The sequence below is a fragment of the Poromitra crassiceps genome, assembly GCF_964638095.1.
Source record: "Poromitra crassiceps genome assembly, chromosome: 1".
NCBI lineage: Eukaryota > Metazoa > Chordata > Actinopteri > Beryciformes > Melamphaidae > Poromitra > Poromitra crassiceps.
The window spans coordinates 60671130-60743218 of NC_139623.1; the positions used below are offsets into that span (position 1 = coordinate 60671130).

At 44.5% G+C, this 72089-nt stretch overlaps 1 protein-coding gene and 1 long non-coding RNA gene across 2 annotated transcripts; one reads left to right on the forward strand and one right to left on the reverse strand.

Annotated features, from left to right (window-relative positions):
• The first annotated feature begins 17943 nt into the window (after positions 1–17943).
• Positions 17944–39700, forward strand: LOC310788851 (protein S100-A14-like). Its single transcript, XM_083650428.1, has 3 exons — positions 17944–17966; positions 31691–31819; positions 38357–39700. The coding sequence occupies exons 1-3, from the start codon at positions 17955–17957 to the stop codon at positions 38519–38521; spliced, it is 306 nt and encodes a 101-aa protein (XP_083506554.1). The 5' UTR covers positions 17944–17954; the 3' UTR covers positions 38522–39700.
• Positions 39701–50204: 10504 nt separating this feature from the next.
• Positions 50205–50794, reverse strand: LOC310778056. The gene is made up of 3 exons (XR_014552759.1): positions 50641–50794; positions 50455–50547; positions 50205–50361 (listed from the first exon to the last, which is right to left on the reverse strand). It is a non-coding gene; the product is annotated as an uncharacterized lncRNA (long non-coding RNA).
• Between the last annotated feature and the right edge of the window lie 21295 nt (positions 50795–72089).

Sequence of the window (72089 nt, forward strand, 5' to 3'; positions counted from 1 at the left end):
AAGTGGCGGGTCTTTTCGCGTTGGTGCGTAAGGGCGTGGATCCAGTGAACTGCAGTGTGCGACCAGTTCTCTATTTCCTTCAGAGCCTGCTTGACGCGGGTCAGTCCCCGCAGTCGCTTAAGGTGTACGTAGCCGCGATTTCTGCTTGCCACATGGGAATTGAAGGGAGCCCCGTGGGGGCGTACCCTTTGGTCTCGCGCTTCATGAAGGGGGCGCGTAAACTGCGCCCGCCATCGCGGTGCGTTTTTTCCCAAATCGGACCTGGTTACGGTGCTGGACGGGCTAACGGGTCATCCGTTTGAGCCCTTGGACTCCGCCGATTTAAAGGTTCTGTCTTTAAAGACCGCGCTGCTGCTGGCCTTGTCGTCAGGAAAGAGAGTTGGTGACCTGATTGCCCTCTCGGTGCAGCAGGCCTGTTTGGTTTTGGGAATAATGGGCGCAGGGTTACGTTGCGACCTAACCCGGCTTACCAACCTAAGAATATTAATGTCAGCTTTAGGTCTATGGTCATAGACTTATCAGCATTCTGTCCCCCGCCGTTCAGTTCGGGTGAGGAGAGACGCTTGCACATGCTGTGCCCAGTAAGGGCGCTCTCGGCCTATGTGGCCAGGACGCGTTCATTACGCACTCCAAACCAGTTGTTGGTCTGCTTTGGGCAGTGATAAGCGATCCAAGGATCGCTTATCACACTGGATAGTGGAGGCGATCGCTTTGGCATACTCTGCCGTGGGTAAGATACCCCCGGAGGGTATCAAGGCGCATTCTACGCGGGGTGTTGCGACATCCTCTGCGTTGTTGCGCGGTGTGTCGGTGGAGGACATGTGTGCCGCGGCCTCATGGTCCTCTCATCACACGTTTGTTAGGTACTACAGTCTCGACGTGTCCGGTGCGCGGTTCGCGCACGCGGTACTGTCGGTGGCAAGGAAGTAGTATTGTTGCCACTCTAATATGTCAGATGGTCAGGCATGAACGTTGCCATACGGCCGTGGTTCACCGGTGCCTTTCGGGTCGCCCTGTGGGGTGCTCCCGGCAGCAAGGTCGGTTGAATTAAGGCACTAGTGAGAGCTTGAGTTCGAAACGAAGTAAAACATTAGGGTTGTGCTACAACCCAGGTTTTACGAGTGAGAACGAGAGCTCTCACTACCCAGCCTTGCTGCGTCGATGCGTCACGGGGTGCGTCGGATCTCAGCTGGCTGGAAGAAATATTATCCCTGGGCTGACAGGACGTGACGTAGTCACGTGGATCCGTGTCAGCCCCAGGGGGGCACCACGCCACCTATGGGTGGGTGGTCGGTTTTAATGAAAAGTAATTTTGGAGCAAAATGACAGTCTTCCATAGGGCTGCGTACGCAGCGTTGTAGGCACTAGTGAGAGCTCTCGTTCTCACTCGTAAAACCTGGGTTGTAGCACAACCCTAATGTTCTCAACCTTTTTACACCAAGTACCCCCTGATAAATTAGTTGGCTCTCCAAGTACCCCCATGACTGACGTTAAAATACAGTCTATTCTGAACAGTTTACGCAGGAGGCACACTTATTCCTAATAACATGATTTATTGTTTAACTTTTGTCAGCCACAGCCACAATGTACAAAGGGGCAGCACTAGAACTAGCAAACTCTTCCACACAATTCTCATACAATGCACCTCAGTAAATGAGAAGATAACCGTATCATTCTCACACAGCAAGTGAGAAAATTGAGAACTTTATTTCAGCAAATGTACTTCAAACACTCTCTCTCTCTCTCTCTCTCTCTCTCTCTCTCTCTCTCTCTCTCTCTCTCTCTCTCTCTCTCTCTCTCTCTCTCTCTCTCTCACACACACACACACACACACACAGCAAACAATTGTAGCCTACTTCAAACATTCAAACACACACATAGAGGCAGAGCATGTTGATGTCCATTGACAACTCACATAAGCCTAACGTGAAGGTTGTGCCTGTCTCTGTGAATTTTGATTGATTGATTCCAGCTGCTTCTGTATTTGGTTTTAATGGCAGCAAGTGAACAGAAGCCTTTCTTGCACAGATATAAGGTCGCAAAAGGAAGGAGAAAGTGCACAGCTTTGTCAGACAGGGCAGGGTATTCTCTGTGTTGTTTTATCCAAAAGTCCAACAACTTTCTGAAAGCAGACTTCAGTGTTTCATCACAAGACAACTCTAACTCTCCTGCTCAGCCCACACTGTTGGCTGGGCTCTTCCTCCATCCCACCACAGCTGAATCCAAACCTACGCATGATTATCGTGCGTTCCTTTATCACAAAATAACTGGGATGTGGAGGCTAAATGACATCACATCTGTTTTGTTAGCGTTCCATTTGCAGAAAACTTGAGCTGGGAAGTTCACTGTTCATTGGTCAGATCCAGTCGCTAGCCGGGCTAGCCATTGTTAGCAATAACAATTGACAACATGGCATTTTGCACATACAAACACTGCAGCCTCATGTCCACACAGATAGAAGTTAGGCAGTGCTGTGTGTACAGCTGATTTAATGAGACACAAACAAAACAAAAGTGCTAAACAATATTACTACGATTACTACTACTGTTGTTGCGCGGTGCAGCCATCTTGGATTTTTGAGGTTGGGGCTGCTGAGACTCCTACGAGTTTGGAATGGGAAATACCAGCTCTGATGACGTCACCGCCCAGCTCATGACCTTTGAAGTCGTAAGATTACCAGTCCCCAGTTATAAAGTAATGCACGATAATTGTGTCGTTTGTTTGTGGATTCCCCACTTGCGCTGCTGATGGAGCCCGAGCCACTAGCAGCACATGTGACACTCGGTTCAGCGCTGCTAACGCTATTAGCGTGTTAACACTGGAAGGCGTCGTGGCTGCAAGCTGCTCTTGCGCTTCTGGCTTGTGCTCGTTTCACTGACCTGTCCTCCTCATTCATTTGTTGAACTTCATTGCTGCGGGACTCCTCCACACGTCTCTTTCCAGTTTGTCTTCAGCCAATTTTGCAACATGCCTGCTTTCTTGTAATCAATAGCTCTAACGTTAGTGTACGCGCAACAGGTAGTAGTGTCCGTCAGAAACGTCAGGAACAATTTTTTATTTTGTTCCTAAATCTAAAAACAACAATGTGGAAGTTATTTTAAACCCCATTTACATTCTCAAGCTTATTTTCATTAATAGTAGCCTAGTATTTTGATAGTATTACTGTACAACATGTTTTAACGTTGGTTTTATTTCACATAAAATAACATTGAGATTCCAGGGATCCCTCCGAGTACCCCCAGCAGGGGGCGCAAGTACCCCCGGGGGTACGCGTACCCCAGGTTGAGAATGACTGATCTAGCATCTTTTTCTGACTGTTGAACGCTGGAAGTACGCTGGGGAGCGCTGATCTCAGCGCACAATATGCAAGGAAGCAGTCTGAAAGTAACGTTAGCTCAGTGCAGTAGCTAGCTTGATAGCTGAGAGCTAACATTACTAGCTAACACACCTACAGTGATTTAGCTCAACACTCACCAGAAATATTAAAGGAGAGTTTCGGTTTTTTACACCACGGTCCTCATTTCCAGCTTAAAATATGATGTTTTACTCACCCAAATACGTTTGGCTTCATTCGGATGCCCACAGAAGATTTTGAGCTCTGAGTAGTCTCCTCAAACAGGCTATAACGAGAGCAGATGGGGCAAGGTGCTTGCGCTCTGTAAATGTCACTTTTTCTGTCACATCGCGGTTCATTATGGTTGTAAATATAATTATGAGAACATGAAATCGATATCTAACTAACCATCCTCTGCTGGGAGTCCCGACAGCCCACTCCGTTTGCTGTCCGGGTGTCCATCACATATAACATCTCCCGCTGCTGTTTGTTGTTGTCGATATGTGGCATGATTCCACACGAGCGGTAATGGAATTGAAACGTCCATAATCTTGACATCAGATATCTATAGTAATGCCAAGCTAAAAGCTAAGCTAACAACATCACCGAGCGACTCAACTCTGATCTGCCCCGGATGGGGTTACAGTGCTTATCTTCCCCTTCTGTGAAACCACACTTCTTCAGAGAAACCACAGAAGGGGAAGATAAGCACTGTAACCCCATCGCTCGGTGATGTTGTTAGCTTAGCTTTTAGCTTGGCATTATTATCTCATAATTATATTTACAACCATAATGAACCGCGATGTGACAGAAAAAGTGACATTTACAGAGCGCAAGCACCTTGCCCCGTCTGCTCTCGTTATAGCCTGTTTGAGGAGACTACTCAGAGCTCAAAATCTTCCGTGGGCATCCGAATGAAGCCAAACGTATTTTGGTGAGTAAAACATCATATTTTAAGCTGGAAATGAGGACCGTGGTGTAAAAAAACGAAATTCTCCTTTAAGTGTCTAGCCAATCTGCTCCCACAATTGAGCCTTTCTGTCTCTGTTGCGATAGTTTCTCCATATGATTTGCCTGAAAAGGAGCACCCGAGAATTTAAATGAGAATTTACATGATAAAAGTGCAGGTAAACGCGTACGGTAAATCAGATTATTGCCAAATGCCTGATTATTCTCAGTTATCTGATTATTGTATGCATGTAAACACACTCTATGGGCCCTATCTTTGTACGGCGCTATCGTTTGCACTGCCGTTTGCGCGTCACTTATTGCTATCTTCCCTGCGTCTTAAGCTATCGTCTGCCTCCACCGTCCAGTTTTGCGCTGGGGTCTAAGCGCAGACACAGGTGTAGCCGTGGCCCAGGCATGTCCGTGGGCCTCTAGCCTATCATCTGTCTCGCGCAAGTGTCATTTAGCGCGCTGGGGAAGATACCGCTGTTGGTATGTTCCGAGCGCAAAGAGAGGTTTGGGCGTTGCCTGTTCCAAAATAGGCGTTCCAGCGCAATGTGTTAGAAAAAGGGGCCTTGGGTGCTTTCAATTTTAACGCCAGCAAATAGCTGGTCTTAACGCAAACAACCCCACTACTACGCCAGGCGTACGCCTGAGCGCACACAGTATTCTCCGTGCGTGCAGTGCAGGAAATCCTTGCTTGGATACAAACGCACGGCATGGATGTCTCTCTCTCTCTCCAACACTTCGCGCATGCAGACACTCTTCCCTCCTCAGAATGCCACATTGATTTTCAACTATAGCCTACATTGCAGAAAAAACACATCTTGATTTAACTCATTGAGTGCCAGCCACTTTTGGAAAACGGATGCTCCCAGTGCCAGCCCTTTCAGAGCGTTTTCAGTGATAACTCAAGACCCACAGAATATTGTGTGATATTACTATGTAAACACCGAACACGCCCAAAGAACGATGAGACTCTCTTGTATCATCAGCAAAAAAAAGTTTATTGATATCATTTTCCGTTCTTTAGTTATCAGCCGGAGAAGATAGGTTGATTTCACCAAAAACAGACGTTTCAAACTAGAAGCTGAGATAATGAGCCTTTTGTGAAATGAAGCATTTCAAGCAAATCACTGACTCTGAAGCTAATATTTCTGACCTGAAACATCTGAACAGTAATTTCCTTCAATAAAACAGCACCCCCACCCCCCTCAACTGCAAACTCCTCCTCCGTGGGAGTGTCTCTGGTGGCTCTGCTCGCTCTGCTGCGTGTCAGGCGAGTCTCTGCTGCCTGCGTCGGGTGGCGAGTCTCTGCTGCCTGCGGATCCACGTTCGGATGGCGGCCGCTCGTCGGGGGAGTCTGGATCGGGCTCGCTGAGTTCGTCTGATGTTTCTGGGGTTTCGGTTGTGAGCTGGGATGAAGCTGCGTCCGATTCTGGGCTTTCTGCTGCGCGTTTCAAAGTGCGCTGCACCCAGAGTCTATTTTCGGAGCGCTCCGCCGTTGTGCGCCGGCTCCCAGCGCGACACCGAAAAGCCAAACCATTCTCATGAGAATGGTTTGGCTTTGGTTTTCTTTTCTGGCGGCTAATCGTGTGGAGGGGCTATCGCAGCGGAGACGGAGGGGCTCAATTGTGGGAACAGATTGGCTGCTGTTCACAGGCACAGCTAACGTTACAGCATTTCCGTTTCCCCACACGGCTTCTTCTACTCTTTTTTCTCATCTTTCTCTAATCCGGAGAGCACTGTTGCCACCTAATGGGTCCGTAAAATAGCTTCTACACCTTCAAAATCCCCCATATTTTTACAGGAGATGCATCAGGCTTTGATCCACGTCCCACCGTCAAAAAACGCAATTGACGTCTTTAGACGTCATTGGCACTCTACGTTACTATTTGAATTGACGTCTTTAGACGTCATTGGCACTCAATGAGTTAAAAATGAGAATTTGTTTGTCTGGTTTTATTAGGCTACATAATTCCCAACCATACAGGTCTGTGGTGTAACATTAGATTAATTTAGGTAGGAGAGGGTAGGAGAAAATAAAAAGCAAATGTTGATCTTTTCCAACCATTATACGTTTAATAGCACCGCAATAGCCCTCTCCACTTCCCTCGTCGCGGGGAGAGAGAGAGAGACACGGGGCATACTGCCTCACCTCGTAATAGCCAGTAACCTATAGGCCTAGCTACTGCAAAAGTTAACTGTTGAAAATTCCATGTCTGGTTTTGTCACGAGTAGCCTACAACTGAAGTCCCTCTCGCCATCAAGCAGACAGTGATGGAAGCATGTGTCTTTATGTGCGCCAAGGGGAAAATGACGGACTAAATTGGTGGGATTCGATGTATATATATTAATAGAAACGAATAGAAAATAGCTGATTAATAAAATGTGTGTTGGTGGAACGAAATTCAACTTCAAATAGAGCAGCATCACTCATCGCGGATCTCAGTACGCTGCGTAATTATGCATGCAGTATAGCCTCGCAGCGGAGATTCAGGAGAAGAGAGCCCGAAAAGGGATAAGCATACGTCCATACAGACGTTTGAGCAGCAGCCCTTTTTCAGCGTGTGAAATGGCAATAATACACAGGTGATTCACAGGTGGGCATGAGCACGTTTGAAAAGGGGCCGGAAGAAGCCTAGGCTTATCGAGTCCTCCCCCCAAATCATCCATAAACAAATTTATACATCCATATATAGGCATATACCTACTACCACGCTCCTCCACACACGCTCATGTATACATATACATACATACATATACATGTATATACTGTATATACACATACATATACAAACTTACCCATACACACACAATATCATAAATCAACCCACATATCCCTATCAATACTTATTCCTAATATGCATCATATAGTTTTCTCTTGTTTTCAGTTTTCTGAGCAAAATGTTGAAGTAAAGTCAAGTAAAGTCAAGTCAAGTTTATTTGTATAGCCCTAATTCACAAGCATGTCCCAGAGGGCTTCACAGAAAATATGTCTAGCTAATTCTAGCTGACACAACAGTAGCAAATTACAGTAGTAATGATAACACATTGAACAATTGATAAAGAAATATAGAAAATATAGAAATATAGGAGAGAGCAGGAGAAGGGAGGGAGAGCAGGGGGAGAGGAGAGAGCAGGAAAGTGATGAGGTGGGGAGGGAATGGGAAATGCTGGGGAGTATAGGAGGTGGGGAAGCAGCAGGGGAAGGGGGAAAGAGGAGAGAGCAGGAGAGCGGAGGGGGGAGGGAGAGCGGGCGGGTGTGGGGGAGGAGGGAGCAGAGAAGTAGAGGTGGGGAAGGAGCAGGGGAAGGGGGAAAGAAAGAGAATGGGTGCCATGCTTTAAAATAGGAGGGATGCCATGCTTTAGAATAGTGGGGGGGGTTCGGGAAGGGGAGGAGGTGGGGAGGGAGAGCAGGGAGAGTATGAGAGAGTATATGGAGAGAACAGGGAAAGGAGGGCTAGCTGACACAACAGTAACAAATTACAGTAGTAATAATAACACATCAAACAATCATATGATAGAGAAATATAGAAAATAAATATATAGGATCGAATGATTGCCACGCAAAAGGGGGTACTTGGATTCAGAAATCAGGGAAAATGGTGAACTGAAGCCAAAAAAGTTTGAGAACCACTGGAGTAGCTGATGTGAACTCAGGTGGAAGTGACCTGGGACAGAGGAAGTGGCTGGTTCCTCTCTGGCTCAGGTTCATGGAAACAGAGATGACTTCCTCTTCTCAGATGAAGCTGCAGGCTGCATGGTCAAGCTAAACAGAAACCCGCTGCACACAGCTTTCTGCACATCCTCTCAGCTCTCACAAACTGCTGCTGAACAAGCAAACATACATACATAAATACATACATACATACATACATACTGTGGAGTCTCGTCAGCCTACCCCCTGACAGGTGAGAGCAGGAGGACAGCCAGCCACCACAGTGACGTCAGAGCAGGGGGATCCCAACAGAAACGCTGTCTGGGACGCGTCATCACTGATAGGTACTTCCCCAATTATGTCCTGAATCAGTGGGACCGCTAGCAGCCGGGCGCTGTTAGGAACAGAGCGCCCGGCTGGAACAGATCCCCAATCAGTGGCCCTAGAAAAACAGACGCCGCTCTGAAGCTCACTGTGTGGCCGGTTTTCCTCCAGGTGGAAGCGCTCCTTGCTGTCGGGCGGTAAGTCAGATTTCCACTCCTCTCCCTAAACATTCTCGTGTCATAAAATGATGTTGCCTGACAGACCCTCTCTCCTCTCGTCCACAGGCACGTTACGGGAGCACTTAAACGAGGAACGGAGCCCTGGCTACGTGGTGGGGAGCAAACCCCCTCACTGGCCCCAGGCTAACCCAGCCTACTTTAGTTATATATATTTCATGGACATACCCCGATAAGGGAAGAGTTTTCATTTGGGGGAATAAAACAACGCTTCGGCGTTTAAAACTGTTTTATGTGTCTTGGATTGAATCAGAGTTGCCACAAGTGGTGGAGAATGCAGGCACTCTGATTCAACGCCAACCGCACGCACCATGGAGCAAGCACAGGCTCTGGTGGCCCTAATCCAAAGCCAAACTGACCTACAGCAGGCAGTACACGAACTGATAAAAAAAATAGAGAAAGACGGCTCGACTTCCCGGGCTCCAGGAGATGTCCTCACTAAGCAGACCCCCGACGATGATATCGAGGCATACATGGAGCTCTTCGAAAGAACGGCGGTGCGAGAGGGATGGCCCGCAGCCCACTGGGGAGGCATCATCGCGCCCTTCCTCACGGGCCAGGCACAGAGGGTTTGCCGGGACATGTCCATGGGAGAGGCCCGCGACTTTGTGAAGCTGCGCACCGCCATCCTCGCCAGTTACGGCTACAGCCTTCCTGCTCGCGCACAAAGGTACCATGGCTGGAGGTACACCCCGGACCAACCGCCCCGCTCCCAAGTCGCCGATTTGCTGAGGCTCACCCAGAGTTGGCTCACCTCCACCGGGGAGCCCCCGTGGATAGAACGCCTCGTAATAGACAGATGTATCCGCTCCTTGCCGCCCGACGCCCGAAAATATGCTGCCCAGGTGAGCCCCTCATCGCTGAACGCATTGGTGGCCTTGCTAGAGAACCACCAAGTCAGCGCCGACATGATGCGCCACACGCAGAACGAGCCCCTCCGAAAGCCCGCCATAGCCGACAGACCCAGCCGAGACAGCCGACGCCGGCCACCGCCGCTACAGCCCCCGACCCAGAGGGACCCTCGTGCCCAGGCCGACCGAGTGAGTCGGCAGCTGAGGAGGTGCTATGTCTGCGGACAAGAGGACCACCTCTCCTGGTCCTGCCCCGACCGGGATGTGTCGATGCCTTCCGCCGCCGGAGACGAACCACGGCCCTCCCTCCACACCGGAGGAGCCCCTAGCCAGCAGGCGACACTGCCGGTCCGGGTGGGCCGCATCGACACCCACGCCCTCCTAGACTCCGGTAGTGTGGTGACGCTCGTGCGGGCTGACCTCGTGGAGGTCCTCACTACAGAGACAATGCCGGTGACGTGCGTCCACGGGGACGTGAAGAGCTATCCGGTCAGTTATATACGGGTCCAGACCCCGAAAGGCGACGTAAAAGTAGCCGCCGGCGTGGTGCCCAACCTCCCGGTCCCGCTCCTGATAGGCACCGACTGCCCCCTATTCAGCCGGTACTGGAGTCACGGTCGTCGGCCGGAGAAGCCCCGACGAGAGAAACCGAGGGGAAAAAGGATGGCCCGGCCGCGCCTGGCCTGCCCAGCCTTCCGGCCGGGATCAGACGGACCGCAGTCCGAAACATCAGCCGCGGAAGACGGTCCAACCCGGCCAGCCGAGTCGGACACGCCTCCTCTCGACGAGGACCCTTTCGCGGAGTTTCCGCTCCCGGACGACCCTGGACCTCCGGGCCGCGGAGAGTTTGCCTCGGCCCAGTGGGCCGATCCGAATTTGGAAGCCGGCCGCCGCGCCGTCGCTGGCATCGATGGCCAGCACTGTTCCGGGGTGAGACAAAACTTTCCACAGTTTATTGTTAAACATGGGTTGTTGTATCGAGTCGCCAAAACTCCGGGGGGGGATTTAATAGAACAATTGTTAGTACCAAAAACATACGTATCCAGAGTGTTGTATTTGGCCCACACTCACCAACTGGGGGCCCACTTAGGGGTCCAAAAAACGTATGATAGAGTGCTACGCAGATTCTATTGGCCCGGCATAAAGAAAGCCATTGAACTGTTCTGTCGTTGTTGTGGCGAGTGCCAGAAAACGGCACCCCGGCCAATGTACCGGAACCCACTGATTCCACTGCCAATCATCGAGGTCCCGTTCTCCAGGCTGGCCATGGATATCGTGGGGCCTCTCCCGAAGTCCAGCCGAGGACACCGATACATACTGGTAATAGTGGATTATGCTACTCGTTACCCGGAGGCAATACCTTTACGCACCGCTAATGCCAAAAATGTCGCTCGAGAACTGTTCCTGCTATTTAGCAGAGTGGGAATAGCGGAGCAGGTACTCACAGACCAAGGGTCCTGTTTTATGTCCAGAGTAATGACGGCGTTATACAAATGGCTGAAAATCACCCGTATCAGAACTTCTGTTTATCACCCCCAGACCGATGGACTTGTCGAGAGATTCAACCAAACCCTGAAAAAGATGCTAAAAAAACTGATTGACGTGGACGGAAAAGATTGGGACCAACTCCTCCCATACGTGCTGTTCGCCATACGGGAGGTGCCACAGGCCTCCACCGGATACTCACCGTTCGAACTCCTCTACGGCCGAAACCCCCGTGGCCTACTCGACCTGGCCAAGGAGGCCTGGGAAAGCCAGCCCTCCCCCCTCCGGAATGTTATCGAACATGTGGAGCGGCTCCAGGAGAGAGCCAAAAAGGTCTGGCCACTGGTACGGAGTCACATGGAGGAAGCCCAGGCAGCCCAGGCGCGCACCTATAACAGGGGAGCCAAACCCCGGCAGTTCCAGGTAGGAGAGAAGGTCCTGGTGCTGGTGCCCAGCCATGACTGCAAATTCCTGGCAAAATGGCAGGGACCATTTGAAGTAACCGAGAAGGTCGGGCCAGTGAATTACCGGGTCTGTCAGCCGGGGAGGAGGAAAGGCCACCAGATATACCACATAAACATTCTGAAGCCATGGCACGACGCCGAGAGACCCGGCCCCCTAGCCCTCCTCACCCTCGCACAACCCAGGCCACCGCAGACGATCCCCGTGGACATCGGACAGGACCTGGGGCCAGAGCAACTACAAGATCTCAAGGAACTCCTAGGAAGGAGTCATGATGTTTTCTCCGAGCTGCCAGGACGGACACACGCTATCCAACACGACATTGAGACGACGCCGGGAAAAGTGGTGCGACAGCGGCCCTACCGCATCCCCGAGGCCCGGAGAGAAGCCATCCGGGGCGAAGTGAAGAAAATGCTCGAGTTGGGCGTAATAGAAGAGTCCCACAGCCCCTGGTCCAGCCCCATTGTCATTGTGCCGAAGCCAGACGGGACGCTTCGGTTTTGCAATGATTTTAGAAAACTGAATGAAATATCCACTTTTGACGCATACCCGATGCCAAGGGTAGATGAATTAATCGAGCGGCTGGGGCCCGCTCGATTCGTGAGCACCCTGGACCTCACCAAAGGCTATTGGCAGGTACCCCTAACCAGACGGGCGAGAGCCAAAACCGCATTCGCGACCCCCGACGGCCTATTTCAATACCGCGTCCTCCCCTTTGGAGTACACGGCGCCCCGGCCACATTTCAGCGACTGATGGACAGAGTCCTCCGGCCCCATCGCGCTTATGCGGCGGCATATCTAGACGATATCGTCATACACAGCAGCAGCTGGGAGCAGCACATGACACAGCTGGAAGCGGTGCTGGGAGCCCTCCGCCGAGCCGGACTCACCGCCAACGCCAAGAAATGTAAATTGGCATGGACAGAGACAAACTACCTGGGATACACCATAGGCCGGGGGTGCGTAAAACCCCAAATAACCAAAGTGGAGAGGATACAAAATTGGCCCCAGCCCAGGACGAAAAAACAAGTAAAATCCTTCCTGGGCCTGATTGCATATTATTTAAAATTTGTAAAAATTTTTGCCACCATAGCAGCCCCGTTGTATGACTTAACGCGCCAGAAGCTGCCCCACCATGTCAAATGGACGGAGGAAACAAACGCCGCATTCTGTGCCCTAAAGGAGGCGCTCTGCCGAGAGCCGGTGCTGATAGCCCCAGACTTCGCTAAGCCATTCATCCTACACACAGACGCCTCAGGAACAGGAATAGGAGCAGTGCTGGCGCAGGTAATAGATGGGGATGAACACCCCGTTACCTTTATAAGTAGAAAATTGCTTAAACATGAGAGAAACTACTCAACCGTAGAGAAGGAATGCCTGGCGGTGAAGTGGGCCATTCACTACCTACGCTACTACCTATGGGGCAGGGTATTCACCCTCATCACGGACCACGCCCCCCTAAAATGGATGGCGACGAACAAGGATAAAAATGAGCGGGTAACGCGGTGGTTCTTGGAACTTCAGAACTATAAGTTCAAAGTGGAACACAAACCAGGAAGAGAGATACCACACGCAGACGCCATGTCACGCCGAGATGAAGCAGGGGAAAGTGAAGCTCCCCGCACTGGCAGCGAGCTTAGGGGGAGGATGTGTGGAGTCTCGTCAGCCTACCCCCTGACAGGTGAGAGCAGGAGGACAGCCAGCCACCACAGTGACGTCAGAGCAGGGGGATCCCAACAGAAACGCTGTCTGGGACGCGTCATCACTGATAGGTACTTCCCCAATTATGTCCTGAATCAGTGGGACCGCTAGCAGCCGGGCGCTGTTAGGAACAGAGCGCCCGGCTGGAACAGATCCCCAATCAGTGGCCCTAGAAAAACAGACGCCGCTCTGAAGCTCACTGTGTGGCCGGTTTTCCTCCAGGTGGAAGCGCTCCTTGCTGTCGGGCGGTAAGTCAGATTTCCACTCCTCTCCCTAAACATTCTCGTGTCATAAAATGATGTTGCCTGACAGACCCTCTCTCCTCTCGTCCACAGGCACGTTACGGGAGCACTTAAACGAGGAACGGAGCCCTGGCTACGTGGTGGGGAGCAAACCCCCTCACTGGCCCCAGGCTAACCCAGCCTACTTTAGTTATATATATTTCATGGACATACCCCGATAAGGGAAGAGTTTTCATTTGGGGGAATAAAACAACGCTTCGGCGTTTAAAACTGTTTTATGTGTCTTGGATTGAATCAGAGTTGCCACAATACATACATACATACATATAAACATACATACATACATACATACATACATACATACATACATATAAACATACATACATACATACAGTACATACATACATACATACTGTACATACATACATACATATAAACATACATACATACATACATACATACATACATAGTGGTGGCTGGTGAGCTTGGAGACAGGGGAGGAAGCTAGTGCGGCGACCGAAGGTCGCCGCCCCTTTTCGGGCTTTTTCACGTGTGCGCGCGCGTGCGCGCATGTGTGTGTGTGTATTTGCCATGTTTCCCATGCTGTCAAGCCTCTTAGCTTTCCACCCAGTGAGGAGCATTGCATTAGCACCCAGTGAGAGGACTACAGGATGGAACAGCACCTGGCACCTGAGGCGGTCCCAGGGAAAATATGACGTGTGCTCTGCTGCTGATACTCTCACCCACAAGCAGTTTTTGCCCAAAACGCCCAAATCTCATTTTAAATTAGCATTAGGATTAGACTGTTGTGATGTCATTATTCAGTTTTAACCATCAATAATTGTTCCTTTTCTCATTATTTCATTTCTCAGAGTAAATACTGTATATTTATTTCGAGATTTTTGTCAATTATTTGTGCTGTTATGGTTATAATTAGCCTAGTTACTCACTTCTACACTATCTTAGATTGTGTTACTTATGGATGGCATGGAATTATAGTGAAAATAGATTATCCCCCCTTTTTGCTGGGGACCCCACTTTGAAAACCACTGGCTTAGGCTAGAACTGTTGCGAGAAGGTTTCAGGATTTATCTCTATGCATTAGGCTGTGATTACTATTTATATAAATCTATTTATTCACATAGATTCATGATATATTATGGTATACAGCCTACCTGTGACATCAATGTTTTGATTCATCCTATGATGTCTCACACTCAGGTGTGCTTTCACAAGACAGGTGTTGTCCATTCAATCAGCTAACCTGTCTTTATAATGGCTGTCTTGCACTGTTTGTATGATACTTGACAAAGTCTATGGCCGAAACTGTTGTCAAATAGCGTTAAATTACACTTAATTGCATCTGGAACGAGAGTGTGTCTTCATGTGCACAGTGCTGCACTACTCATTTAGTTATCAACTTTGGAGCGTTATTTACCCCCCCTTCCCGACATCCTAGGTTGACATGCTTCATCCCAATCGATTCCTTATTTCTTCTACTTTCATATGATATAAAGATCACCACTCAAGCTTTAAAATTGAGCCCGCTGTCAGCTATCGATTTACAGGCCAAATTCAGTTAAAAAATGTGTGAATTTAAGCTTCGCGGGTTTTAGTATAAGAAACAGGATGAAACTTCAATACGACAAAAATAGCGCTGCTCGGTGAACCATTTCCACGCCGAATTTAATAGAAGGTTCGGATAACTTGAAATCAATTGACTTACTTGAATATCCGTGCTGTCTGTAGGGGAAACGCTGCAGTCGAGACGTTGCAAATATTCCAGTTTTCTGACATTGCAAAAAGCCCGTATCGTGCAGCTCAAGTCTCCCCGCAACTCGAAACTCGTTTTGGTGGTAATCCAATATCAACGACTGTCTGGCTTGTGAACACTTACTGATTGATAAAAAAGTAAATAAAAATAAGAGGGAAATATGATATGCTGCTACTGTCTCAGTAAATCCTTCCTGTCAGGTCAAGCAGTGGATTTCACCTCCTTGATTCAGCGCTGCGTGACCACAGACCAGGCAGTGGAACAACGTTGCCGATTTTCAGACGTATTCAGCATTGGACAATACAGAATGTCAATCAATGTCAAGCAATCGATCTATCAAACAACAACCAATTAGGGTTTCACCTGGTTTCACGGGCTAAGGGAGAGCTCCCCTCCTCCTCAATCTGATTCGTTGGAAAACACATCACTCTCACTGTTTTCTGTGAATTGCAAGTCTTTTTCAACCAATCTTATTTTTTCATTAGATAAATTACCAAATAAATCAAGCCCACAGGGCGGGTGTTTTTTTAATCCCCTCCCCCATGCTGGGACCAGGGCCAGAGTGACTCGTCTGCATGGAGCTATATAATGAATGAAAAAATGAGCGTCTGCACATAAGAAAAAACACATTTGATTGATATTTTATTATAAAAAAAAAAATGAAAAATGAAAAATATAAAAATAAAAATAAAAAATATTTTTTTTTAATATTTTTTTTTTTATATAAAATCCCCAATCTAATAGAGGAGGACCATCCTCCTATGCCTCACTGGAAAAACCTCCTCATACAAGCGAGCAAACAGGATTCAAGACAAAAAGCTCATTTCCTGGGCTTTAATTATTGAACGTATATATATTCTCATGAAACGGTTCATGTATATCTTACCAAAACTATTTTTCGTGGATAAAATGTCCAGCAAGACGAGCGCTCAGTGCACCTGCACACGCCCCTGTGTGATGCGCTCCCCCTTATTGTATGTGTCTCAATCCTAACATTGTTCTCTCTGCTCCACTTAGTTGTTCTGCCCTGGTTGCTAAGGCCTGGTTGCTATGCTGATCCCACTCTGCTGCTCATGCCTGGCTCAGCTGATCCTCCTCTCCATTCCAGTGGCATTGCTTATGCCTGGACTCAGCTGATCCTCATCTGTTAATCATAGAGCTCATTCATAAATAGTGGCAGCTTCAGTCATTCTCTCTCCCTCTCTCAGCTCAACACCTCTACATGCTGGTGGCAGCAGCATGTGCCTGGTTTGTTTTGGTACTTTGATTTACTTTCTTTGATTTATCCTTTCTTTACTTTGGGAAAGGTGGGTATGGTGGTTTAATTTTCGTGGCTTTGTTTATACAGTTTAGTTTGTTATGTTTTGTAGTTATGGATGGTGCCTGGTCCGCCGGCCGTGTGTCGGCCAGTGTGTGCCCGCTCTTTTGTTCTGTTTGGCTGTCCCACCTGACCCCTTTGTTATTTTGGTTTTTCCCAGAGAGCTAAATTTTGAGTTGGAAAAATAAAAAGACTCTCTTTTTTGCAAACTTGTTCTTTGATTCCTTCTTTATATGTTATTGGTCTCCAAGCGAGCCTTTTCAAAGGTGGCCGTAACATATAATGGGGGCTCGTCAAAGCTTTTGGAGGTGCTGTATGTTTTTTAGACTTCTAGTGGCAGTAGGAGTCTAGTGGTACTATTTTTGGGTGGGGGTAACCATTTTTTTGTTACGAATATGTTATTATTATAACATGATATATATATGATATATATATCATGAATTTCAAAATGTGGAATTAGGTCCCAAAGGGTGGTTGTTACGGTTATGTTGGTTAGCCAACTAAAACAACTTGTTTAGGGTTAGGGTGGAGGTTAGGGTTGGGTTAGGGTTAGCGCGTAGCTATCCCATTACATTTCTTCTCCCTGGCGGAGTTCAAACTTTGGCCGTCACCATCTTGATTTTTCGGCTTATTTTAACAGGAACGACGGGACTTCTGAGTCCTGCCTCAAGTGGCCATTCAAGGAATTACAGCTTAAACAAAGACTTCTGCATCTTCAGGTGATAGGGTAGGGTTAGGGCATAGTGGGTTAGGGGTGTTAGGGTTAGGGCATAACACCCTAACCCACTGGGCATTAGAGTTAGGGTTTTGTTAGGGTTAGGGTTTGGTCATGGTTAAATAAGAAAAATGTTACATTTAAATGTGGCTCATAGGGATCGAACCCCGCTCGTCGAAGGAGGTCCTCCAGCTCATCCAGAATCAGCCGGACCAGTCTGACTGGATCCTCTCCCTCCAGGCTGCTGTCGTCTCTGCTGCATGGAGGATATATATGAACCAGACAGGGGCTGGAGTTGAGCTGTATGGAGGATATATATGAACCAGACAGGGGCTGGAGTTGAGCTGTATGGAGGATATAACCAGACAGGGGCTGGAGTTGAGCTGTATGCAGCTTCTGATGATCTTTATGAAAACTAACCCAAGTAATTAGATTTTTCTTTTAAATCAGTCAACATTAAAAAATTTTTTAATCATTTTTCAATCAAACGTGAAACAACACTGATATGATGGATTACAATGGGACTTGCCATGCTCGTCCCATTCTCTTCAATAGAACTGGCACCAAAGTCTGCCGCCAATGTAAAATTAAAACGCTGTCACTCTGATGTAACGACCCTTCCTTTTCTTTTATAGTTTCCGTGGAGAACAGTCCACGTCACAGTCTAACCTAACCGTTAGTTCAGTTCAAACAGCATGACTGGCTGTCTGTCCGCCCCGAGGGTTAATACTGCAGTGTGTGTGTGTGTGTGTGTGTGTGTGTGTGTGCGGGTGCGCCCGTGAGTGCGTGCGTGCGTGCGTGCGTCTGTGTGTGTGTGTGTGCTAGTGGGAGGGTCTAGACAGAGACAGAAGTTTCACTCCAGACTCGTGTCAGTTTCTCCCTGGCTGCAGGCAGAGCGGACAGATGGCGACTAAGGTAAGACTCTGGATTCAATGTGACTGATCACCAGAGTTGGGGTGCGTTACTCAAAAAAGTAATGTATTACACATTACACATTACTTTCAAAAAAAGTAATGCCTTACTTTACTTCATTACTCCCTGGAGAATGTAATTCGTTACACTACTTTTGCGTTACTCCGTAACATCGCCTGAGATGCATTGTCATGTAATTTGCCAGTTAACAATACAACATTAAACCTTACATATATGCCCATATATTAGCGCAAATCTCTATCGTAATGAGGTACGTTGCAAAACCTTTCCTGTCTGGTGGCTGTCCGTTCCCTGCCATCTGTATTTTGCTCAATATGTCAATATATATATATATCCTATCGGCGCAGCTCGGCGGAGGGTGCGTGCAGCTCCTCGAAAATGTGACTCCGCGGCATCAACGCGGACGTGACGTGACCAGCACGAGAGCTGTGATTGGCGGTTGCCTTGGCCCGCGCACATATCCGCTGATGTACTTGTTGTGAGGAATGAGGAAATGGCATTAACAGTGCTTGTCCCTCATCTAGCAAAGCCTTCGGCAGGCTCACCGAAATTAGTTTGGAAATAGAGGGACAATAAAATGTCCCCCCACCGACATGATTGCAAGTTCTTGGTAAATGACACGATAACGTCATATCAAGCCACCTAGTGTTTTGGACGTGTACCGCAGCCAACGTGCCGAGTTACGTTTGAGTATGCACAGTCTCACTGTCGCCGCTAGTCGGCGGCAAGGCTCCAAGTCGAGGCTGCGCAGAACCCTGTCAGCAGCTTAACACGTATTTGCGAGGGGTATTTACAGACCCCATCAATAAATATTATTTCTATCTAATACTTTTTAGCCTGATTTAATTGTAAAACAGAGTGTAAAAAGTTATGCAAAGCTGTCTGGGAAATTTAACCTGTGGAAGAGGAAAATGGACGGGGTTCCCAGCATGCCTTGGGGTAGTGTGTTTTGTTTGTAGATTTTTTTGTCAATGTTTGTCAATTGTTTGTTTGTCAATGTGTTTTGGAGGTTAAAATGATTTCTTGTTCTATATGCATAATGTTAGTTATCTGCAAAGTTATGTGTCGACTAATAGTGCTGTTCTGCATGCTAATACAAAGTTGAAATGTTGGCACCATGGGTGATTCTGGTGTGCAGTTAAATGACCCGTCTGATGGGACACAGGATCTGCTATTAAAACAGAGATCTTTTCTCTCTATACTTATCTTGCTAGCACGCAAGTAACGAGTTAAGTGTTTGATTAGTAACTGTAATGTGATTACTGAACTTAGGGACAGTAGTGCCTTACACTACTCGTTACCGACAAAAGTAATGTGATTACAGTAACATGTTACTTTGTAACGCGTTACCCCCAACACTGCTGATCACAGATCCATTGATTTGATCGGATCATGTATCTGTGTGGCAGGGTGTTAGGGTTAGCCAGTCCCTCCAGGATTTGTGTGTGTGTGTGTGTGTGTGTGTGTGTGTGTGTGTGTGTGTGTGTGTGTGTGTGTGTGTGTGTGTGTGTGTGATTGTTGTGATCAAAAATGCTTGATTTTGCGGCGGCTTTTCTGAAAGAATTGCAATGCAACTTGTAAAGTTTTTTGTCGTAAAATTGGAGGACCTGGCAAAAATTGCAAGTTGAGGATATGTGTTTTCTTGTTTTTTCTTTTAACTACTAGCTAATGGCAACTTTTCTCAAAAATTGCAATGTAATTTTACGATTGTGGAGAAATCATGGGAATTTTTAAAAATTGCAAACACAACAAATATTGTGGAGATTGGTTGAATTTGCGTTAATTTCTGTTATCAAAATAGTAATTTCCTGGAGGGATTGGTTAGCATAGGGTTGTAGGCTAACTGTAGTATTTGCTCAAGGATGAATGACTGAGCTGTAGAGTGCTTTCAGCCACACCCTGCCTCATGCATGTGCACGTACACGCGCACATGCACACGCGTACGCGCACGCGCACACACACACGCGCACGCACACACACACACACACACACACACACACACACACACACACACACACACACACACACACACACACACACACACACACTTTATTTGATAGCACTTGTCTATGTTGACAAAGGTCTTTACACACAATAACACACACAGAGACATCATGTGACGCAGAATACCACAATTAAATAAATATTATTACACAGCTTTGTTGAATACTCAATTCTGATTGGTCAATCACAGCATTCTACGCTCTGTTATTTCTGTATAACAGACCGTTGCTATGCACGCGGGCCACGTCCAGTCATATCAATCATATCAGAAGTCCGGTAAATTTAACGATAAATTTAACTCGACTCGACACCCAGTGGCAAACTTTCAGGGTGATCAGGACCAGTGTTGGGCAGTAAAGTAAAGTAACACATTACTATAATTTGTATTAATTTCCCCAATAACTACTAATGTAAGTGATTACAATTTGGAAAACAGTATTTATATTACAGTTACTAATCATAACTTCAAGTTACTGCATTACTTTCTCCAGCACTGGCACAGCACTAAAAGGAAGTGTGGAGATACTCTAGGTCTGGCTATGTGAGATTACTGCGTTGCCAGAACATGATTAGTTTTTAGTCCTAGTAGGCAAATAAATTAAAAGTCTGCAGTTTGCCTGATTGTTGACTCCTCCTGTAAGGTTAATTATTGTTCCAATAAAGTGGATTCAGTTCTAAAAAAAGTAGCTGGCTAAACAGGTTGTACGTACATTTTTCGGAAGGGAAGGTAAGCGAAAGTAACTAGTAATGTAACTAATTGATACCAAGTAATCTTTATTTTTATTTTTATACATGCTACAGCATGCACTGGGATGTGTCATCAGTGATGTTAGCTGGGGTCGTAAGGTGTTTCGGGTCTGTCAACATCATACACTCTCGCCCAGTAGACCCAGCCGAGGCCGATTAAGACCCCGACCCGCGTCCCAGAAGCAGCCGCTCACGGATCAGCCTTCCTACTCTATCTGCAACGTTGCCCGCGGAAGGGTTGATCACGCCCAATCCGCTGCAATAGAGTTAGTGCTACACCGCAGTAGTGTAAGACCCTTCGGTGCATGGAGGGTCTAGGCCCTGTGTGGGTGACTCCAGGCCGGGCTCCTCCTACGTCTCACCAGACCCTCCCGGGGTAAAGACAATCCTACCATGGGCACAGAGGACGCCTCAAGAAGGCCTGTGCGCGTCATTCGCCTGCAGCGAGCACCTCGCTCTAGCCTGAAGGACCCCAGGCCGCGCCGATGTTTGCACAGATTTTCAGGAGGCTAATCCGTAGCGTTTGTGGATTTCTCCCTCATGAGAGAGCCAGGATGGGGTGCTAATCCCATCCCGTACCGGAGGCCGTCTCTCCGACCGTCTCTCCAGCTTGTCACCAAACTATACTTGGTTGTCACCTAGTCTATTCCTAAGTGTCACTGGCCAGGGGAGCCAGGATTCTAAAAAATACATGCTACAGCAGTAAAGTAATTGTAAAAGGAGCAATCAATAACTAATTACATTTCCCGAATCCCGAGTCACTTGCCCTCCACTTCACGTTATGGCCACATTGATCCATCAGGAAATGGACAGAGTTGTAAATGGAGGGATTTCTGTCCGTTGGGTTGTTTTTTCCCAGTGGACTAGGTCAACACGCCGCCTCGATTCTGATTGGTTAAACAGGTGGTGACAAATCTGTCCATTCAGAAAAAGTTCAACCCCCTTGAACTTCTGTCCATCAAAACATCTGGAGATCTGCTGGAGACGTTTGTGTGCTCAGCTGTGCATGCACCACTGACAGCTGTCTGTGAAAATGAACTGTGAACAGAGAAATGAACTGAGACGTACAGAAACCACAGATCAGGGTATAGTTATGTTAGTTATCTTCACAAATGACGACCACTTTTATGCGTTTTCTGAAAATCATTTTATAAAGCATTTATGCTTTGAGAAACAAACGTGGTATTAATTTGTGAAGATTATCTTGTTGAACACAAAGTTTGCTGTTTCATAAACTTTAGTTAACCACAGACTTTATTTCATGCATCCTATAAATTGCCTCGGTGGACAGGCGGACAGGCACCCCCCCCCCCCCCCCCCCCCACACACACACAGACAGCCCCCCACCCCCACCCCCACAGGCAGCCCCCCACCCACACACACACACAGACAGCCCCCCACCCCCAAACACACACAGAGAGCACGCCCCCCACCCACACACACACACACACACACACACACACACAGACAGCCCCCCACCCCCACACACACAGACAGCCCCCCACCCCCCCACACACAGACAGCCCCCCACCCCCACACACACACCCCTACCCACACACACACAGACAGCCCCCCACCCCCACACACAGACAGCCCCCCACCCCCACACACACACAGACAGCCCCCCACACACACACAGACAGCCTTCCACCCCCACACACACACACACAGAGAGCACCCCCCCACACACACACACCCCCACCCCCACACATTGGGCAGTGGTGGCCCAATGGTTAGAGAAGCGAGCTTGTGACCGGAAGGTCGTCGGTTCAATCCCCGGGACCGGCAGGATAAATCTGGGTGAGGAAAGTGAAAAGGCAGCGCTTGCCCCTCCCTCATTACCACCACTGAGGTGCCCTTGAGCAAGGCCCTTAACCCAAACTGCTCCAGTGGAGCTGCTCAGTGGCCAACAGATCAGACTGTGGTTGTACTGGTCAGCTTCCAGGTGTGAATGTGTGCGTGTGTGAATGTGAACAGGGCACTCCTGAAAAAGAGAGCATTGCTCTCAGTGAGACTCCCCCTGTATAAATAAAGGTAAAAAAAAAAACCCACACACACACAGACAGTCCTCCACCCCCAAACACACACAGACAGTCCTCCACCCCCAAACACACACAGACAGTCCTCCACCCCCAAACACACACAGAGAGCACCCCCCCCCCACACACACACAGTCCTCCACCCCCAAACACACACAGAGAGCACCCCCCCCCACACACACACACAGACAGTCCTCCACCCCCAAACACACACAGACAGTCCTCCACCCCCAAACACACACAGAGAGCACCCCCCCCCCACACACACACAGTCCTCCACCCCCAAACACACACAGAGAGCACCCCCCCCACACACACACAGACAGCCCCCCACCCCCAAACACACACAGAGAGCACCCCCCCCACACACACACACAGACAGTCCTCCGCCCCCAAACACACACAGCGAGCACCCCCCCCCCCCCACACACACACACAGACAGTCCTCCACCCCCAAACACACACAGAGAGCACCCCCCCCCACACACACAGACAGCCCCCCACCCCCAAACACACACAGAGCACCCCCCCCCCACACACACAGAGAGCACCCCCCCCCACACACACACAGACAGCCCCCACCCCCAAACACAGACAGAGAGCACCCCCCCACACACACACAGACAGTCCTCCACCCCCAAACACACACAGAGAGCACCCCCCCCCCCACACACACACACACAGACAGCCCCCCACCCCCAAACACACACAGAGAGCACCCCCCCCACACACACACACAGATAGCACCCCCCCCCCCACACACAGACAGTCCTCCACCCCCAAACACACACAGAGAGCACCCCCCCCACACACACACAGACAGCCCCCCACCCCCAAACACACACAGAGAGCACCCCCCCACACACACACACAGACAGTCCTCCACCCCCAAACACACACAGAGAGCACCCCCCCACACACACACAGACAGCCCCCCACCCCCAAACACACACAGAGAGCACCCCCCCCCCCACACACACACACAGACAGTCCTCCACCCCCAAACACACACAGAGAGCACCCCCCCCACACACACACACAGTACTCCACCCCCAAACACACACAGAGAGCACCCCCCCCACACACACACAGACAGCCCCCCACCCCCAAACACACACAGAGAGCACCCCCCCACACACACACACAGACAGCCCCCCAGCCCCAAACACACACAGAGAGCACCCCCCCCCACACACACAGACAGTCCTCCACCCCCAAACACACACAGAGAGCACCCCCCCCACACACACACACAGACAGCCCCCCCACCCCCAAACACACACAGAGAGCACCCCCCCCCCCCCCCCACACACACACACAGGCAGTCCTCCACCCCCAAACACACACAGAGAGCACCCCCCCCCCCCCACACACACACACACAGACAGTCCTCCACCCCCAAACACACACAGAGAGCACCCCCCCCCCCACACACACACAGACAGTCCTCCACCCCCAAACACACACAGAGAGCACCCCCCCACACACACACACAGACAGCCCCCCACCCCCAAACACACACAGAGAGCACCCCCCCACACACACACACAGACAGCCCCCCAGCCCCAAACACGCACAGACAGCCCCCACCCCCAAACACACACTGAGAGCACCCCCCCCCACACACACACACACACAGACAGTCCTCCACCCCCAAACACACACAGAGAGCACCCCCCCCACACACACACAGACAGCCCCCCACCCCCAAACACACACAGAGAGCACCCCCCCCCCACACACACACACAGGCAGTCCTCCACCCCCAAACACACACAGAGAGCACCCCCCCCACACACACACACACAGACAGTCCTCCACCCCCAAACACACACAGAGAGCACCCCCCCACACAGACAGCCCCCCACCCCCAAACACACACAGAGCACCCCCCCCCCCCCCACACACAGAGAGCACCCCCCCCACACACACACACAGACAGCCCCCAGCCCCAAACACACACAGACAGCCCCCACCCCCAAACACACACAGAGAGCACCCCCCCACACACACACACAGACAGCCCCCCACCCCCAAACACACACAGACAGTCCTCCACCCCCAAACACACACAGAGAGCACCCCCCCCCCCACACACACACACAGACAGCCCCCCACCCCCAAACACACACAGACAGTCCTCCACCCCCAAACACACACAGACAGTCCTCCACCCCCAAACACACACAGAGAGCACCCCCCCCCCACACACACACAGACAGCCCCCCACCCCCCAAACACACACAGACAGTCCTCCACCCCCAAACACACACAGACAGTCCTCCACCCCCAAACACACACAGAGACAGTCCTCCACCCCCTCCACTCAGTGTTCTACTGCTGCATTCAAGTTTCCAACCTATAGGTTTCACTTGCAAAAGAGGTTTTAATCTCAATGTGACTTCCTGGTTAAATAAAGGTTAAACAAGGCCAGCTCGACACCTGGCATAGGGCCGGTGCATGGTATCGTCACCCATGTCATAAAAACAACAGGAAAAGTCATGTAATAATGGAAGTTAAAATTCATGTTTTGAGTCTTCATCATACTTTATGTGGTGTTCAAAGATAGCTGGGGAAGGCTGCCTCAACTGAGTTGGTGCTGATTCTGCTGGCATCTCATTTGACTAAATAGAAAATGAGGAAATGTGTTCAGTAGAGCGCAGAATAGAATAATTTCTGTTCAGTCTACTTTAGTATAATCCTGAGTTTGAGCTTCATCATTAAGTGCCAGATTTACAGTTAATGTCATGTATGTTTATTATTTTTCACAATAAAATGTACAGTAGGCCTATTTGGTATGTGGTGTCAAGTATTTTCTTGTTTGTTCATACATGTAGGTGAGTTTTTGACAATTAGTATAACATTAATCATGGATTATTCTAAATAAATAAATAATTTTCAGTGTTATTAAAGCTTTTACATGGTGTATGTGATTTCTTTAACAGTTAACGTTATACAGTTTGCAACCTCATATCACTCTTAAACACCGTCATGACTCAATAGCCTACCTCCTTGGCAGAGGTTAGGCGCTCGCCTCGTCAAACGACGCTGAAAAGTTTGCTTCTCACAAAATAAATCACACTCACTTGACTTGATATTATCACATTCGCTAAACTGTCACACTTTGTAGGCTACTAGTCGGATCGTCTGTTAGAGAGATGCTTTGGCAAGTCAAGTGGACGTGTTGTCTCCCTTTTGCCTGTGTAAACATTGTTTTACAGACGGACAGCTTTGTCAGACAGGCAGAGAGGAGAGAGAGAGAGGGCGGGAGGGAGGAAAAGCCAGCAGCACCCGCTGCAGCAGCACCCCGCACACAATTTACAGGCAAAATCTGTAGAGATTCAACACATTAACGTTGCTTCCCATGGTCAGAAAAAGTCGCCAGATTTGTCACTAGTCGCCTTTGAGAAATAAAGTCGCCACGTGGGTCTGAAAAGTAGATAAATATATCGACAAAGTCGCCAAGTTGGCAACACTGCATGTCGGCTGAACAGAGGACTGGAGAGTGGAGTGTTGTGAGACAGGGGAGGGTGGACTTGGCACGCCCACAGGGAGTTGAAACAGACAGAGCAAAGCTGCAGCACACAGACTCCGGTGGAGAAACAGACGGTGGCACATGGATGCAACACAACTCATGTCATTTTTAAAAGTACCGGTACTAAATGAACGTGGTATAGTATCCTTTTTAACGTCAGGGTATCGCGGTACTGTTGTACCAGGGCGGCCAGGGGTAGGTGGGTCGGCGCACTGGCGCCCTCCAGTGGCCGGCCGCCACTAAGATGTGACCGTGTGTGGAGTCGTGCAATAGAGTCGTGCATTATGTGCTAGCGACAGAGGGGATCATATAGGCCCTGCCGGACCTAAAAAAACTTGTTCTCTCTTGCAATTCATCAAATCCTCACGTTTGGTCAGGACTCCTTGGCGTCAGTCACTTTTTACCACACTGGGTACACCTTTTTCCTCAGTTTTCAACGTGCAGGGTAGTCAAATAGACTTCTATAGAACTCACACAACATGCAGGGTAGTCAAATAGTCTTCTATAGAACTCACACAACATGCAGGGTAGTCAAATAGTCTTCTATAGAACTCACACAACATGCAGGGCAGTCCAATAGTCTTCTATAGAACTCACACAACATGCAGGGCAGTCCAATAGTCTTCTATAGAACTCACACAACGTGCAGGGTAGTCAAATAGTCTTCTATAGAACTCACACAACATGCAGGGCAGTCCAATAGTCTTCTATAGAACTCACACAATGTGCAGGGTAGTCAAATAGTCTTCTATATAACTCACACAACGTGCAGGGTAGTCAAATAGTCTTCTATAGAACTCACACAACGTGCAGGGCAGTCCAATAGACTTCTATAGAACTCACACAACGTGCAGGGTAGTCCAATAGTCTTCTACAGAACTCCCACAATGTGCAGGGTAGTCCAATAGACTTCTATAGAACTCCCACAACATGCAGGGCAGTCCAATAGACTTCTATAGAACTCCCACAACGTGCATGACTCCCACAACGTGCAGGGTAGTCCAATAGACTTCCATAGAAATCCCACAACTTGCAGGGTAGTCCAATAGTCTTATATAGAACTCCCACAACATGCGGAGTAGTCCAATAAACTTCTATAGAATCCCCACAACATGCAGGGTACAGTAGACTTCTATAGAACTCCCACAACGTGCAGGGTAGTCCAATAGACTTCTATAGAACTCCCACAATGTGCGGTGTAGTCCAGTAGCCTTCTACAGAACTCCCACAATGTGCAGGGTAATCCAGTAGACTATTGTAGAACTCCCACAACGTGCAGGGTAGTCAAATAGACTTCTATATAACGCCCACAACGTGCAGGGTAGTCCAATAGACTTCTATAGAACTCCCACAATATGCAGGGTTGTCCAATAGACTTCTATAGAACTCCCACAATGTGCAGGGTAGTCCAATAGACTTCTATAGAACTCCCACAACGTGCAGGGTAGTCCAATAGACTTATATAGAACTCTCACAATGTGCAGGGTAGTCCAATAGACTTCTATAGAACTCCCACAATGTGCAGGGTAGTCCAGTAGACTTCTGTAGAACTCCCACAATGTGCAGGGTAGTCAAATAGATGTCTATATAACTCCCACAACGTGCAGGCTAGTCCAATAGACTTCTATAGAATTCCCACAACGTGCAGGGTGTCTGTCACGATTGTGATCTCATCAGTGATGTCATCATCGATGTCACCTGAGCAATTGTGATGTCATCGGTGATGTCATCAGTGATGTCATTCAAGCACCTGTGATGTAGTATGAGCCGATGGCACACAGTTGCATGATGGCACCTAGGTGGGTGGGCAGGCGGTGTCTGTCTGTCAGTCACGATTTTGGGAGCCCGCAGAGCGGGCGATTTCCGTAACTGCAGCCATGGCGCATCATTTCCAGTCTCCACCCTAGGAATGGAGCACGTGCACCAGCAGTTTCTGTTCCAAAACACAATGTGAGTTTTGACAGTCAGACATCTCAGCAGCCGGCGTCTGTATTCTTGTTTATTTGTATCGCCCCAGGTCACAAGTATGTCCCAAAGGCCTTTAGCATACTACATCTTATATCATACAATTTCACTAGATCAGAGGTTTTCAAAATGGGAGGCGGACTCCAAACAGTTTCAGGGGAGGCTCTCTTAATGGAAGTAAAAAAATATTACTTTATTTATTAAAAGGAGATCTCATTGAGAGAGATCAGAGATTCAGTAATTTTGGGGAATTTGACAATTTTTCCCACTTTCCCAGAGTCAGAAACAAATAAATGCCTTCAGACAGACCTTTTTTAGTCTGAAGTATGTCAAATAGTAATGATAGCCTATCTTGGCTCAATTGTTGAGTATCTATGGGATCAAATAACATAATCATGATCCCATAGGCATCCAGGAATTGAGCGAGGGGGGGCTCGTTTTTCCAAGCTTTCTCTGGGGGAGGCCCACAGTCTCAGACTTTGAAAATCCATGCACTAGATCAGGGGTGGGCAACTGGCGGCCCACGGGCCGCATGTGGCCCATGAGCGCCCCCCCCCCTGTGTGGCCCGCGCTGGAATGGCTTTTTTTTTTTTTTTTTTTTTACAGTGCACCTGAACGCAACATGCAAGATACCCGCTGAATAAGTGTCCAAATGTTCATGTCATTCTGGCCAATACTCCACTTCTGTTATAACATGTCAGTCTGGAATATGGAATACCTTTCAATAATCTGTATGACTAAAAGGCTAAACGTAATCTCATGTGTAAGAAATGACTGTTCTACATTGAAGTAAAAATTTAAATAATTAACTCGTTGGTTTTGGATTTATTTAGCTTCAAGAGTGCATTTTTGTTCTTGTGTGACCTTCAACACAGGCTTTGAGAATCCCGGGCCACTTACTGATACTTATGCTTAAATTAACCCATATTCTTTTATTTATTTCTATTTATATATTAACTCATATTCTGGTTTATTTCAAGAAAAATGTTTTGGCTAGTGGAAATTCTAATTGGCTGGTAACTTTAAAATCTAGCAGGCATATTGGCAGGTGGTCAAAAAAGTTAATTTCAAACCCTGCAGGGAGAGCAGGTGGTGACATAGCCGCAAAACGCGACTATTTCACTCGAGTACCTCTCCCATCATAGTCGCGCTCGCCCGACCCCTTTATCGAGGGAAAGTTGCACATTTAGCGATCTACAAGCTTCAAACATGCACCAATCACTAATATAAACTACGCACCTTGTTGCCACGGATGTTGTCGAGCAGGCCGCGCTGAGGCCGCGCTTTGTTAACTCGTATTTTAAGAAAGTTTGGGTTATTTGTGTGTCCGGAAACATTATTTTCCCTTCTCCAACGACTCTTCTTCTTTTTTGCTGCTCACCGGTTCAACTGCTCAACTGCGCCACCGCATCATGGGGTATTACATCATGTGTCAAGTATGGGGTTTGCCCTGTGTCGTTCTGTCAGTCACAGTCACATGATGCGGTGGCGCAGTTGAGCAGTTGAACCGGTGAGCAGCAAAAAAGAAGAAGAGTCGTTGGAGAAGGGAAAATAATGTTTCCGGACACACAAATAACCCAAACTTTCTTAAAATACGAGTTAACAAAGCGCGGCCTCAGCGCGGCCTGCTCGACAACATCCGTGGCAACAAGGTGCGTAGTTTATATTAGTGATTGGTGCATGTTTGAAGCTTGTAGATCGCTAAATGTGCAACTTTCCCTCGATAAAGGGGTCGGGCGAGCGCGACTATGATGGGAGAGGTACTCGAGTGAAATAGTCGCGTTTTGCGGCTAGTGGTGACATAGGAGTGATTGAGAAAAGGACAAAATATTGGTGGTTAAGACTGAATAATGACATCACAACTGTTAATTTAAAATGAGTTATTCCTCTAAACCTGTCTTCAAATGCCCCAAATTTTTCCCGCCGGCGCTGTTCGGCCCCCAACCCTCAGCAAAATCTGGCTCTCTGGTAGGGAGGACATTTTTTTGTGGCCCTCTATCATCAAAGTTGCCCATCCCTGCACTAGATTATATATGATACAACACAGCATGTCTGCACTATGGGAGGAAACTGGAGCACCCAGGGAAAACCCAAGCCCAAACACAGGGAGAACATGCAAACTCCACAGATGAAGAGCCAGGGTAGGGATTTGAACCCACAACCTTCTTGCGGTGAGCAACAGTATTAACCACTGAGCCCGTATTGACCAATGACCTTATCGACCATCAGGTCAGTTTATGCTGTAGTAGGTTGACGAAAGCCTTCTGTATCACCTCTTCAACATGTGGTCAATGTTGACCACAACTCTGCCACCCTCGTACTCAGAGTTGGAGGTGGCAGTGAACGCGTTGGTGACCCCCCTCCCCCCCTCTCTCTCCCTCAGTACTCAGAGTTGGAGTTTAACACATTGTGATGGTGACCCCCTCCCCCCCCCCTCTGTACTCAGAGTTGGAGTTGAACACGTTGTGATGGTGACCCCCCCCCCCCCTCAGTACTCAGAGTTGGAGTTGAACACGTTGTGATGGTGACCCCCCCCCCCCCCCTCTCTCTCTCTCCCCCTCAGTACTCAGAGTTGGAGTTGAACACTTTGTGATGGTGACCTCCCCCTCTCCCCCCCCCCCCAGTACTCAGATTTGGAGTTGAACACGTTGTGATGGTGACCCCCCCCCCTCTCTCTCTCCCCCCCCCCCCAGTACTCAGAGTTGGAGTTGAACACTTTGTGATGGTGACCCCCCCCCTCTCCCCCCCCCCCCCCTCAGTACTCAGGGTTGGAGTTTAACACTTTGTGATGGTGACCCCCCCCCCTCAGTACTCAGAGTTGGAGTTGAACACTTTGTGATGGTGACCCCCCCCCTCTCCCCCCCTCAGTACTCAGGGTTGGAGTTTAACACTTTGTGATGGTGACCCCCCCCCCTCAGTACTCAGAGTTGGAGTTGAACACTTTGTGATGGTGACCCCCCCCCCCTCCCCTCAGTACTCAGAGTTGGAGTTGAACACGTTGTGATGGTGACCCCCCCCCCCTCTCTCTCCCCCCCCTCAGTACTCAGAGTTGGAGTTGAACACTTTGTGATGGTGACCTCCCCCCCCCCCCCCAGTACTCAGATTTGGAGTTGAACACGTTGTGATGGTGACCCCCCCCTCTCTCTCTCCCCCCCCCTCAGTACTCAGAGTTGGAGTTGAATACTTTGTGATGGTGACCCCCCCCCCCTCTCTCTCCCCCCCTCAGTACTCAGAGTTGGAGTTGAACACGTTGTGATGGTGACCCCCCCCCTCTCTCCCCCCCCCCCCTCAGTACTCAGAGTTGGAGTTGAACACTTTGTGATGGTGACCCCCCCCCCCCCCCCCCAGTACTCAGAGTTAGAGTTGAACACGTTGTGATGGTGACCCCCCCCTCTCTCTCTCCCCTCCCTCCTCAGTACTCAGGGTTGGAGCTGGCCCTGAACACGTTGGTGACGGAGTTCCACGGAGCTGCGGGTGGTCAGCCCACCCTAAGCCCTGCCCAGTTCCAGACCATGATCTCCACCCAGCTGCCCAGCATGGCCCAGGTGCGAGCCGTCATGACAATTCAATTCACTTCAATTCACTTTATTTGTCCCCAAGGGGCTATTCCAGAGACACGTAGATTAGTACAATTTACAAGAAACAATTAACAAGAAAAAAATAAATAAAAAATACCTCCACATGATCGATAAAAATGTTTTGAAAATACAAAGGTTTCTATATATGACCTGTTCCATTTTGAGTCACATTGACCCCTCAAACCATTTCTGAAAGAGGAGAATGTAAGCTTTCTGGTGATATGAAAATTATCTTTGTACTCTAAAGACTGAGTGAGATGCACCCCTTTATGTCTTGACTGTTTCCAAACAATGTTTTTGAGAAAAACGGCTTCTTCAAAGTATGATAAAGTAAGCTAGTTTCACCCTAGCTTTATGAGCTGTATGAGCTAAATGTCATGGCCGAACTTCACAATCATATTTACACAGAATGAAAGCAAAGGCTTTATTTGATTAAAATCTAAACAGCACAGTTTCTGCACAAACACACCAGCAGGACATCAGATTTATTTTTGATGGAACGCATCACAGTTACTTAGAATAGCATATTCTGTGGTGCAGTCTAATATGAAACCAAGATTAGCTTTTTCTGGGGAGCAAAACTTTTATATCTTCTGCTACTGGACTGACTTTTTCATTGTAAACCTGAAATTATTTCAATACTGCTACTGGTAAAAAAGAGTTATATTTCAGGGTTACAATAAAAAACAATGCCATTTGACCCTCTCTGTAGGGCATCATCATGGTATTTCACAGAAAATTAAGATCACAAAGCTGATTATCAGGTAAGCATTGTATGGCATAAAGTGCAACAATAAGCTATATACACATAACAATGCAATCATCAGTATAGTACAATAATATGATATACTGTCCTGTGCACATCCATTTCTACTCTCCAGTCCTACAGTATACGAGGGATCAACCGAGCAGCATTTTGCTAAACAAACTGCGTCACTGGATGGGAACGGCAATGGGACCCTATGGAGTGTGAGCTTGAGTGACTTTAACACGACATGCATACTGTATATTATACATCAAACTCTTTAACACGACATGCATACTGTATATTATACATCAAACCCTTTGACACGACATGCATACTGTATATTATACATCAAACTCTTTGACACGACATGCATACTGTATATTATACATCAAACTCTTTAACACGACATGCATACTGTATATTATACATCAAACCCTTTGACACGACATGCATACTGTATATTATACATCAAACTCTTTAACACGACATGCATACTGTATATTATACATCAAACTCTTTGACACGACATGCATACTGTATATTATACATCAAACTCTTTAACACGACATGCATACTGTATATTATACATCAAACTCTTTGACACGACATGCATACTGTATATTATACATCAAACTCTTTAACACGACATGCATACTGTATATTATACATCAAACCCTTTGACACGACATGCATACTGTATATTATACATCAAACTCTTTAACACGACATGCATACTGTATATTATACATCAAACCCTTTGACACGACATGCATACTGTATATTATACATCAAACTCTTTAACACGACATGCATACTGTATATTATACATCAAACCCTTTGACACGACATGCATACTGTATATTATACATCAAACTCTTTAACACGACATGCATACTGTATATTATACATCAAACCCTTTGACACGACATGCATACTGTATATTATACATCAAACCCTTTGACACGACATGCATACTGTATATTATACATCAAACTCTTTGAGCTAATTCTGCTCTCACTCAGAATGTCAAAATATAAGCAATGTCATGTATACTTTTTGAGATATTAACGTTTGTTTGGCACAACTCATACTAGTTAACTGCTGCGGGGTTACGCATTTCTGGGTGGTTGTGACGTCACGCTTATTCGTCCTATAAGTTATTGTTCTGTCGTTTCACTGTAGCTCTCTGCATTCTCTGCGTATACGGCTCCTTTCAGCTCATGCCAGGAGTTTGAGTCAGTGAGGTGAGACTTACAGACATGTACAGACATGTAGACATACAGACATGTAGACATACAGACATGTAGACATACAGAGCTGTAGACATACAGACATGTAGACATACAGACATGTAGACATACAGACATGTAGCCATACAGACATGTAGACATACAGACATGTAGACATACAGACATGTAGACATACAGACATGTAGACAGACACACAGGCAGCGTCAGTGAGGTCAGACATACAGAGCTAGACATACAGACCTGTAGACAGACACACAGGCAGCGTCAAGCTTTACAAACTGAATTTAAATATCAAACATCAGAGACAAAGAAGGAAAAAGAGATTCCTGAAAATACAGTGGCTGGGCTGGTAGAATACAAAATACATGTGGTGACTGAGAGGGGTTTCTTTCTTACCGGCTCAGTAGCAAGTTGCATTTAGTTTCTGACCAAAGCACCAAATATGAATACATAGTGTCGCTATACAGGGAATACGAATACAATCGATACAACTGTGTATTCGTTGGATATGTTGAAATGTTGACGTCCTGATCTCCAGCTGACAGCAGTAAAAGCAGTGGTGGAAGAAGTACTGAGATCTTTGACTTCAGTAAAAGTAACAAAATACAACAATGTAAATATTATATAATCCATTACAAGTCGAAGTCCTGCATTGAAAATCTTACTTAAGAAAAAACAGGGGTGGGAAAAGAAAATTAGTGGTTTAAAAATCTACTTCAGTAAAAGTTAAAGCAGCTTTTCGATTGTTATTAAACAGTCTAAATTTAATATCAATGCATCACATCTTACCTCTAATAGTAGACGAGACCAACGCAGAGTAGTCTCGCTTGAACCCAGAGTGAATCGGCCAGTGTTAGTCTGTCTGTGGCCAGGGAAGATCAGGAAGTGAAATGAAACGGTTTGCAGCAGCCACTTCGGCTATAACCACAAAATAACTTCCAAAAAACCTGTTAGAATATAACGAGAGATGTTCGCGAGAGTATGCATGCCGTTCTCCTTGTTTATGGTATGTTGCTAGGCAGCGCGAACGGGGAAGGCAGGCAGCTGCGTTTCACTTCCGGGTTTCACTTCCGGGTTTATCCGGTCCGGCGGTAAGAGAGAGAGCCCCCTGGTGACGCGAGTTTAGACAGACACAGACTTAATAATCGTCAAGAGAGCAATCTCCGATTCACACGGCTTTGGTCTCAGCTACTATTATAGGTAAGATGTGATGCATCAATATTGTAATTATACTGTTTAATAACAATCGAAAATCTTGCTCGTAGCTGCTTTAAAAAAAACAAAAAAAAACAAAAAAATAGGTAATTTAAAGTACTAGAGTAAAAGTTACTTTGTTACATGGGAGGGGGTTATATCATATCTCCAATAAGACATGGTACAAGAACAGAGCTCAAAATAGGTACTTCTACATTTTCTTCAGGTTCATCCTCAACTTCAACCAAATCTGATGTGGTTTCAGTAGGATTTAATCTGATGTGGTTTCAGTAGGATTTCATCTCAGTTTCAGCTCAGTGGCCTTGTGGTCTGAGTGTCCGCCCTGAGACTGGGAGGTTGTGAGTTCGATCCCCGGCCGAGTCATACCAAAGACTGTAAAAATGGGACCCATTGCCTCCCTGCTTGGCACTCAGCATCAAAGGGTTGGAATTGGGGGGTTAGATCACCATATGATTCCCGAGCGCGGCGCACGCTGCCGCTCACCGCTCCCCCAGGGGATGGGTCAAATGCGGAGAACAAATTTCACACATTGTGTGACAATCAGTGGGACTTTACTTTACCTTTACTTTATCTGATGTGGTTTCAGTAGGATTTAATCTGATGTGGTTTCAGTAGGATTTCATCTGATGTGGTTTCAGTAGGATTTCATCTGATGTGGTTTCAGTAGGATTTAATCTGATGTGGTTTCAGTAGGATTTAATCTGATGTGGTTTCAGTAGGATTGAATCTGATGTGGTTTCAGTTGGATTTAATCTGATGTGGTTTCAGTAGGATTTAATCTGATGTAGTTTCAGTAGGATTTCATCTGTTGTGGTTTCAGTAGGATTTAATCTGATGTGGTTTCAGTAGGATTTAATCTGATGTGGTTTCAGTAGGATTTAATCTGATGTGGTTTCAGTAGGATTTAATCTGATGTGGTTTCAGTAGGATTTAGGACTAACTCATCTGTCTCCGTCTCCTTTGTGATTAAGCACCTCATCATCATCATCATCATCATCATCATCCTTCGAGTGCCCTCGAGATCTGAGACACACACTGTTGCCATTGGATTCTGCTGCTCATTGCCCTTCTGAGTTCATTCAGAGTCAGTCCTGTAGCCCCAGTTAGAACATCTGGACATGGGAGTGGTCTGCTTCCTCTTGATCGAAAAGCGGACTCTTCTTTGTGCCACAACAACTGAGATGGGAGGGATGCCACCATAAATCTGAGATTTTGTGGGATGGTTCTTCCATGAAATGTTCTGGACATGCATGATAAATCTTGTGTATGTTCCGTCAACACGATCCGGCAGCTCTTTATTCTTGTCCATGTTTCGACACCGTAACATGGAAGCTTTCCAGACAGTCTTTGAAAAAGTTGATGGGCCCCTGCCTGGATGCATAAAAGCACAGCATCAAATACTCAAAGGCAACAGCACAATAACAAGAAATAAATGCACCTGTATTGTACCTCAATACAGGCTCCAAAATTAACTTTTTTATCCAGCCAAAAAGTACCTTACATCACTGCATGGACCCTCCACATGACAATTAATTTCAATAGATCTCAGGCTGTTTCATGGTTGTTAGGGTTCCTACCTAATTACTGTATTGATCCAAATATAGGACGAACCTAATTATAAGATAACCCACCTTTTTCAAGACTCTTTTTGGGGGGGTGGGGGGATGATTTTTTGAAGGCTAATCCTAACCCTAACCCTAACCCTAACCCTATTGTTTTTAATTTAAAAAAATATTTGAAAATTGTAATAAAACGCATTGAATAAGAAGGTACTGTAAGCTTTTTGTATATACTGTCTCTCTTAATTCAAATCATATTTTCAACATCTTTTAGATGACATTGAGATGAGTAATTGGCAGCAAAGCTAGAGTATCAATGTAAACGTACTCATGCAAACTGTCCCCATAGTTACTTTTTCAAATAAAACAAACAACAAATAAAACTTTCTGGGCTAATCTTTGGATAAGATCAACACAGTTTATATATATATATAGCCCGGCTCCAGGAAGAAGATTTTGTACATTTTAAAGTAAAATTCGTCAACCTGGTGCATTTGAGAGCAAAATGAAGAGGCTAAATCTATGAAGAACTACACACATCTCTAATGTGTTGTGACTTTACAAATAATTAGGCCTAAACAATTAATATTAAATGTATTTACACATTGTGCACAAATTGCATTCATTGTGACAAATTTACAATAGTTAATATCCAGCCAGAATCATTGCAAATGGATCTTCAAAGTAACAGTTAGCAATAGCATTCAGTTAATCAATGCCTAATGACAGCCAGATTCCGTTTTAAACTTTAAAACAGAAAAACGGAAAAACGTTTTTAGCCAAAACACACCATTTTTAACCATCTTTTTTAACCATAATGTTTTTTTTAACCATATATACCATATATATATATATATATATATATATATATATATGCGGCCTCGTGGGATAACACCTGAGCAGCGGGATATATTTGCCACAACACACTGGCTCTCATGCTATATTGCTTATATATATATATATATATATATATATGGTTAAAAAATTGTTAAAAATTTTATGGTTAAAAAAATGGTTAAAAATGGTTAAAGAAACTAAATGTTTTTTTTAACCATTTAGTTCACTAAATATATATATATATATATATACGATACGATACGATACGATACGATATACTTTATTGTCAGTTCACACTGAAATTTGTCTTGCAAGACAGCGGCAGTCCCATGCACAAACACATGACAAAGAGAACAAAACCAAAAATACAAAGACAGCACAGAGAGCACTGGTCACTGCTCCACTGACCCTCGGCCATGTTCTTGATTAAGCCTCAGGATCGATTGATGTATAAAGGACTTTCTTAGTCTGACCTTCTTGAAAGTTGGAATTAGGTATCTCCTGCCAGATATATATTTAGTGAACTAAATGGTTAAAAAAACAATTCAAAATTCCCTTAAATACACTCTTCATTTTGCATGGTGTAGCTACAACTGACCACTAGGTGGCAATGTGGTACTATCTCAAAACAAACATGGGTACACTGTTGGGCTTTTGACAAATCCAATACTGATAAACAACATGCTATGCAAGTTTACTATTGATTAAACATCTTCAATACATCTTTATGGTTAACTACCTCAAAACGGTTGCTGTGAATAGGGCCTACAGCCCTGCTAACAGAAAGGTGGGGGTATTCCTGCCAATGGTGTCGGTCTCAATGAGCCAGAGAGTGGGAAGCAGCTGCTGAGATGAAAATGTGTGCCCTTCTGTCTTCTTCTCCTCTCTTCTGCAGACGGTGGACAGTGAAGCAGGTCTGAGCCAGGTCCTTCAGCAGATGGGTGTGGAGCAGCGCGTCACCTTTGAGAACTTCTGGGCTCTGATCCAGCAACTGGCCACCAAGCAGTTCAGTCTCAAGCACCAGGAGAAGAGTGTCAAGTGCAGCTGCCTGCTGCAGTGAGAGCAGACGCCTGAGCCTGACACATAGAAGACAAGTTCTCATCCCAAGGCCTCACATCGCACCACTTTGTTACGGCCCTTGGCTTCACTTTTTAACACAAATTTCTCCTCATTTTTCAACGCCACCTGACACCACCTTTACAAGACCGTAACGGTTATGTTTAGCCGGCACCTAAAACAACTTAGTAGTTAGGGGACTACAAACACGAATAGGTATTTGGAAGGTTCTGGCTTAAGTAATCTTCTCAATGTCAGCACACTCTCAGATGGAGAGGATCTAAGTTTACAAATTAATAAAGAAAAAAGGTGGAAGAAATATACTAAGTCAAACATCAATAAAATAATGAGTAAAATAAATGTGGACTTCGATTATGTGTCCTGATAGTAGAGTGGCAGAGAGTGGTGGAGTGTTGGTTAAAGGAACAGCTCACCCTAAAATCCAAAATACATATCTTCCCTCTCACCTCCACCAGCCGGTCTGTTCAGCAGAGAACAGCAGCGGCCAAAATTCTGCAGGCAACATGGCCTATTGCCTGTAACCCCACATCATTTCTAGCCCATAAACAAAGTAATAACTTGGCCAATTATGTATGTAACACACAAAATAAAACAAACAGTAATGTATTAATTTGATGTAGAATGCATAGGACATGTAACTGGTTCGTTAAACTCGCATTCCAAGAATATTGTATTTACCGCACTGCTCCTAAAGCTGTGTTCACACTGAGATATTTATTTTTCTCTCTGTCGCTCGATTCAACCCTTTGGAATCGCTCTGTCGCTGCGTTTAAATCGCTTGTCCTAAGGCACAAGAATTGACGGACATATCTGGGGGCTATAACGTTACGCAATGTCATGTTTGTCCACTACGAGCCACTGTAGTGTTTACAAGCTAAGCCTATCAGCGTGCTCCTAACGCGAGCTCTATACCGGTAGTACAGACTTCACTTCATGTCAGTTGTCAGCCTGTCAATCAGCTGTCAATGTGGTTTGTTGCCACACAATAAACCAGCGGTTTGTTCCAAGCCAGATAGTGTGAGATCCTTGACTCACTCTCACATGGCAGCCAATCAGCGTTGAACAGCGAGCGACTTTTGCCAGCGAAATTTAGCTCGAGTTGGGATATTTCATCTCGGGCGACAAGCGTATTTTTGCCCTAGCGCTCTGTCTCTGTCGCTTGGACGCCCAGCGATTTTTCTCCCGGGCGAATATACGCTCAATCGCTCGTTTGCATTGACTTTGTATCTAAACTCGATGCCAGCAAAAAACTATAATAGGTCGGTGTGAACGCACCTTTAGTTAACCTAAGTGGCTCGCGCACTTCCGAATTATCTATCTAAAATCCCCAAGGACGCTAAAGCTTTTTACCTCCATCCAAAGAGAGGAAACAAGTTAGGGGAGGTGTGGTACTCTTTGGAGCCAATGGGTGTAAATTACCTGGGTTCCATGCTAACGCGTATCTCCAAAGAAGCATTCACATCAGTGATTTACACGAATCACACCATCAGGAGCACTACCATCCAGAAGCTGGCCGAGGGCGGACTGGAAGCCAGAGAAATCATAGGTCCAGCATGGACTTTATGGACAGCTGTTTCACCACTTGTTCTTTTAATGGGAGTATGCAATTCAATTTCTACAAGAAATAGCAACTGAAACCCCGGAATAGCCTACCTGGTGCCATTGTAAAAAATAAAATAAAAAAAGTCAAAGAAAAAATTGGAAAAAATTTGACCAATCCTGGCGTGTTCCGCCCCCAAATCGAGTGGGATTGAGCGTGTTGTGGCGCTACGCGAGTTAGAGCCACAGGCAGCCAGCTGCCTTTGTGTGGAGCAGAGCGGAGGGTCCAGCCTGTCGGCCTGGAATCTCCGAGGGGCCGGGTCTGAATTCGGCCTTAACTACGTTAACTAAGCTTATCCTGGAATGCGATTTTAACGAGCCAGTTACATTTCTTTGCATTCTGAGACATTACCGTTTGCTTTATTTTGTATGTTACATACAATTGGCCAAGTTAGTACTTAGTTTATATAAACTAATATAATTTCTAGCCTATAAACTTTATAGGCTAGAAATTCTGCCAGATTGCAGACACTAAGCACCATTTTCTCCTTCATTTGGAGGAGAAAATTATCCTGAAATAAAGATTGATTAACAGCTGCCATGTCGTGATCGATCGTGATATGATTGGTTGAAATGGAGTAGAAATTTGATAGTACTATGTGACTTCTGCAAACTGTAGATTACTGTAATGAATGAAATCTTGAAAAATGAACCTTTGATGTGAAAAAGTGTGAAAAAATAAAGAAATTCGATTTTTGTGATTTTCTTTGCATTCATTAATAAATAGGTGCACTGAATACCCAGGTATTTGAACTAAGATGAAAAAAAAACATTTTTGGGTTCAGATGGACTTTAACCCTCGTGTGGTCTTCGTCTTTTAGTCACACCGAGGGCGTTCGGGTCAATTTGACCCGGCTCATGTTCAACCATTCTAAAGTCGTTATAAACCCCCAAAATCCTACTAATCATAGTTTGTTCTTCATTTTAATAAAGAGCTACTCAAGTTTATTTATTATCTCCGCGAGGAGATTATGAGATTGTCGCTGTCAGTGCGTCTGTCTGTCTGTGCGTCTGTGCGTGCGTGTGTTCCTGTGCGTGCGTGTGTTCCTTGTGTGTTCCTCCCGGATCTTGAGAACCGTTGGTCGGATCTACTTCAAACTTTGGGAGTGTACTAAGGAGTACGTGATGGAGTACAGTGACCTGTTTTCGTGCAATTCGGTATAGCGCCACCTACTGGCAACACAGTGCGTGTGTTCCTTGTGTGTTCCTCCCGGATCTCCAGAACCGTTGGTCAGATCTACTTCAAACTTTAGGAGTGTACTAAGGAGTACGTGACGGAGAACAGTTACCTGTTTTCATGCAATTCGGCATAGCGCCACCTACTGGCAACACAACAAGTGGTTTATCTTGAGAACCCCTCGTCCGATCAATATCAAACTCGGGGAGTGTGCTTAGGGGGACCCAACGGAGTGCAGGGAGCTGAATTCCAGGCAATTCGGCATAGCGCCACCTACTGGCAACAAATAAAACATCTTGCAATTCGCCTTAGCACCACCTACTTGCAACAAAAAATGCTCATCTCAACAACTCTTTCCCGGGGTTTCTCTGAGAAAATTCCGCCCACACAGGTGCAAGAGAGGTGACCTGTAGCTAAAAATAGCAAAAAAGTATCAAAACATACTGTCAACTCTGAGTGAACTTTCATTGTGTGTGTGTGTGTGGGTGTGTGTGTGTGTGTGTGTGTGCAGGCGCGGACTGCATAATCGGGCACGTCGGGCAAATGCCCGGTGGCCTGGCCTGGCCTGGCCTGCAAAAAAAAAAAAAAAAAGTGTGCCCACAGTAAGGCCACTCACTGAACAGCAGGCCAGGCACCGCCTACTGGTTTACTAGTGGTTTTATTACATTAGTTAGTCTGAAGTAATAATTACACTTCAGGGTTAAAGTGGGTGCATCTGCCCAATTTGGGCAGAGTCCAAAATTGGACTCTGCCCAAATTGCGCTTCAAACGGCCCAAATCTGGCTTCAAACGGCCCAAATCTGGCTTCAAACAACCCAAATTGGGCTTCAAATGGCCCAAATCTGGCTTCAAACGGCCCAAATGTGGCTTCAAACAACCCAAATTGGGCTTCAAACGGCCCAATTTTTTTTGCCGGCGCCCGCGTCGGCCCGTATCGGCCTGGCCTGCTTGGTATCTAATGCCCGGGCTGAATTATGATCCCAGTCTGCCCCTGTGTGTGTGTGTGTGTGTGTGTGTGTGTGTCAGAATGCAATGTTTACTAGAAAATACCAATATGTCTAACATTTTCAAAGAAAGAAATTGTCTAAATTTCACTTCTGACCCCTTTTAGCCTCCACTTTCAATGGCCGGGTCAAATTGACCCGAAGACCATGGGTGTTATATGTTGATGCAGGGGGGGGGGTAGCAAATGCATGAAATGTACCATTTTCATATCACATGTTTAGTACAGTAAATGAGCCAAGCAGAAGAAGTTTCATAGAGAAAAAAATATTTTAACATACTTTTCCTTGATGTTGAAATTCTAAAACGGGTCAGATTGACCCGAAGACCATGCGAGGAGAAATCCAAGAACAAATTTGCGAACTTTCATTTCAAGAATGCATTTTCTTCCTAATTTGTTTTAGGAAGAAACATAAGAAGAAAGTTAAGAAAATACATAAGACCAGTTTTTGAGAATAGCCTTTTTTCCTATCTTTTTTCTTAAAGGAACACTCCGCCCATTTTCAACCAACTTTGTATCATTAGAACATCAGTAGTATATCAGAAAACTGTAAACTGTTTTGAAGTCTGTCATTTAATTTGACAGTTATTGAGTGTTAAACTCAAACTAGATGAATTACTTCAAAACCGTCATCTAGTTTGACAGTTATTGAGAGTTGATTTGAGTTAATGAGTTATTCATTTGAGTTAGTGTGGACCAGTGATGTACACTTTAACACTCAATAACTGTCAAATTAAATGACAGACTTCAAAACAGTTTACAGTTTTATGATATACTACTGATGTTCTAATGATACAAAACTGGTTGAAAATGGGCGGAGTGTTCCTTTAAGACTAAAGTTAAGAAAAAAATGGAGGAAAGAGGAAGTGTTAAGTGAAAATCAGGATGTAACTAAGAAAAAAGATAAAGTAGACACAACTCTGGATGCTGAATTGACATTGAATGAGTTAGAAATAGCGTTACATGGCACTGGATATATAGCGACAGGATCAATTATGTTATGCTATGTTGCGTAAGTTACCTGAACAAGTTCTGGTTATTATTCTGGAGTTATTCAATAAGATTTGGAGAGAGGGACAGATGTCAAAAAGTTGGAAGGGTGCACTTATTCTACCTTTTAGTAAGCCTGGTAAAGACCCAAGTAATGCAGGGAATTAAAGTAAAAGACATGCCTGGGCTTGAGTGGAAGTCTATTTCTTCTTCTTGACTTTTATAGCCACTGGCAAACAACGTTATGTTGCATTACAGCCACCAAATGGAATGGCGTGTGGATCGTGATTAGAGCACTGATTTGACAAACCTGATTGCTTGCAGGCTACGCAATTTCTTCTGATTTTAATTTGTAACTAAGATGCTTGGGGGAAATGTAGTGGAGTAAAAGTATCCATTTTATTTGGGAAATGTAGTGGAGTAAAAGTGAAAGTTGACAGAAATATAAATACTCAAGTAAAGTACAGATACTCAGAAAAAATACTTAAGTACAGTACTTAAGTATTTATACTTAGTTACATTACACCACTGTATATATATATATTGCAAATGAACTCTTCAATATATATATATATATTTAGAACACGGCTCTCTTGAATACTCGATTCTGATTGGTCAATCAACAAGATTCACCGGTCATTATTTCTCGACAACCGACCGCTGCTCTGCTGCTGGTTATACTGATTAATCCAGCTGTGTCAACACTCACACGTACACTACTAATTAGGCCAACCAGTTGCAGCTGTGGTGTCTTGTGTGCCAATTACGAATGAAACCGCTTTGTCATATATATATGTATGTATATACACACACATTTAAAAGCTCCATCAGCCAACAAGTACTCACCTCTTGCTAAACACTTACTTTTAAACAAACAAACAATCAAACAAACAAACGACCAACAAGGTTGTCTCCATTCATCATAGACTACCACCACAACGCATGCAGGCGCTGACACACACACATGCAAATCCAGAGGTGCAATGAAATGTGCTTTCCACATTTCTCCCATCTAGGCTCGTCCTTGCTCCTCAGGGCAGGCCAGAGGCAGTGGACAGCTTTCTCCTCTCAGCGCCCAGGGACCAACTTCCTCTCACCCATTGCTGGTCAAGCAACAATCTTCTGCATGTTTTTTTTTTTTTTTTTTGGTGGGGGGTTCATATTGATGTTTTGGTGGAACTCCCAGGGAAAAACATGAAGACTCAACACAGAAAGGCCCTTTCACAATGGTATGGTATGGTATGGTTTATTTACTTAATCCCCGAGGGGAAACATGTTTTGCCACCAGAGCGAATACAATTAACACAAACAAATAACAAAAACATACAATACAAGGTTACACACACAAATGACAGAGTAAAAAGCCTCATGAACAGAACTAATAGTGCTCGTTAAAGAATTTAACCGCAGCAGGCACAAAGGACTTTCTGTATCGCTCAGTAGAGCAAGGAGGCATACGAAATCTGTTGCTAAACGAACTTCGCAGAGCGTGGAATATATTATAGAGGGGATGGTCTTCACAAGAGAGAATGGAATTTAGTTTAGTCTTTATTCGCCTGGCAATAATAGTCTCCAGGGAATCAAGAGGAAGGCCAACCACTGATCCAGCCTTCTTGATGGTTTTATTTATCCTGCTTTTGTCTATAGCCGTGATGCTGCCCCCCCAGCAGAGCACAGCGTAAAAGAGGACACTAGCAAGAATACCCTGGTAAAAGACATTTAGGAGTGACCTGCTGATGTCAAAGGATCTAAGCTTTCTTAGGTGGAAAAGACGTGACTGTGCTTTTTTAAGCACAGAATCAGAGTTTTTCTTCCAGTCAATGTAGACAACCTGGGCAGTGGACACTGGGGACATGGAGACACACTCGGTGCCAACAACATTACACAGCCACTCAATCTTCAGCCTACACTTAAGGTATTAAAAAAGTTAATTACTCTAAGTGAGGTCACAATCTAGACTTGCTGTTCTTAAAATGTGAAGCATTTTTTATAGACAAATTGCACATACTATCACCACATGGATTTAATGAAGCGCTAGACTTGAGATGTTTTTTTAGAGCATTGCTATAATGTACTTTTTGTTTTATATGTTGGTAAATGTATTTAGTACTAACAATTTTGTTTGTTTTACAGGCTGGAATTATATCATTTAATTATGCCTAATTTTGTATGCAATTATTAGAAACCATTGTGATACAGGATTTTCTCCCATATCATGGAATATAAGTGTTAGATAGTCCATCTGGTATTTAATATTAAGACAATAAATGAACAGAGTAAGAGGAGATTAGTATTCTTTGGTTCCTTTTATGCCATTGACTATTGTGTTTATAGTTTGATAGATCAAAAATGAGTTTATTGTCACACTCCAGATCAGTAAGTGGCAGTATTGCACCCGAAAGCTAGCTGCCAACCAATAATCCAACCAAAGGAAGAAGGAGAGGCCTTAGGCCCAATTCCAATAGGCTACATGCACAACTTTTTTACTTCCTGAAATTAGTACTGCTTCTTTATTTCCTGTCCTACACTATTGGATGAACTGATTAATCAGGTGTGCCTGATCATTGTTGTGACTGCAGCACACCTGACATTAATCAGTTCATCCAATAGTGATGACAGGAAATAAAGAAGCTGTACTAATTTCAGGAAGTAGTGGAGTTGTGCATGTAGCCCATTCACCCCCTTACTGACTCAAGCCCTTAGAGGCGCGTTCACGTGAAGGGAGTGAGGGCTTAGGGATGTCCCACGGTGAAATCGCAAAGTGAATGAGGGCTCAGAGTGAGCCCTTTCTGCCCCCTTACCGTAAGGGAGGGGGGGCTACATGTTTATTCCAACCTGGCTTACCTGTTTTACAATTAGAATAAGTGATATAGGTGCTACTGGCCTCACACAATGTTCCAACAATGGCATCATACATAGTAGGGTACAGAGATCATGCTGGTGAGCTGTGTCTTTACAGTTAACATCCGAGCACAGGATAGCATCATAGGGTAACAACACCTGATTCAAAAGAGCCTCTGTTTTCCCATAGTAAAATAGGACATCGTTATCTGTGAGTTTAGACCAGTCTAGTTTGGACCTAGAGCTGTTGTTGACCTCCCGGGTCATCTCAGGGAGACTGTCTAACTCAATGTAACATATAAAGGGTAAATGATCACTCATTTAAGCCTCATACACAATCTCCATAGATCGCAGATTGGCATGGGCATCAGCCGAGCAAACACAGTGATCTAACCAAGATGTGGTGTTCCAGGCTTCACTAATATAAGAGAAGCTGTCAGCTGGCAACAGCACTTGGCTAGATATAGTGAGTTCACTATCATTACAAAATTGAGTCAAGTGTCTAGCAAATAGGGAGCTTCTATCAGCTGAGTGTGTTAGCTAGGAGCGTAGCCAAGCGTGACTAAGCGCTGGAAGCTGTGTGTTGTGAACGGAATAAAGCCTGCAGACCAAGTACTCGCCTCTTCTGTTCCTTCATTAATAATCCAGGAAGCGGATTATTACACTATATACAGCAGTATGAATGCAGAATGATAGTGTTAGGATGGCGAGCAGGAGAAGAAGGTGGAGGCAGAGGCAGGCTTCAAGTTCCACACAGTTGTTTAATGTGAGAAACAAGGCCTTTTTAACATGTTACACACATGGGATACACACCTAACCCTAATAATAAAAGGACATACTGGTAAGGTGCAATAAGTTGCAGTTAGTAAATTGCACATCACAAATTGTGGTACTGCAGCATTGAATATTTAATGCACAGTCAGTTGTAGCATCAGAAAACTGTAAACAGTCTTGCAGTCATTCATCTAGTTTGACAGTTATTGAGTTGATTTGAGTTAAGCTGTGGACGGCCACTCCACAACTTAACTCAAACCAACTCTAAGTAACTGTCAAACTAACTGAATGACTGCAAAACTTTCAATAACTGTCAAACGAAAGACTGCAAAATCATTAATGAACGATACTAGTGTATCTCACATTACATTACATGTGGCAAACAAACAATTGTTAGAATTACTGTACATGTCAGCAAACAAGCGATTGTTAAACTGTACATGCAAGTAAGCAGGCAGATGCTAGAGCCTGTGAGCTTTATCAGCTTCTTTCTCATGAAGTTTCACTGATAATAAAATGATGAATGAGTCATTCATTTAGTTTGACAGTTATAGAGTTGATTTGAGGCAAGTTGTGGACCAGTGGTGTCATTCATGACATCACTCCCCCAGTGATGCCATTCATGACATCACTCCACAACTAGCTCAAATCAATTCTATAACTGTCAAACTAAATGAATGACTGCAAAACTGTGCTATAAAATAAACAAAGGCACACTGAGCTGTGGGATGTGTGTGGTCCATACTTAATTCCAGTTTTAGAGTCACTTCACCTCAGTCATATAAGTAAAAACAGTAAATGTGCAAAATCACGCAACACACCAAACTACAAGTAAAAACGGTCAAAGTGCAAAATCATGCAATAACATACCAAACTAAAATCACAACACAATAAATAAAACCAATGCAATATATAAATAAATTATAAATAATGATAAAACCAAAAATGAAATCACTAAAGCTGCTGGGATCAAGTGAAGAAAAACTGGCTTAAAAGAATGAACAGGGTTCCCACAACTTCCTCATCAAATTCTAGGACCTTTCCCCCAAATTCAAGGGCCCAACACGACAGTCTGAGACATGATCAAGGTTAATTACTGTTACAATAAGAATCTCCCACTCTGACAGACTACAGACGCGCACGTCTGCATTTCCTGGCTGCAAAATCGTCCATTAGGTCATCATATGACAGCTTCTGAGCGAGTTCTACATTGATGCTGATGACAGCAAGACCGCTCACACGTTCCTGTCCCATTGATGAACGCAGGTACGTTTTAATGAGCTTAAGTTTAGAAAAACTTCGCTCAGCAGAAGCAACTGTGACTGGGAGTCAGTGCAAGACGTAGAGCTATCCAGAGATTTGGATAGAGCTCTTGAAGTTGGTTGTCATGGAGAAATGTCAGCATCTCCAGGGCAGTGGTCTGTGGTGACAGTTGTGGAAGGTTCAGTATTTCCTGCACCATCTCAGGTCCATCAATATCAGCTGTTCCCTTTCCACTGAGTGTCTTCTGCAGTTCAGTGCACTGTTTTTGTAAGACCTCCTTGGATATCCCTTGGACTTGTCTGAAGTCAAGCAGCAGTCCAAATCTGTCTTTGACCTGGCTCAGTGTCTCAAACCTCTCTTGCAGTGACATCAAAGCAGAGTCTACAACACTGTTGAAAAATGATACCTCAAGCCTTTTTAGGGCATCACTGAATGGCTCGTCTGCAGCCTCATATGTAAACAGCCTTTTAGTGTTCCTGAGCCTTTTCTCCTTAAGCACTGGTTCGATGTTCAAGCAGTCACAGAGGTCCTTGGCAGTTGACAAAGCGTCAGCAAACCCAGTGTCTCTGTATTTGGAGAGCGATGTTTTGGCAGTGTCAATGAGCCTGACAGCAATGTCAATCTGCATTGAACTTGACTGGAGCAGCTTGTTCACCTGGTTTGTGATGGTAAGAATTTCACACCACACAACAGAGCAAATCAAAAACCTGAATGAGCCCACCTCTTCTGCAAGGGCTTGAGCCTCTACTTTAGCAACCGGATCATTCACAGTTTGCCTAGCCTCCATGAGAGCTTCTCTGATTTCTTTGACTTGGTTTCTGACAGCTGTAACACTTTGAAGTCTGCTTTCCCATCGAACATCACTCCAAGATTTCAGCGTTATGCTAACATGCTTGGTCAAGATGGCCCATCGCTGTGTGCCCCCGGAAAAGTATGTGAAAAGCTTCTGCAAATAGCCAAAATAGCAAATCGCAATCTGAGAAGACTTTGCAGCATCAGCTATTACAAGATTCATAGTATGTGCTCCACAAGGAACAAACAATGCTCGCGGATTTAGCGCCAACAGTCGGGCCTGGACACCTTGTTTCTTTCCCTTCATGTTTGCGCCATTGTCGTAGGCCTGTCCCCTACAATTTTCAAAAGGAATACCAAGCTCCCTCAATTTGTCAAGTATGACATTGGACAGATTGAGGCCAGTGGTTTCCACCACATCCACATAACCAAGGAAGTATTCCTTGATTTCTGGTCTTGGCTCCAAACAAACTGTGCGCAAAATGATTGACATCTGCTCTTTGTGACTTACATCTGGGGTACAGTCAAGAATGATTGAGTAATATTTTACATCTTGGATATGAGCAACAATGGTCTGTACGATTTTAGTGGAAATGATCTGTATCAGCTCATTTTGCGTCTTCTGTCCAAGATAGTGTGTCCGGGTATTTTCGTCTTTTACTTTGGACAGGTGATTTTCCAAGATATTATCAAACTTGGCCAGCAGCTCGACTTCCTTCAAGAAGTTCCCATTGCCTGACTCAGAGATGGTGAGAAGAGCCACGAAAAGCTAAATTTCTTGAAGCAAGAGAAAGAGTGATAGCCATTAAACGTCGCAGGACATCTCGCCACCTTTTTTTTTCTGCCTCAAGCAGTGTCAACTCCTGTTGGTCGATTGCCATGTTTTTCTTTAGCCGGGTGTCCAGTTCTTTCCAACTGAGCATGCATTTTGTATGGTCTGGGCTGTTTTCATGGCACCTCAAACTACAATTTATGTTTGACCAGTCACTAAAGCCCTTTGTAGTTAGCTTTATTGCCTTTGAACTGAAGAGTTTACAAGCGAAACAAAAAACAGAATTGTTCTGCTCAGAATAGACTACCCAACTTCTTCTGATCTTATCTCCATTTAAGAGAGTTCTGAAATATAGGCTGCTATGAAATGCCCTTCCTGCTGTGTTTGGAAAATTAAAATTTGATGGAATTTTAACTGGACCTCTGCGCACAAATTCTACACGTTCAGAGTCTAAAATACGTGATGGCCAAAGAGCAGGATCAACTGGAAGAGAAACAGTCTGTACAGCCTCACTTGCTGTGCCTTCACTGCTGGTTGTGTGGTGTGTAGCTGGATGGTGGTCATCTTCCTCTTGGTCCACAGTCCCCCTGTCCACAGATTTCAGCATGGACCCTGCATTAATTTATAAATAAAATATAATGAATTAGCACATGCATGAGAGTTGAATGTTTTTCAAGACACTCAAACTTCAGGACACACGCATACCTGAAATGCTGGTTGAAGGTCGTACAGGAGGCTCTTCTTCCTCGTGTTCTGGTGTACTTCCTGCTCCTCGGTGGACATATTTCAGCATTGACCCTGCAGTAATTTTGAAATAAAATATAATGAATTATCACATGCATGAGAGTTGAATGTTTTTCATGACACCCAAACTACAGAGGACACACATACCTGAACTGCTGGTTGAAGATTGCTCAGGAGGATCTGCTTCCTCGTGTTCTGGTGTACTTCCTGCTCCGGCTTCCTCGTGTTCTGGTGTACTTCCTGCTCCTGCTTCCTCGTGTTCTGGTGTACTTCCTGCTCCGGCTTCCTCGTGTTCTGGTGTACTTCCTGCTCCTGCTTCCTCGTGTTCTGGTGTACTTCCTGCTCCTCGGTGGACATATTTCAGCATGGACCCTGCATTCATTTATAAATAAAATATAATGAATTATCACATGCATGAGAGTTGAATGTTTTTCAAGACACTCAAACTTCAGGACACACACACCTGAAATGCTGGTTGAAGATCGTACAGGAGGCTCTTCTTCCTCGTGTTCTGGTGTACTTCCTGCTCCTGCTTCCTCGTGTTCTGGTGTACTTCCTGCTCCTCGGTGGACATATTTCAGCATGGACCCTGCATTCATTTATAAATAAAATATAATGAATTATCACATGCATGAGAGTTGAATGTTTTTCAAGACACTCAAACTTCAGGACACACACACACCTGAAATGCTGGTTGAAGATCGTACAGGAGGCTCGTGTTCTGGTGTACTTCCTGCTCCTCCGTGGACATATTTCAGCATGGACCCTGCATTCATTTATAAATAAAATAATGAATTACCACATGCATGAGAGTTGAATGTTTTTCAAGACATTAAAACTTCAGGACACACGCATACCTGAAATGCTGGTTGAAGATCGTACAGGAGGCTCTTCTTCCTCGTGTTCTGGTGTACTTCCTGCTCCTCGGTGGACATATTTCAGCATGGACCCTGCATTCATTTATAAATAAAATATAATGAATTATCACATGCATGAGAGTTGAATGTTTTTCAAGACACTCAAACTTCAGGACACACACCTGAAATGCTGGTTGAAGATCGTACAGGAGGCTCGTGTTCTGGTGTACTTCCTGCTCCTCGGTGGACATATTTCAGCATGGACCCTGCATTCATTTATAAATAAAATATAATGAATTATCACATGCATGAGAGTTGAATGTTTTTCAAGACACTCAAACTTCAGGACACACACACCTGAAATGCTGGTTGAAGATCGTACAGGAGGCTCGTGTTCTGGTGTACTTCCTGCTCCTCCGTGGACATATTTCAGCATGGACCCTGCATTCATTTATAAATAAAATAATGAATTAGCACATGCATGAGAGTTGAATGTTTTTCAAGACACTCAAACTTCAGGACACACACACACCTGAAATGCTGGTTGAAGATCGTACAGGAGGCTCTTCTTCCTCGTGTTCTGGTGTACTTCCTGCTCCTCGGTGGACATATTTCAGCATTGACCCTGCATTAAGTTTGAAATACAGGGGAAATGAATTAGTACATGCATGCGAGTTGAATATTTTTCAAGACACCCAGAGGACACACAGGACCCCAGGAAGATTAGAGGTGCAGTCATGTCCTTCTAATGGGGATCCTTTAATAAACTAAACTAAACTAAACACATACCTGAACTGCTGGTGCTGGTTGACGATTGCTCAGGAGGATCTGCTTCCTCGTGTTCTGGTGTACTTCCTGCTCCTCTCACAAATTTCAGCATTGAGCCTGAATTAATTTTTAAATACAGGGGAAATGAATTAGCTATGCATGCAGAGTTAAATGTTTTTCTAGCCAGCCAGCTGCCCCTCCCACACACACACACACACACACACACACACACACACACACACACACACACACACACACACACACACACATCACAACATGGCGCATGTAAAAGCCGTCCCTCCCCCCTAAACTAATCACAGACAGTTAACGTAGGCTCGGGTTGCACACAGACCTTTGAAATTAAAATGCAACTATTCAACCGACCCCCGCCCCCCGCGGTCGGGGTTTTGCTCGGTCAGGCAGCAGCAATGCTATCAGACCTGTGTTCTGTGAGCGAATATAAGAGCTAGCGAATATAAGAAGTTCCGGTGAGATTTTTCAAAAAATTTCAAAGTAAAATAACGATTCTGCACAATTATAGAGCAGACAGGGGCGATTGAAAAATCATTATTTTCCACATTAAACTAATAAACTAAGCATTTAAATGAAGCTATATAATACAAATGATGTTTATGTATGACAATAACTGTTTCAATAACATTGAGAACGTTCTTCTCATTATCTTAATAGATAAAAGCTGTTCACTGGAGTGCATAGCCTTTACAAATTGGACACTGGACAGGTTTGTGTTCAAAGTGGGAGCTTGCCAAACATATGCACGCGCTCTGATAGACCTCCTCTGTGACATCACACTGTCAGCTAACCTGGGGAGGGGTAAAAACAACCATGCCAGGCCGTCAAACCCACCCAGAGCCCAGAGGTCACTCATATTGTCATTTCTGGAGTAATATTGAACACTGTACACCCCTAGTGGCAGCACAAACGATGTATGCACGCGCTCTAATAGACCTCCTCTGTGACATCACACTGTCAGCTAACCTGGGGAGGGGTAAAAACAACCATGCCAGGCCGTCAAACCCACCCAGAGCCCAGAGGTCATATTGTCATTTCTGGAGTAATAGAAAAAATAAATTTTTCAAAAAATTTCAAAGTAAAAGAACGATTCTGCACAATTATAGAGCAGACAGGGGCGATTGAAAAATCATTATTTTCCACATTAAACTAATAAACTAAGCATTTAAATGAAGCTATATAATACAAATGATGTTTATGTATGACAATAACTGTTTCAATAACATTGAGAACGTTCTTCTCATTATCTTAATAGATAAAAGCTGTTCACTGGAGTGCATAGCCTTTACAAATTGGACACTGGACAGGTTTGTGTTCAAAGTGGGAGCTTGCCAAACATATGCACGCGCTCTGATAGACCTCCTCTGTGACATCACACTGTCAGCTAACCTGGGGAGGGGTAAAAACAACCATGCCAGGCCGTCAAACCCACCCAGAGCCCAGAGGTCACTCATATTGTCATTTCTGGAGTAATATTGAACACTGTACACCCCTAGTGGCAGCACAAACGATGTATGCACGCGCTCTAATAGACCTCCTCTGTGACATCACACTGTCAGCTAACCTGGGGAGGGGTAAAAACAACCATGCCAGGCCGTCAAACCCACCCAGAGCCCAGAGGTCACTCATATTGTCATTTCTGGAGTAATATTGAACACTGTACACCCCTAGTGGCAGCACAAACGATGTATGCACGCGCTCTGATAGACCTCCTCTGTGACATCACACTGTCAGCTAACCTGGGGAGGGGTAAAAACAACCATGCCAGGCCGTCAAACCCACCCAGAGCCCAGAGGTCATATTGTCATTTCTGGAGTAATATTGAACACTGTACACCCCTAGTGGCAGCACAAACGATGTATGCACGCGCTCTAATAGACCTCCTCTGTGACATCACACTGTCAGCTAACCTGGGGAGGGGTAAAAACAACCATGCCAGGCCGTCAAACCCACCCAGAGCCCAGAGGTCACTCATATTGTCATTTCTGGAGTAATATTGAACACTGTACACCCCTAGTGGCAGCACAAACGATGTATGCACGCGCTCTAATAGACCTCCTCTGTGACATCACACTGTCAGCTAACCTGGGGAGGGGTAAAAACAACCATGCCAGGCCGTCAAACCCACCCAGAGCCCAGAGGTCATATTGTCATTTCTGGAGTAATATTGAACACTGTACACCCCTAGTGGCAGCACAAACGATGTATGCACGCGCTCTGATAGACCTCCTCTGTGACATCACACTGTCAGCTAACCTGGGGAGGGGTAAAAACAACCATGCCAGGCCGTCAAACCCACCCAGAGCCCAGAGTTCACTCATATTGTCATTTCTGGAGTAATATTGAACACTGTACACCCCTAGTGGCAGCACAAACGATGTATGCACGCGCTCTAATAGACCTCCTCTGTGACATCACACTGTCAGCTAACCTGGGGAGGGGTAAAAACAACCATGCCAGGCCGTCAAACCCACCCAGAGCCCAGAGGTCATATTGTCATTTCTGGAGTAATATTGAACACTGTACACCCCTAGTGGCAGCACAAACGATGTATGCACGCGCTCTAATAGACCTCCTCTGTGACATCACACTGTCAGCTAACCTGGGGAGGGGTAAAAACAACCATGCCAGGCCGTCAAACCCACCCAGAGCCCAGAGGTCACTCATATTGTCATTTCTGGAGTAATATTGAACACTGTACACCCCTAGTGGCAGCACAAACGATGTATGCACGCGCTCTGATAGACCTCCTCTGTGACATCACACTGTCAGCTAACCTGGGGAGGGGTAAAAACAACCATGCCAGGCCGTCAAACCCACCCAGAGCCCAGAGGTCATATTGTCATTTCTGGAGTAATATTGAACACTGTACACCCCTAGTGGCAGCACAAACGATGTATGCACGCGCTCTAATAGACCTCCTCTGTGACATCACACTGTCAGCTAACCTGGGGAGGGGTAAAAACAACCATGCCAGGCCGTCAAACCCACCCAGAGCCCAGAGGTCATATTGTCATTTCTGGAGTAATATTGAACACTGTACACCCCTAGTGGCAGCACAAACGATGTATGCACGCGCACTAATAGACCTCCTCTGTGACATCACACTGTCAGCTAACCTGGGGAGGGGTAAAAACAACCATGCCAGGCCGTCAAACCCACCCAGAGCCCAGAGGTCATATTGTCATTTCTGGAGTAATATTGAACACTGTACACCCCTAGTGGCAGCACAAACGATGTATGCACGCGCTTTGATAGACCTCCTCTGTGACATCACACTGTCAGCTAACCTGGGGAGGGGTAAAAACAACCATGCCAGGCCGTCAAACCCACCCAGAGCCCAGAGGTCACTCATATTGTCATTTCTGGAGTAATATTGAACACTGTACACCCCTAGTGGCAGCACAAACGATGTATGCACGCGCTCTAATAGACCTCCTCTGTGACATCACACTGTCAGCTAACCTGGGGAGGGGTAAAAACAACCATGCCAGGCCGTCAAACCCACCCAGAGCCCAGAGGTCACTCATATTGTCATTTCTGGAGTAATATTGAACACTGTACACCCCTAGTGGCAGCACAAACGATGTATGCACGCGCTCTGATAGACCTCCTCTGTGACATCACACTGTCAGCTAACCTGGGGAGGGGTAAAAACAACCATGCCAGGCCGTCAAACCCACCCAGAGCCCAGAGGTCATATTGTCATTTCTGGAGTAATATTGAACACTGTACACCCCTAGTGGCAGCACAAACGATGTATGCACGCGCTCTAATAGACCTCCTCTGTGACATCACACTGTCAGCTAACCTGGGGAGGGGTAAAAACAACCATGCCAGGCCGTCAAACCCACCCAGAGCCCAGAGGTCATATTGTCATTTCTGGAGTAATATTGAACACTGTACACCCCTAGTGGCAGCACAAACGATGTATGCACGCTATAATAGACCTCCTCTGTGACATCACACTGTCAGCTAACCTGGGGAGGGGTAAAAACAACCATGCCAGGCCGTCAAACCCACCCAGAGCCCAGAGGTCACTCATATTGTCATTTCTGGAGTAATATTGAACACTGTACACCCCTAGTGGCAGCACAAACGATGTATGCACGCGCTCTGATAGACCTCCTCTGTGACATCACACTGTCAGCTAACCTGGGGAGGGGTAAAAACAACCATGCCAGGCCGTCAAACCCACCCAGAGCCCAGAGGTCATATTGTCATTTCTGGAGTAATATTGAACACTGTACACCCCTAGTGGCAGCACAAACGATGTATGCACGCGCTCTGATAGACCTCCTCTGTGACATCACACTGTCAGCTAACCTGGGGAGGGGTAAAAACAACCATGCCAGGCCGTCAAACCCACCCAGAGCCCAGAGGTCATATTGTCATTTCTGGAGTAATATTGAACACTGTACACCCCTAGTGGCAGCACAAACGATGTATGCACGCGCTCTGATAGACCTCCTCTGTGACATCACACTGTCAGCTAACCTGGGGAGGGGTAAAAACAACCATGCCAGGCCATCAAACCCACCCAGAAGCTATTGCCTATGTATATGCACAGAAAATATACATTTCTATTTGAAACAGAAAGATTTAATCAATTAAAAATAAATAGCACAGTCAAATGAATACAAAATAAAACAAACTCTGTTTTCTATATACCAACAGACAGGGTTGTGATAATGCAGTGCATACTCTGAATCATATTCCTGATCTGATTTGTTGAATTTTCTGATATGTACAATTTCACAAGTACCGGTATACAGATATTGTATTGATACTGTTTTGCTATGACACATGGTGTGGGCTATAGGCAGCCTATTAACTGAGTGACGTGCAAAAGAGCATAATATATCAATAGACAGGGTTATGTGAATGAAGTGGATACTCAATGTATCACATTATTATACATAGAGTAATGCAAAAATACTGACATATCAATAATGAAAGAAACACATTACTGTAAAAGTTCAAAGCATCTGAATAAACAAAAGAGCAATTCAAAAATGTGCAAGGATCAGTCTACAGCAAAGATGCTATTAACTAATGAAAAATACATATGTCCAAAATATACAAAGACTTAAAAAAAAAAATCCAAAGTAAAAAGTAAACAAAGCCAAAATGACGTTCCCTCCTGGTGTCTTTTGAAAATGTCGGTTGGGGTCCCTTGCATCCTCCATTTGTGCCGTTCTCCTACAACATAGACACAACAGAGCCTTTTAGGTAGTTTGTCCAAGGTAAGCCAGTACATGCTTAAACTATGTACTCAGAGAAGTAACTTTCCCTCTGACAACTCATACATAAAACACTCTCGCTTTCCACTCTCGCTTTCGAAAGTGTTGAGGCTCACATCAAACAGAACGGCTTTGGAAAACAAACAAGTGAAAATACCACAGCTGTTGCCATCATTTTGTGGTATGAAGTTGGGACATCTGTGATAACATTCATATCTAAATGTGATACCCGTACTTCTACCGTGCAATGCAAAGTACTGTAAGGCTAAGTACCTTTGCAGTGGATAGAATACCTTAACCAGCTCCTGTTCATACACACGTAGTGAATCCATTATCACAACATCTAATACTATGCCATTATCCTTCACTGTCTTATTGGTGAAATCTATGACGATGGATCCCCAATGGGACTTTGCATGGACGGGCAATATCACCAACTCAAAGTTCCACCAATTAAGTGATGCTCGTGGTACATCTGGGAGAACACTAATGTCATCACACCAAAGACTCCTTAACTCTTGGCTTACAAAAGTGCTGTGACAAATGTGTGCCATTTTGTCAACACTAGAGAGCAAGAGCTGATGGTACACATCGATCGTCCAATCACTCAGCCACCCACCATTCCTCACACTAGCAATGTCTTCAGCAGAAAGACGTGATGTACCTGTATGAGTGTTCATTAGCTTTGGAACATGTCTCATTTGTGTCTCACTTGTCTGCTTTTGTTGTTTGCATCTATCTGTGCATTTATGTTTTTGTCCAACCTGCTGAAAGTTGATGTGTTTCACACTCTTAGTTTTCTCGTATGACACAAAAAAGAAACTAGCTGTGGTCAGTATTTTCTGCATCAGCTCAAAGCTATAGCCTACTGTGTCATTCGATACCTTTGTCATGATATGCCAGTCCTGATCTTTACACGTGTACAATGACACATATGGTGGCTTGTCAAAAAATGCACAAACACTGGACACAGCATAATCATTTTGGTTGTACAGACAGGAGAGAGTGAACGTTTTGGGAATGTCTATGCCGGCTTTTAACAAGATAAGTAAAGACTGTGGGCTGTGGATTACTTTACAGGCTGATGATCTGATTTCATGCTTACATGTTTTGCATTGGCCATATTGCACATGGAATTCTTGTGCCAGTGTGTCCAAGATGCCTTTTTGTGAAACCTCATGTGGCTGCACTATGAGTTGTGACATGGTCTTACTAGATGGTACGGCCTGGTCACCACATTGACTACAAAGATAGCGACTGAGACTTTTAAGACACAGCAGGTCATTTCCAAGGAAAGAAGCCCCAAGGGTGTCTTTCACAAAGCTGTTTAACATGGTGCATACTTCTGTCATAGAAAATCGCTGAGAAACTAATGATACCAAATCATTATTGACTACATTGATTTTCTCAAGCGCTATTGTAAACAATGCTGGGGACTCCACCGCTGCTGCTGCAAGCCTTGTGTGGCATTTTTGGAAAGCAGATGTAGTTTTTAGAAATGTTAGGATTGGTATGGCCTCACACATATTGTGATTTGGTCTTTCAATGGATAAAACATGAACATCTGCATCATGATCATAAGATGGATGAGAGTTGATCTTAGAGAGGGTGCCCGCTATTACTGGGAGGGCCGAATCAATATCTTCCAAATTAAGTGCACCATTAAGTGGTGCATCATTAGATTTGGCATAGAAAAATATGTACCCATTCTTGCTTGCCTGTTGCTTTGCGTTTGCTGTTGTTATGATGCATATTGTACCATCATCTGCTTTAATTACAACATGGGCATAAAGCAAATGTGCCCAGAAGTGTCCGGCTTTGGCCACAGAGCCTCTATGACAAATAATAGAGCACAACTTATACTTAATTTTACTGCTGTCACCAATGGGGATTTCAATTACATCAGATGGGGCTACAGGAGTATGCAGTACCCTGCCACCATTATCAACACGTGACACAGAAAGAGTAATTACATCAGGAGCAGCAATCCAAGATGTGTGTCTCTTTGTTGTTGAACCACATTCTCTACATCTATGTGGACCTTCACCTTCCATGATTGCGTGTTCGAAAAGAGACCTGAGAGACTCACTCGTCTGTGGCAGGGGTAATTCAAAGACTTTGGGTGCGTCAGGGAAGCTGTCCACACCAAATGCACACTTTTCACATCTGTCTGTATGTTTAGCACTCACTGTTGTTTGGACACCACACATATTTAACCAAATTAATAGTTTGTGTATCAAATCGAGTGGGTCATTGTGCTCTGACAAGGACAACCCTCGGATGCATGACATTAATTCTTGAGTGACACCATGTATTGTTTTAGCATCAAATGTCTGCCCTGGATTTTCAAAAACCGCATGAATGAGAGCTGCTAAATTCCCTGGCATAGATGACATCGCCACCATAGAATCAGGTGTCAACCGTTTAAATTGATCTTGTACAACTTCTAGATGCAGTATGGACTGTAGGGTTGCATTTAACCAACAATTATTGTCATTATTTGCAAACCTGCATATGGTCTTACATATGTCCTTACTTGTGCCTGGCTTTAGCTTATTAGATACATGGGCAATATTATGGCATACTTTCTGAGTAGCATTCTGCTTTGTTTTGTCTGTCACACTTGCTGAGCTTATGTTGTCATTTTGTGAGAATATCTTTGAATATACTGGTGGCCGTTGTTGATAAGAGCGTTTAAGTTGTTTCGGGACTTTTTTCTTTTTGTTCCACATTTCTTCAGGTGGCTGATGGACACACTGTGGTTGTGGAATCGTGTAGGTTATTTTGTCACAGAAATCTTTGGCTGACTGGTTGTATAATGAGTATATGTGCTTTATAGATTCATCAAGCCTGTGTTTCTCATTTTGTAAAAGCAACACTTTTACGTTTTTGAACATTGCCTCACTAATACTAGTACTTTTCTTACAGTTGTTCATTTTTTCAGTATAATCTGGAGAGAATCTCTGCAAATCACCTGAGAGGAGATCTGACCAAATCGGAATCGTTGGTAGGAAGTTTGAGAACAATTTCTTTAAAATAGTTTCTCCATGGTAAATATTTTCACCTGTGCCATCTGTGGTTTTAATGACATCATTGGCTTTTGCCCTTTGTCTTTCAAAATAAGCTTTGAAGGGAGATGTACTTTTCAAGTCAAAAATATCATCAGGCACAGTGTCATGTGAAGCATATTGTCTGCCATGCTCTGTTCCTTCCTTTGGGAGTTTCTGTGTTTCAGCGTCAAGGCTGGCAAGACTCTTTTCCACCTTTCTCGAGTTGCTTTTGCTACCAAGTACAATACAAGCATTATAGACGATCTTTTTGGCTATTTTTAGTGTTGTGGCATTCAGTAAAACACTGAAGATATACATAGCTGACGTATACCTTATATCTCTGGTAATGTACTGTGCTTTGCAAATGTGACTTGCCTGTCTCATCAGATGACTTTTGCATGCCCTTATGGTACAGAAATCCAAATCTTTCGTATCTGCCTTTCCTGTCACTATTCTCCAGCAACGTAACAAGTACATGCTCATGCTGTCTTTATTGAATATATGCATACTTGCTTTCAAAAGCACTATGGACCTGTCACTATTCATCTGAATAGGTGTTGTGTTGCAGCCAAATATCTCCTTCTCTTTGCACCTCAATTCTGTGAGGAGTTCTTCAACAGCAGTTTGGGTATGTTGTTCACTGATCATAAATGCCACAGGAGTTGAAACCGATGAAGCTGACGAACTCACGACAATCTCATAATACAGAATCCTTTTCTGTGTTAGTTTAGTCTTAATGATTCCACCAGTGGCATCCCATGAGGCAGCACTGTCCTTAATCGCACTGTGCCACAGTCTAATTCCTGCTTCACTAAAACATATAACCTTGAGGGGAGTAACTTTAATAAGTTGAATGAATCCTTTTATAACTGCACTATTCTTGTCTTCACCTTCCAAATGTTGTTTCAGTAGGCACAGTGCTGTAATCTCATCTTCATGCAGCCAGTTCTGTTTACGTTGTTCATGTTTTACTTTTCTGTACAAAGACGTGTCTTTCCCTACTCCACTTCGATTACCTGCTGCTAAGGACCTGGGATCTGCATGTTCTAATGCACTGATGTAAGCACTATATCCAGATGCGTTCTTCATTAATCTCCCTAAGTCCTCACGCTCTGGGCCTCTAACGTATCTAGCTCTCAATTTGTCCTTTGTGTGATATATGTCACCTGTGTAAACTACATGAAATATGCCTTCTTCTAGTGAAGGTAGAAGTATTTTGAAAGTCATCTTACATGTGTTATGCCTGCAGGAGCCATTAACAGTGAGACATGGCTTGTTTGTTTTCCTAACCGATGCAGAAGAGAAATAGTGACTATTAAAACGTATTATACAGTAAGGATTTGATTCCTTGACTTTGCTTGCAAATAGCCCTTCCCATCTATACTTCTTGAAAGTTTTACTTCCTTTATCTCTACTGGAGTGAAACATATCCCATTCAGAAGCCTGCAAAGTAAAGGTGGAAGGGCCTATGGCAGAATGTCTGAAGGGTCCTAATGTTGCCTCCGGTCCCATGACACACTGAACAGTACTCTCATCTAGAGGCTGCCTTTGTATGTGATCCTCTTCAAGCTCATTAAATTTACACTCACATCCTATGTTAGGCTGACCCACGGCAGTTTGATCAACAGACACATCAAGCTGTTCATCTACAGGGCTCTCGTGAAGTACAGGGCATATATCTATTTCACTTTCCACAATAAGCTGTTCATCTAAAGGGCCCTCATCAAGTACAGGGCATCGATCTGTTTCACCTTGCAGAATATGCTGTTCATCTACATGGCTGTCTTGCACTACCAACCTTTCCTCTGCTCTACGCTGCTCAACAAGCGGCTCAACTAGCGGTTGATGCTGCACATTAACATGCTCTCCCTGCACACGCCTAGCTTTTTCTGCAAATAAAATGCCCTGGGACAATGTCTCATGTTTGCAAGTTCTGGCTAAACATGCATAATTAAGGGTGTCAAAGTCTCTACTTTGTGAAACCCCTAGACATTCCATATGATACCAGTTTCCACAGAGATCACATGCAAGCATCGCTTTGTTGGGGTTATTTGGAGTTTGGCAAATGCAATAGACCGCTCTTTTACTTGGCCTCACCCACTCATCTCCTAGTGGATGTGTGGCATGTCTTTTGTTCACACGCATTTTTATGGGTGTAGCAGATATATTAACTTGTATAATCTCTGCATCTAGCTTGTCAGCATTGTCTGAATATACACTAATATGTTTCTTGTCTGTGGTCAAGGTATCACCAATATTTGGACATTCACTATTGTCATCCACATTCTGTATGTGTTGGCTTTTACCAATATCAACTAAACAGGCACTTGTAACATGACTAGTATTCACGAAGCTACTGGTGTCCACACATGCAAGTATGCCTGGATCTTTGTTTTTTTGTGGCTGGTTCACATGACTATTTTGGTGTCCCTGATCAAACGTAAGATGATGCTTTTTCACATCACCTCTATTCTGGTTCCAAATTCTATGAAGCAATTTAATAGAATTCATCTTTCTTTCCTTTGTACTAATTGGCCAATCAAGCATTATTGCAACATCTGTCCAGAAGCTGCCATTTAATTTTGTATGTTGTTTTTGCACAGCATGTATTGCTTTAGCAATCTGTAGAAAATCCAATTCTTCTCTCCTTTTACCTTTGACTTTACCTTTGACCTTACCTTTGACCTTACCTTTGACCTTACCTTTGACCTTAGCTTTGACTTTCCCAGCAACACATTTGCTGCCACCACATAATTTCAATCTGCTCCTATCTGTAAGATTTGTGACTTTGACGTTCTTGTCACTGGCAATATCACTAACACTTCCTCTCTTCTCTTCATTGGTTTCCTGAACCTCTCCTCCCTCTCCAACTCTAACTGCTTTGCTTCTCTCCCCCTGCCTGTCTCTGCCTCTCCCTTCGTCCCCGTCTCCCTTCCCATCCTTGCTCTTTCGTATCTGCACCACATCTACCACTTCTATTGAGACCAAGCCATGGCAGCTGCCCCGACCCAAATCCCCAGCACTTAGCTTTTCAATGAATGGGGGCGGCTTCTTCTTCCTCCATCTTACCCTCTGTCGCAGTGAAGGGACAGGGACATTATGAACAGGTGCTGGTGAGACCCGGTAGCAGGAGGGAGAACAGAGAACAGCAACAGAACGCACGCAGACAACAGCATCCTTAAATAGACATAAAACAGCATTAGCATTTCATATATAATACAAACGGATTACATAGAATAGTGTGACAGACTTGCATGAGAAGCAAACATACCTTCAGCTTCTGTTCAGCCACTGACGGTTGTTGTGGCCTGTCCAGGTTCTCCTCCTTAAATAGACATAAAACAGCATTAGCATTTCATATATAATACAAACGGATTACATAGAATAGTGTGACAGACTTGCATGAGAAGCAAACATACCTTCAGCTTCTGTTCAGCCACTGACGGTTGTTGTGGCCTGTCCAGGTTCTCCCCGTTTCGTCCTGGCAGCAGACATTTTGAAAAGAGGAAATGTTAGAAAATGCCATCACTAACAGGCGAATACACACAACAGCAAAATTACAATGCCTATACGGGGGACTCACCATGGCGAGCAGGAGTGGGATAACTTCTAGGACCTGGTTTCCTTGCTGGGGTGCTGGGCTGGCGTGGAGGAGCTGGTTGCATCTTTTGGCGGTGACGAGGTAAAGTGCGCACTCGGTGCTGGTTGACTGGCTCTTTCACATGCAGAACTCTGTATGATGCTTGCCAGATGAGATCTCTCAGGACAGGCATGCCAAAGTCATCACTGAGGTGGACTCTGTCCTGGCACCACAGGAAGCTAGTGGAGAACCAGTAATCAGTTAGGATTGATTGATTGATTAATTTATTAAAGTGTCATGCACCCATCATGCCCAACCCAAGACACACAACAAAATACAACAATACAGCATTGATACAGTGGTACATTTAAATAAAAACAGGTCACAGGTCAGCGTACTGCTCAGACAGCAGTACAGAGCAATATATCAATTACTAAACAAAAAGTTTTGTCTTTGCTCCCATGCCTGACAAATAAACTCTGCTGTGGGGAAGGTCGCTTTTTTAAACCACAGCTCAAGTTTCTCATAATTGTCCAATTCAAATAAGTCAGCATAAATGGAGGACATTTGACTAAAGAGTACTTCCCTTGCGCCATCATAAGCAGTACAGTAGAACAAGAAATTAATTTTATTTTCAATTTCGCGTAATTCACATACTAAACAGAGTCTATCTTCTTCAGGGGTTGCGTTAAACCTACCAGTCTCTAGTGCTAATGGAAGAGTTCCAGAGCACAGTTGAGCACACAGGGATCTTTTTTGTCTGTTCAAATCAAACTTCACATAGTGACACCGTAACTGTCTTTTATGAGACGATAAGTTCTTAATTGTGGTTTATACCATAAGTTGACAGACAATTTATCTTTATACAAACAGAACATATTACTCATAGTCTCTCGGGTGTCACAAAGTCCGACACCGGACAGACACATGAGTTATACAGTTGTGTGTAAGTATGAAAACCCAGATTGCCACAGTGTTTAACTTTGTTCAATACAGAACCCAGTGCTCTGCCCGCTGATTGAGCTAGGACATTGACACCCTCTTTAAAGGTCATTATGTTCGTTAAGAAATGTATGACATAAAACATGTCACTTTTACACAAGCTGCAGTATTCTCTTACCTCTCTGAGTGAGGGAAGTTTCTTTCTGTAGACAGGTAGCGTACCCCCATCCGAGCAGATACTCTGTGATACTCATCCTTCAGGTGTTGTTGGTACTCCAGGCATATGTCCTTATCCTCAACATCAAACCGACGGAGGGGGAAGTCCAGAACAAAGACCTATAAAACAAAAACAAAAATAAAATATATATAAATAATATATATATATATATATATATATATACCATGTATATTGATTGTTTAGACACTAGGATTTTCTTTTATTTCTGTATTTGATATGTACTATGTGCGGCGCAGGGACTACAGATGCAAATTAGCTCTTAGCTATCTCTGGTGCAATATGTTTATTGTGTACTGTCCCTGCTCAAATAAACAATAAAGATAAAGATATATATATATATATATATATATATATATATATATATATATATATATATATATATATATATATATACAGTCTGCACAGAAAGAGACGTTATGTATGTGGTCACATTTCAGTAGATGTGATTGTATACCTTTGGCCACTTGTACAAAGCTGTGCGAAGAAGACCCTCGAACGCTTTGGCAGCATGGTCGATTGTGAGACTTGACGTCAGGTTGTTGCTTGGTGCCAGGATGCAGACAACATCAGGTGGGCAAGGCAGGTCTCTAGCATGGCATATCTCCTTTCTGAGGTCATCAGCATCTCCAGATGGAGTTGACATGAAGCCAAACGTCAGCCTGCCGGATGGCATGTCCACAACACCATCGACCAGAGAGCGTAGGTGGGAGTCTCCAATCACCAGGACGAACTGTGCACACAAAAAAACAGTCAAGACCCATTTGAATGCAACGACACAGGGGTGTACAGTGTTCAATATTTGTCCAGAAATGACAATATGAGTGGCACACAACACATCATCACATCATTCAGGAGAGGATTTGTGACTCTTGCTGTTGACAACTGTATAAAGACATGTTATAATGACAATAACAATAATAACATTGAAACAACACATTGAAAGTAAGTTCAAGTCAGACCCATATTAGCATTTTTTAACTTTCAAATATTGAAATTGACTATTGTTAATTTTCCTAGCCATGCCTATGAGACCAAATATCCCACCTCTTTCTCCTTGATCACATCCTCCGATGGAATGAGTGTCCGATGACACTTGCCTGTGATCTTTGACCGTGGCCACTGCTGGACTTTGTGACGCTTTCCGTAAGATGCCATCACTGTGAAAAATAAGAAGAAATATAAATATTTGAGTGGCCCCACTAACAAAAGTTGCTGCTGGAAACCTGCTTATTGATGATGGTCATTGGACGGTGTTATCGCCACACACACAAGAAACATAAGTAAAAAGTACAAAATGTCTATAAAGCATTATGAGCAAATTCATAAGGCTTTATAACAATAACAAGTCTTATAAAGCCTTATAAATGCATTATAATGCCTTGTGATAATGGCTTATAGACATGCCCTTCATAGAAAGTGTTACCGTAATGACATCTGAAACCTAAATGTTAATCTAAATGTAATATTTTTCTCTTTTCTGAAACAAAAATAAATAATGTATGTGCATAACCAATGGTTGCTATGTGTTAGAATTTACTGTAGGCCAGTTTCTGACATGAGCAGAATATCTGTACTGTTAGCCAACATGCAAACTGAATGAAGAAATACCTGACACCAAAATATGCCAGTATGTTTGATAGATACAACAGATTTTGGCAATGGTAGTCACACACAAGAAAGCCACAAATGTCTTACCTTACTCCAGGAGATCTGACCTGAATGTGGCAAAGTAAACTCATTTTAAGCAAACTGGATGACACACCTTGTTCCTGTGAGGGCGAATCAGAGCTGGGCAATGCTAATTTGAATCATTTACAGGTCACTTCATCCCTGGCAGAGAAGACAAAAACATTCCATCACTTATGTAGAGACAATAGTAGCCTAAATTAGGCAACTGTTGTCACCTGGTCACGGGGCCAGGTGTAGAAGAGGGGGTAATGTTATACTCCCTCTGATAAAGGTTACACTTTATAAGAACGTTCATCTACTATAAGCCATTTATAAGCAGTTAGTTAAAGGGAAATATTCCATAGATCAAATGAGAATAGTGTTTAAAAGTGTTTTAAAGTGTGTTAACTATTCTGGATGTGTCTGGAAACAGCATAATTGTGGCTCTCACTAACCCAGTCAAGAGCTGCACTCGATATACGTCCAGTTTCAGGGCACATTGGCTTAAAAGCCTGCATATAAATTTATTTTAATGTTTCTTTATTTGACCAGTTGTTTTTTAAAGTGAAATGTATATTTTTTATGTTATTTGTGTGTATCTATGTATTTATGTATGTATGTTTTTTCTATGGACCATGAGTCTGCAATAAAGCAATCAATCAATCATCAGGTTTCTTTATTTTTTCCAAATATCTTTTATTGAATAGTCTTATGTACAAACAAGTGAACATAATACATAGATAGACGAGGCAGTGTCAGAGGGGAAGCCTATAGGCAGTCACTCAATAAGACTAAACACATGACTATGTATGACAGTCATAGCTTGCACTTCATGTACAGTGTCAGACACATACAAATACCTGGACAGTACAAACAAGTAGTTATTCAATCAAACAAACAAACCAAAGCGCACACCCACACACACACACACACACACACACACACACACACACACACACACACACACACACACACACACACACACACACACACACACACACACACACATACATACATATACACACACACACACACACACACACACACACAGAGACAAAACCAAAAAGGTATTATATAAATAAATATGAGAAACAGTCTGTACAGAAATTGCATAGGCCTATATACAGAATGGCAGAACTCACAATCTAGTTTAGAGTTAATTTAATGACGCACAGCAGTATAATACAGATGTTTCAGCCTAATGAGGCTTTCTTCTGGGAAGATCAGTTATATATGGTCAGTTATATTTCTTGATCAAATGAGAATAGTGTTTAAAAGTGTTTTAAAGTGTGTTAAATGTGGGTGATTGGAGTCAGTCGCATGCTCAGTGTTTGAGAGATGCCAGCCACCTATAATAGTGGCTAGGCTAAGCTATTGGGATGAGCAATGATGGTATTAACATACATAGTGGCATTAATTAGGGAGAGTAAGCCGCAAGTGAATGCAGGTCAAAGTAGCACTAAGGCCACCGTTCTCACATCATGACCTTAAACATGGTCATGAGGCAGGTGAGAGGGGGAAGCTAACACTTTTTCATTTAAAGGAACACTCCGCCCATTTTCAACCAGCTTTGTATCATTAGAACATCAGTAGTATATCAGAAAACTGTAAACTGTTTTGAAGTCTGTCATCATTGGCTCTTCAGCCGAACACCTCAAATATGCCAGTCTGAGAACAGCTCCTCTTCTCTCTTTATGCTTTACTGGGTTTATGGTAGTAGTTATGTAGGATACTGACCCCACCAGCCTTTCTAGAAAACGCCAAAATCGAGGGGGCGTGTTTAGGGCACCTACGTCATCAAAGGGGGCGTGGCTTCTTTTTGGGTAAAAGTCAATTTTTTCAGTTGTTCTCAAAGGGCACTTCCTCATTTGCCTTGTGCTTAAAAACACTTTTCTTGTGAAAAGTGTTTTTTTCAGTACTTCTGCAAAGGGCACTTCTGTTTTTAAATCACTTTTCTTGGAAAAAGCTTTATTCCACTTGTTCTCCAAAGGGCACTTCTGCATTTCCTCCATATCAGCTAGACCATCTTGTGGGTGTTGCAATATTGTGCGCATCACACAGACAGCCTGACAGCGTGTATAAAGCCAATGGGTCAGCCAGAGCAAAGACAGCGCAGCCATTGACAGATCACCGCTACATCAGTCAACTTCAGCATTCATGTGTGTTTGCATACGATGCCGCCATATTTGGACACAGCCTAGCCCCTGATCCTGTTTTTTATTTTTTCCCACTTATAGCCTATATCCTTTAGACTAGCCATGTGGTGGTTAGTCAGCATGTTAACGGATATATTTTACCCTAATACTGTTTGTTTTGTTAGAAATAGATTAATGGATATTTTCCATACATTTGATGATGATACTTTTAAAAATCATATGAATTTTGTACGTTCTAATGCCTGTTGGGATGAGATGCTTATACTGTGTAATAATACAAACATGTCTACAGATGTCATATTTGATTCGTTTTTCTCTGAGGAGGGTAAAGTGTTTGGCATAGGTAATTTAATTGTGATATTTACATTCATGCACGATGTATGCAACAGACATAACATAGATTTGGTTTTGGATTATTTGTGCGATAAACATTTACGTGTCTGTATGGCTTATTTGAGATTGATTGATGAGAAAATAATGTTTACAATGTCTATGGAATAAAAAACATTTTTAGATAAAAAACGTTTGTTTGTTGGTGTTATAGTCTCAGCGTGATATATAGGTGTATATTCATAGTCAACATTGCGGGACTTCCGCTAGGAACGAATCTGATACACGTGTTTCAACCCGGGTTGTTTTTGAGCACGGACTGTGCGTCTGGCTATGTAGTCCGCTGGGACATCCGGTTTAGCTGGATGACTATAACCACACATGACACACTCTAATATAAGATATATAACTGTTTGACATAATGTCAGATCATGATGGAGCAGCGATTAGACAAGGTCTATTTAGACCCTGCTAACCCCGCGGGGTTCTCTAGCATTGCTAAACTTTGTGAGGCAGTCAGAAGCGACCCAGAGGGACCGGTGAATGAGAGCATCGTCAAAGATTATCTATTAAAACAGGATGCATATACCCTACACACTCCGGTTTTTAGAAATTTCAAACGCAATAGAGTATTTGTCTCGCTCATCAATCCAGGAGTCAAAAGATTGTGGATAACCACGCCAGCTGACATAGACCTGTCTTACGCCTTTTGATTTCCTCCGTTTAATTATTCTCTCTATTTTAAACGGTTTGGTTTCATCAATAATGATTCTTTGAAGCTCTGCTTCATAAAAACACCCTTTTAACGCCTCGCCGGCTAAATCTTTGAGGCGATAGACCACCGGATGTCTAGCGACTCGCTCATATATTATGAAATATTCTTCGGTATATCCACCTCTATATCCTTTATCGAATATGCCTCTCTGTTTTGAGATCCGCACGTTATCTCCGATATTAAACTTGAATGAGGGGGTTGGCTCGGGGTGTTTCTTGTACAGTCTATTAAAGACTATGCGTTCATTTGCTTTATTTACTTGGCTGGGTGTCATACCGATCGAGCGGTGTTTGGCATTATTGTAGGCGTGGACTAAATCGCTTAGAATATCAATGTATCTTCTCGAGTTGACAGCTGTCAAATATCGCCACATCCGGGATTTTATCGATCTATTCAGCCTCTCGACAACGCTGGCCTTAGTCTCATTAAATGTCGTAAAATGTTTAATGTTGTATTCCTGGGTTAACTTTTTGAAATTACGGTTGAAGAATTCTGTTCCTTTATCCGACTGTAATTTGACGGGAATACGACCGTGCATGAGGATACATCTGAATGCCTCTGTAACAGCTAGACCCGTTTTATTTTTCAGGGGCTGGACCCATGCAAATTTACTGAATACGTCTATACAAGTCAGTAAAAATTTAATGCCATCATTCTCCATCGAATATTCAGACATATCTACTAAGTCTATCTGAAACTGTTTATCGATTCCCGAGACAAATACTCTATTGCGTTTGAAATTTCTAAAAACCGGAGTGTGTAGGGTATATGCATCCTGTTTTAATAGATAATCTTTGACGATGCTCTCATTCACCGGTCCCTCTGGGTCGCTTCTGACTGCCTCACAAAGTTTAGCAATGCTAGAGAACCCCGCGGGGTTAGCAGGGTCTAAATAGACCTTGTCTAATCGCTGCTCCATCATGATCTGACATTATGTCAAACAGTTATATATCTTATATTAGAGTGTGTCATGTGTGGTTATAGTCATCCAGCTAAACCGGATGTCCCAGCGGACTACATAGCCAGACGCACAGTCCGTGCTCAAAAACAACCCGGGTTGAAACACGTGTATCAGATTCGTTCCTAGCGGAAGTCCCGCAATGTTGACTATGAATATACACCTATATATCACGCTGAGACTATAACACCAACAAACAAACGTTTTTTTATCTAAAAATGTTTTTTATTCCATAGACATTGTAAACATTCTTTTCTCATCAATCAATCTCAAATAAGCCATACAGACACGTAAATGTTTATCGCACAAATAATCCAAAACCAAATCTATGTTATGTCTGTTGCATACATCGTGCATGAATGTAAATATCACAATTAAATTACCTATGCCAAACACTTTACCCTCCTCAGAGAAAAACGAATCAAATATGACATCTGTAGACATGTTTGTATTATTACACAGTATAAGCATCTCATCCCAACAGGCATTAGAACGTACAAAATTCATATGCTTTTTAAAAGTATCATCATCAAATGTATGGAAAATATCCATTAATCTATTTCTAACAAAACAAACAGTATTAGGGTAAAATATATCCGTTAACATGCTGACTAACCACCACATGGCTAGTCTAAAGGATATAGGCTATAAGTGGGAAAAAATAAAAAACAGGATCAGGGGCTAGGCTGTGTCCAAAGGCGGCATCGTATGCAAACACACATGAATGCTGAAGTTGACTGATGTAGCGGTGATCTGTCAATGGCTGCGCTGTCTTTGCTCTGGCTGACCCGTTGGCTTTATACACGCTGTCAGGCTGTCTGTGTGATGCGCACAATATTGCAACACCCACAAGATGGTCTAGCTGATATGGAGGAAATGCAGAAGTGCCCTTTGGAGAACAAGTGGAATAAAGCTTTTTCCAAGAAAAGTGATTTAAAAACAGAAGTGCCCTTTGCAGAAGTACTGAAAAAAACACTTTTCACAAGAAAAGTGTTTTT

What these genes read in the sequence shown, in the direction of transcription:
- LOC310788851 (XM_083650428.1), top strand. An exon ending in AGCTGCCCAGCATGGCCCAG is followed by an intron (nt 31,820 to 38,356) that starts GTGCGAGCCGTC and finishes TCTCTTCTGCAG; the next exon opens with ACGGTGGACAGTGAAGCAGG.